Source organism: Felis catus, chromosome X, assembly GCF_018350175.1.
Source record: "Felis catus isolate Fca126 chromosome X, F.catus_Fca126_mat1.0, whole genome shotgun sequence".
NCBI lineage: Eukaryota > Metazoa > Chordata > Mammalia > Carnivora > Felidae > Felis > Felis catus.
In genome coordinates this window covers 67996846-68068934 of record NC_058386.1, presented here as the reverse complement: position 1 = coordinate 68068934, position 72089 = coordinate 67996846, and positions in this window count along the sequence as shown.

Sequence of the window (72089 nt, the reverse complement as noted above, 5' to 3'; positions counted from 1 at the left end):
CACTTGGGTGGCTCAGTCGGTTGGGCATCCAACTTCAGCTCAGATCATGATCTCACGGTCTGTGAGTTTGAGTCCCACGGTGGTCTCTGTGCTAACAGCTCAGCCTGTTTCAGATTCTGTGTCTCCCTCTGTCTCTGCCTTTCTCCCACTCACGCTCTGTCTCTATCTCAAAAATAAATAAACTATAAAAATTTTTTTAAAAAGTAAATAAAATAAAATTATACACCAGTTTGGGAAGTATTGTCATCTTGATGGTACTAATTCTTCTAATCCGTAAACACCAAATACCTTTCTATTTATTTAGGATTTCTTTAAAATTTGTCAACAGTATGTTGTACTTTTAAGTGCACATATCTTTTTTTTTTTAAGTTTTTATTCATTTATTTGAGAGAGATAGAATGTGAGCGAGGAAGAGGCAGAGAGAGAGAATCCCAAGCAGTCTCGATGCTGTCAGCACAGAGTCTGATAAGGGGCTCAAACTCAGGAATTGTGAGATTAAGACCTGAACCGAAACCAAGAGTCTGACGCTTAACCTACTGAGCCACCCAGGAGCCCCCAGAGTACATGACTTTAACTTCCTTTTTTAAAATTCATGTATAAGTATTTTATCTTTTTTCATGCTATTGTGAATGGATTTTTCTTAATTTTATGTTTTGATTATTCATTGTTAGTGTATAGATAATACACTTGATTTTATATTGATTTTTACTTGCAATCTTACTGAACTCCTTTTAGTTCTTTTTTCTGTTTCTTTTTTCTTTATTCTTTTTAATTTAAGTTCAAGTTAATTAACATATAATGTAGCCTTGGCTTTAGGAGTAGAACCCAGCAATTCATATTTTACATATGATACCCAGTGCTCATCCCAGAAAGTGCCCTCCTTAATGCCTATCACCCATTTATCCCATCCCTCATCCAACTCCCCTACAGCAATCTTGTTAGTTCTCTGTAAGAGTCTTTTATGGTGTGCCTCCTTCTCTGTTTTTATCTTATTTTTTCCTTTCCTTCCCCTATGTTCATCTGTTGAATTTCTCAAATTACACATATGAATGAAATCATATGATACCTGTCTTTCTCTGACTGATTTATTTCACTTAGCATAATACTCTCTAGTTTAATGCAGGTTGTTGCAAATGGCAAGATTTCATTCTTTTTCATCTCTGAATAGTATTCCATTATGTGTGTGTGTATGTATACATCTACATACGTATCACATCTTCTTTATCCATTCATCAGTCTATGGTCATTTTAGTTCTAATAATCTTCTTTAGGATTTTCCCTATGAAATATTATAAAGTATGTAAATAAAATTAATTTACTTCCACCTTTTCAGTCCGCATTTTTTTTATTTTTTATTTTTTTAGTTTTTAAGAACTTTTTATTTTGAAATATGTGTAGGAGCTCTACTGCATCTTTGACTTCTCCATTGTTGACAACTTTCATGTATCATGATACTATATCAACGCCATAAAAATGATGTTGATCTAATCCACAGAGATTATTCAGATTTTATCAGTATGCATGCACTCATTTGTGTGTATTACTCATAAATTTTTAATTCTAGTCTTTGGAGCATATTGTTATGTAATATTGCATATTTTTTATATTGATATCTGATTTCTTGTTTGTAAATTGTGCAATCTAAGCAATGTGAGTATGTTTGGGAGAGGGCCAAGATTATGAAAAAGTTTTTGGTAAACAAACTTTCTAATTGATGTCATTGTGTTAAGTCATTTGCAGAACCCAATAACCGAAGTAGATGTTTGGAGGATTGTTTTTTATTGTTTTGTATGTAGATTTTGTCACACACATATTTATTTACTCTTCATAGACATCTCCACATAGTGGTTTTTCTCCTCTACCCAACCCATATTTCAGGCAAAATATAGTAAATTCCATTACATTAAATATTTATGTATTATACCCTTGGTTGATTGGAGCTTCAAAATTGTTATGAAATCATAATCTACATTTAATGTTGGATTTTCCAGATGGAAAACAATCAACATTTGGTTATTTGAAAAGCTGCATACATAAATGCTCTTGTAAACTAATAGGAGTTCTTAGCCATTGATCTTGAAATTTATTTTAACTACCTTTGGTAAAAAGAGTGAACAGTGTCATCTTAACTGAGTTTAATGCCTGAGGACAACCTAAATTCATGCTCTGAATTATTTCTTATTTTAATTGTTTGTAAGATATACATACATTCTGAAAACAATATTCGTAACTTATTTTTAAAGTATTTTAGTTAAATTTATATTCTATCTGGACATTGTCAATAATTGATTCAGAAGACTTGAGCAAAAACAAACAATTATAGATTACTGTGGTTAGAATTGGGAGATCATGTTCATGAGGAAGGACACTGGCCTCGTGATTTTCTATAGGATGAATGGAATAGTTTATAATGGCTTATAGCACTATTTCAACCAAGGGAAGAGGGCTAAAAATAACATGGAGTTCATCGAATCAAGTCTTACCTCAAGTGAATTTCTCCAGCCTAATTTCACATCTTGTCTTTCCAAATGTTGATTATATAGTATTGCTACTTTTCAATTTGTGTAATTTTTTATAGAATATTTCCTTTCTCTCTGCCTTCAATAATCAAGTTTTTTTTTATTTTTCTACTTTCCTCTCATTTTTATGATCCTATCAATTTTTTTGCAGCCAATTTTATCTACAAAAAAGGGGGATATTAATTTTTAGCTACTCCATAGTCCACTTTTTTCTTTTGTTTTTTTTTACAATTTTATTTATTTATTTTTATTTATTTCATTTTATTTTATTATTTTATTTATTAATATGAAATTTATTGTCAAATTGGTTTCCATACAACACCCAGTGCTCATCCTAACAGGTGACCTCCACAATACCCATCACCCAACCTACCCTCCTTCCCACATCCCATCAACTCTCAGATTGTTCTCAGGATCCAAGAGTCACTTATGATTTGGCTCACTCCTTCTCTAACTTTTTTTTCTCCTTCCCCTCCCCCATGGTTTTCTGTAAAGTTTCTCAGGATCCACAAAGGAGTGAAAATATATGGTATCTGTCTTTCTTTGTATGACTTATTTAACTTAGCATAACACACTTGAGGTCCATCCACGTTGCTACAAAAGGCCATATTTCATTCTTTCTCACTTTCAAGTAGTATTCCATTGTGTATATAAACCACAACTTCTTTATCCATTCATCAGTTGATGGACATTTAGGCTCTTTCCATAATTTGGCTATTGTTGAAAGTGCTGCTATCAACGTTGGGGTACAAGTGCCCTTATGCTTCAGCACTCCTGTATCCCTTGGGTAAATGCTTAGCAGTGCTATTGCTGGGTCATAGGGTAGATCTATTTTTAATTTTTTGAGGAACTCCACACTGTTTTCCAGAGTGGCTGCTCAAGTTTGCATTCCCACCAACAGTGCAAGAGGGTTCCCGTTTCTCCACATCCTCGTCAGCATCTATAGTCTCCTAATTTGTTCATTTTTGCCACTCTGACTGGCGTGAGGTGTTATCGCAGTGTGGTTTTGATTTGTATTTCCCTGATGAGGAGTGATGTTGAGCATCTTTTCATGTGCCTGTTGGCCATCTGGATGTCTTCTGAATAGAAGTGTCTATTCATATTTCTTGCCTATTATTCACTGGATTATTTGTTTTTTGGGTGTGGAGTTTGGTGAGGTCTTTATAGATTTTGGATACTAGCCCTTTGTCTGATATGTCATTTGCAAAAATCTTTTCCTATTATGTTGGTTGACTTTTAGTTTTGTTGACTGTTTCCTTTTGCAGTGCAGAAGCTTTTTGTTTTCGTGAGGTCCCAATAGTTCATTTTTTCTTTAAATTCCCTTGCCTTTGGAGATGTAAGAAATTGCTGCAGCTGAGGTCATAGAGGTTTTTTCCTGCTTTCTCTTCTAGGGTTTTGATGGTTTCCTGTCTCACATTCAGGTCTTTCATCCATTTTGAGTTTATTTTTGTATATGGTGTAAGAAAGTGGTCCAGTTTCATTCTTCTGCATATTGCTGTCCAGCTCTCCCAGCAACATTTGTTAAAGAGACTGTCTTTCTTTCCATTGGATATTCTTTCCTGCTTTGTCAAAGATTAGTTGGCTATCCTTTTATGCGTCTAATTCTGGAGTCTCTATTCTATTCCATTGGTCTATGTGTCTGTTTTGGGGCCAATACCATGCTGTCTTGATGATTACAGCTTTGCAGTAGACGCTAAAGTCTGGGATTATGATGCCTCCCACTTTGGGCTTTTTGTTCAATATTACTTTGGCTATGTGGGGTCTTTTGTAGTTCCATACAAATTGTAGGATTGCTTGCTCTAGCTTTGAGAAGAATGCTAGTGCAATTTTTAATGGGATTGCATTGAATGTGTAGATAGCTTTGGGAAGTATTGATATTTTAACAATGTTTATTCTTCTAATCCATGAGCATGGAATGTTTTTCCATTTCTTTATATCTTCTTCAATTTCCTTCATAAGTTTTCTATAGTTTTCAGCATACAGATCTTTTACATCTCTGGTTTGGTTTATTCCTAGGAATTTTATGATTCTTGGTGCAATTGTGAATGGGATCAGTTTCTTTATTTGTCTTTCTGTTGCTTAATTATTAGTGTATAAAAATGCAACTGATTTCTGTACATTGATTTTGTAACCTGAGACTGCTTAATTCATGGATCAGTTCTAGTAGACTTGTGGTGGAGTCTAACAGGTTTTCCATGTATAATAACATGCCATCTGGAAAAAGTGAAAGCTTGACTTCATCTTTGCCAATTTTGATGCCTTTGATTTCCTTTTGTTGTCTGATTGCTGATGCTAGCACTTCCAACACTATGGTAAACAACAGTGGTGAGAGTGGACATCCCTGTCGTGTTCCTGATCTCAGGGGGGAAAGCTCTCAATTTTTACCCATTGAGTATGATATTAGCTATAGGCTTTTCATAAATGGCTTTTGTGATGTTTAAGTATGTTCCTTCTATCCCAACTTTCTTGAGGGTTTTTATTAAGAAAGGATGCTGAATTTTACCAAATGCTTGTTCTGCATCGATTGACAGGATCATATGGTTCTTATCTTTTCTTTTATTAATGTGATGTATCACATTGATTAATTTGCGAATGTTGAACCAGCCCTGCAGCCCAAGAATGAATCCCACTTGATCATGGTGAATAACATTTTTCTATGCTGTTGAATTCTATTTGGTGGTTATCTTATTGAGAATTTTTGCATCCATATTCATCAGGAATATTAGCCTGTAGTTCTCTATTTTACTGGGTTTTCTGTCTGGTTTAGGAATCAAAGTAATGCTGCCGTCATATAGTGAGTTTGGAATTTTTCCTTCCCCTCCATTTTTTGGATCAGCTAGAAAAGGATAGGTATGATCTCTGCTTTAAATGTCTGGTAGAATTCCCCTGGGAAACCATCTGGTCCTGGACTCTTATTTGTTGGGAGATTTTTGATAACTGACTCAAATTCTTTGATGGTTTTGGGTATGTTCAAGGTTTCTATTTCACTCTGTTTGTGTTTTGGAAGTGTGTGGGTGCCTAGGAATTTGTCCATTTTTTCCAGGTTGCCCAGATTGATGGCATACACTTTTTCATAGTATTCCATGATAATTGCTTGTATCTCTGAGGGATTGATTGTAATTATTCCATATTTTCTGTGATTTTATCTTTGTGGGTCATCTCCTTTTTCTTTTTGAGAAGCCTGGCTAGAGGTTTATCAATTTTGTTTATTTTTTCAAAGAAATAACTCTTGGTTTCATTGATCTGCTCTACAGTTTTTTTAGATTCCATATTGTTTACTTCTCCTCTGATCTTTATTATTTCTCTTCTGCTGGATTTGGGGTGTCTTTGCTCTTCTGCTCCTATTTCCTTTAAGTGTGCTGTTAGATTTTGTATTTGGGATTTTTCTTGTTTCTTGAGATAGGCCTGGATTGCAATGTATTTTCCTCTCAGGACTGCCTTCGCTGCATCCCAAAGCATTTGGATTGTTGCATTTTCATTTTCATTTGTTTCCATATATCTTTTAATTTCTTCTCTAATTGCCTGGTTGACCCATTCATTCTTTAGTGGGGTATTCTTTAACCTCCATGCTTTTGGAGGTTTTCCAGATGTTTTCCTGTGGTTGATTTCAAGTTTCATGGCATTGTGGTCTGAAAGTGTGCATGGTATGATCTCAATTCTTTTATATTTATGAAGGGCTGTTTTGTGACCTAGTATGTGACCTATCTTGGAGAATGTTCCATGTACACTCGAGAAGAAAGTATATTCTTTTGCTTTGGGATACAGAGTTCTAAATATATCTGTCAAGTCCATCTGTTCCAGTGTATAATTCAGGGCCCTTGTTTCTTTACTGACCTGTGTGTAGATGATCTGTCCATTGTTGTAAGTGGAGTATTAAAGTCCCCTGCAATTACCACATTCTTATCAATAAGGTTGTTTATGTTTGTGATTAATTGTTTTATATATTTGGGAGCCTTCACTTTCGGTGCATAGACATTTAAAATTGTTAGCTCTTCCTGGTGCATAGACACTGTAATTATTATATAATGCCCTTCATCGCTTGTTACAGCTTTTAATTTAATGTCTATTTTGTCTGATATAAGTATGGCTATTCCAGCTTTCTTTTGACTTCCAGTAGCATGATAGATATTTCTCCATCCCCACACTTTAGAATGAAGGTGTTCTCAGGTCTAACATAAGTCTCCTGTCGACAGAAAATAGATGGGTCTTGTTTTTTTTTTTTTTTTTTAATCCATTCCGATACCCCATGTCTTTTGGTTGGAGCATTTAGTCCATTTACATTCAGTGATATTATTGAAAGATATGGGTTTAAAGTCATTGTAATGTCTGTAGGCTTCATGCTTGTAGTGATGTCTCTGGTACTTTGTGGTCCTTGCAACATTTTACTCACAGAATACCTCTTAGGATCCCTTGTAGGGCTGGTTTAGTGGTCATGAATTCCTTCAGTTTTTGTTTGTTTGGGAAGACCTTTGTCTCTCCTTCTATTCTGAATGACAGACTTGCTAGATAAAGGATTCTCGGTTGTATATTTTTTCTGTTCACCACATTGAAGATTTCCTGCCGTTCCTTTCTGGCCTGCCAAGTTTCAGTAGATAGGTCTGTCACTAGTCTTATGGGTCTCCCTTTGTAAATTAGAGCATGCTTATCCCTAGCTACTTTCAGAATTTTCTCTTTATTCTTGTATTTTGCCAGTTTCATTATGATTTCTGCAACAGATCGTTTCAATTTACATCTGAAGGGAGTTTTCTGTGCCTCTTGGATTTCAATGCCTTTTCCCTTACCCTAGTCAGGGAAGTTCTCAGCTATAATTTTTTGAAGTACACCTTCAGCCCCTTTCTCTCTCTCTTCCTCTTCTGGAATTCCTATGATGTGAATATTGTTCTGTTTGATTACATGATTTAGTTCTCTAATTCTCCCCTCATGCTCCTGGATTTTTTTATCTCTTTTTTCTCAGCTTCCTCTTTTTCCATAATTTTATCTTCTAATTCACCTTTTCTCTCCTCTGCCTTTTCAATCCGTGCTATGACCGCCTCCATTTTATTTTGCAGCTCATTTATAGCATTTTTTATCTCCTCCTGACTCTTTCTTAGTCCCTTGATCTCTGTAGCAATAGATTCTCTCCTGTCCTCTATGCTTTCTTCATGTCCAGTGCTTAATTGTATGACTATTCTTCTAAATTCTTGTTCCATTATATTGCTTAAATCGTTTTTGATCAATTCCTTAGCTGTTGCTACTTCCTGGAGTTTCTTTTGAGGAGAATTCTTCCGTTTCATCATTTTGGGTAGTTCCTGTGGTGGCTCCAAACTGTAGGCACTTCCTTTGTGCTGTCTGGAGTAATTTGTGTTGGTGGGTGGGGCTGCAGTCAGATCAAATGTCTGTCCCCAGCCCACCACTGGGGCCACAAGCAGACTGGTGTGTACCTTATCTTCCCCTCTCCCAGGGCAGGACTCACTGTGGAGTGGTGTGGCCCCTGCCTGTGCTATTTGCACACTGCCAGTCTTGTGGTGCTGCTTTGATGGGATCTGGCATATTAGCCAGTGTGCATCCTCAAGTTGCACAGAGGCGAGAGGAGCAGTCTTAGCTCAATTTCCCATTGGAGGTCCCTTGCGGGAGGGGCTCTGCAGCACCAGGAGCGAGGCAGACCCATCAGAGGGATGGATCCAAAGAAGAACATCGTTGGGTGTTTGTGCATTGCAAGCAAGTTAGGTGACAGGAACTGGTTCCCTTTGGGATTTCAGCTGGGGGATGAGATATGGTCCTTGCCAGCACCTTTGTTCCCCACCAAGGTGAGCTCTGTCTTCAGGGGCTCAACAACTCTTCCTCTCGGTGTCCTCTTGGCCTCCATGGTTTCTGAGAGCAGAGCTGTTGACTTTTAACAACCCAGATGATAAGTCCTGCTGGCTGTCAGAACTCATGGAGTCTGGCCCCTCCACTTTTGCAAGCCAGACTCGGGGGCTCTGCCTTACTGGGAAGGCTGCCCTCCCCTGCCCCGGCTGCCTCCAGATATTTTGTGTAGTGCTCACTGCCTCTCCACCCTTCCTACCCTCTTCTGTGGGCCTCTTGTCTTCGCTTGGCTCTGGAGAGCCTATTCTGCTAGTCTTCTGGCGTTTTTCTGGGTTATTTAGGCAGATCTGGGTGGAATCTAAGTGATCAGCAAGACGAGGTGAGCCCAGTGTCCTCCTATGCCACCATCTTCTGTTTTTTTTACCCCGCATGATTTTTATCTCTGATGAACAATATATATTTTTTTAATCCTGCACACCCTGGTCCTTTTATGTTTAACAATTTTTCCATTAGCTTAACATTTTTTGCTTCCCTCACATTTTCATATAAACAGTGAGAGGAAGCCAGTAGTCCTTTGTAATTCTGCCTGAAAATCTTCTTAGACATATTCATTTCATTAGATGATTTTTTTTTCTTTTCCATATTACTGTAGACAACATTGTTGTGAAACCTTCCCCTTTTCTCTGGCTTTGAATTATATTTCCTGTTTTTTCTTTAAGTATTTACCTATAGCCTTCTAGAGAGGCAAAAGATTTCTTCTAATAGCCTTTTCAAGGCCATTTTCAATTTTTGCCTGTTTCCTTGTGCTAAACCCACTGCTAGATTTTTAGAATTTGTTATGACAGCAGTCCACTCACAGAACCAAAATATATTTTTAGTATCTCATGTTGTATAACAAATTACATAAAAATTAACGACTTAAGATAAATGATTTGTCTTATCTCATTGCTTATGTGGATAGACATTAAAGTAAGGCACACATTGAACAGTTTGTCTCTGTTCCATAATTTCTTTTTTTTTATTTTAGGTGTGGTGAGGGACAGAGTAGAGAAAGAGAGCATCTTAAACAGATTCCACACTGATGCAGGGATTGATCCCACAACCCAGCAATCATGACCTGAGCCAAAATGAAGAGTTAAATGCTCAACCAACTGAGCCAACCAGGCATCCTTCTGCTTCATAATTTCTGAGACTTCATTTCAAAGTCTTAAAGTATAGGGACTAATATCAGCTGGAGATTTATGTATGTATGTGTGTGTATATATATATATATATATATATATATATTTGATGCAAGATATTAGCTGGGAGCTACAGTTACTCTCCATGTAGATTTCTTCATGTAGTCTTTCCAGTGGGCTAGTGTGGGCTTCCACATAGCATGGTAGCTATTTCCAAGCATTAACATCATATGAAAAAGATTAGCAGGCAGAAGTTATGCCTGTTTTATAATTTGGTCTTGGAAATCACATAAATCCTTTTCTCTGTGTTCTTTCAGACAAATTATAATCTCTAATCCAGATTAAAATGTAGGAAAGATAGATTCTGTCTCTAAATGGGAGACAAGTTAGTCACATTGTAAGAATAGCCTGGCATGTGACATAGCAGATATATATGTTGGTCTTGCTATCTTTGGAAAATATAATCTGACTTTGTAAGGACTATATCTTCTCTTTTGTAACCTTGATCATGAAATTTTTCTTATTCTCTGTTTCCCTCACATCACAATTTTTGGTACAGTGTAAGTCCTTTGCAAATAACCAAATGACTGCTTGAGATATATGATTAAGTAAAACATCAGTTTAGAATTAATGGTTGAAAAGTACCATTTAAAAATAGTTTTGAACAATATTATGTAAATATATTTTGTCAAATAGACATATTTTAACTTATTTATTATTACTTGGCTTCCATTTAATTTTCCTGAAAAATAATTTTTACTGGAAAGACATCAACTATCTTGAGAGATGCTAAAAGAAAAAAATTCATATCGTATTTGATTTTATTCCTGGGATCTTGTAATTGTTTCCCTCCTGTTTATTATAACCCCAAGCAAGAAACACATACCTTAGAGTCTGGAGTCTTAATGCAGTATCCATGTTTGAGAGGGACCTATTGTCTCAGCTAGGTCCCAGGTATCCTGTCAAGAATTTGTTCTACATTGGTTAATCTTGGATAAAAATCGACAACAAATATATCCGAGTAACTGTGTTTTTTTTTCTGTTTTATGAAACCATACACTCTCACAAGCAGCCTATCTAAAATTAGGATTTTGCTTTTTATGCTTCCAATATATATACTGTTCTTCAGAACTAACTTATTCCTGTAACTTAAGTGGTAAGTAGAGCAAAAGAACTCTGGAAGGCAAAAGAAGTTGGAAAGAATATGCAGAGGTTTCATTCAAAACCAACTGTAGGCTTGTGTTTAGTGATAACTGTGGAAGAATCATAATACTTTATAATAAAATAAGAGAAAAGGGTACCAATTAAAAAAAGATAAACACTATTCCATGAAACAGTAACATACTTCACTTCCAAAAAAATCTATTATTCCTGAAAAAGTTTTACAATTGTATTGCCAAAAGGTAAGATATATAATCTTATAGTCTATGATGACTCCTTAATTGGAACCACCTCAGGTGGTTATATACTCCTGGTTTTCATTTTTTAATTAAAAAAATATTGTACATTCTAAATTTCTAGTTGTTTTTTATTTAATGTCAAGATCATTGATATTATAAAGTAGTTCCTGTCCAACATAAAAGCAAAAAGTCATCTTCTGTTTTCTTCACCAAATCTTTTCTTTCCTCTGAGGCAGTTAGAAAAGCAAGGTGGGCACTGCAACAATCATCAAAACACTCAACACCAACCAATATACAACAGTATCTGTTACACAAACAACAATATCTGTTACACACACACACACACACACACACACATACACACACACACACACAACCCTTGAAATCTGCCTCTATTATTGTAAATCATTTCATACTTTTTAACTTTTTCATCTTTTGTACAAGTTCTTCACTTGCAAAATAGGCTTAATAATATAACAACTCATACTTTAAACATCATTTTGTTGCATGTATATGCTGGTTTAATTGTCTCCATTTCCCCTCTTACAGGCACCATGCACACACACAAACACACACACACACACACACACACACACACACACACCTCTACCACAAGTTAGAAGGCATGAAGGAACAGTGTTTATATTCCTCATTGTTTTCAAATGTTTAGAACAGTTCCTGGCACATAGTAAGTACCTTTTAAGATTATTATTCAGGTTATGTATGCTGAGTTTAATTGGAAGATACAATTATATAGAGATTTGGGAACCTTTCAGAAAGATTTGGTAATTGTATTGTTCATTCACTATTTCTAAATTCAAGATGTACATGTGGAGCATATGACCATGATTTGTAGTATGACATCCACATGTTCTAACTTTGGTATATTTTCAGTGTTATAACTAAACAGAAAATGACATCATAAATCTTGTCAAGAGATTGAAATTAGTTGATATTTCCCCGTAAAGTTTCTTTGTTTTAGAAAGATGGTAAGTTACTACCAAGTATATAAGAGGGGAATTTCAAAGTAAAATTATAAAACAACTTTAGCTGGTTTCCTTTTATTCACATACTAAGACTATTTACCTTGAATAATATGCCTTGTGCAGTTTTTATTACCACTAGCCAGCTTTCAGGATTGCAACTAATGATCATCATGATCATGATCATGACAACTGAATAAAAATTATCATCATAATCATCACTGAAAGAATGAGTTTTAGATTAAATTAAGCAATTAGTTAAAAAATTAATGCCCTCTTTTAATTTGTAATATGGCACCAATTCTATGGATTCTATAGCATTATAAGCTTCATGTTTTCTTCTAGTTCAATGGCAAATTTAGGTTTGGTTTAAAGAGGACTCAGTGGTAACTTAAACCTTGTGGGTCTGACCACCAGAGGGAGGGAGTTTCAGGCATAGAGTGGGATAACAGACAGGTTGGCACACTGGAAAGCCTATAAGAGGAAGAGAAATGCCTATAGCACTTAGATTTTAAAATCAGAATGAGTGATTGCTTAGAAACACATATACTGAAAATCAGAATGGGCCAAATTTCTTGAATTCTTACAACCAGTGAAAGATAAAGCATGGAACTTTAAAAAACAGTAGATGGGATTCTAAGAGAGAATGGAAGGCAATAAGAAGCCGAGTCCCTGCCCTTTGTTGAACACAGCGAACAACCTGCAGAGATACAGCTTAGAGGCAACAGTTTGAAAGGTGCCTGGGGCTTACAAGGGGGAGAACTAGTTACTAATCTCAGAGTTCACTGAAAGACTTCTCCAGGAACAATACAGCTGTCAGGTACCATTTCCATCCCCCACACCTCATCATAAACACACAGCAACCTGCAGGAACCAGTACAGCACCAGCTCTTACTACCTAGCTTGCTTACGTGCTTACATCATGACCTTCCCCCTCCAGTCAGACCTGCCTCAGTACTGGTGATGCAAATTCTTCCCCAGAAGACCCACACTAACCTTGCCAACACTGCATGTCCCAATCTCATGCGGAAGATGCACAGGCCTTCTTAGAAATGCACTTACCAGTGCTTTGGAGAATGGCCCTGGCTGGCCTCAGCCTCCATGGCGGCTGCCCATCACCAGTGGAGAAAGATCACCACCACTTAATTCAAAGTGCACACCCACCCATTACTTTCAAGAACAAGAGACATAACTAACATTATTAACGCACATAAATAGACACACAGAGTTAAGCAAAATGAGGAAACAGAGGAATATATCACAAATGAAAAATACAATAACAACAAACAAACAAACAGGACAAGACCACAAGAGACATAAGCAAAACGGATATAAGAAACATGTGTGATAGAGAATTTGAAACAATGATCACAAAGATACCTACTGGACTTGAGAAAAAAGTGGAGGACATCAGTGAGACCCTTAAGAAAAAGATTGAAAACCAAAAGGAAACAACCATAAATGAAGAACACAACCAATGAAATTAAAAATACACTTGATGGAATAAATAACAAAGTGGAAGAGACAGTGGAATGAATTAATGAATGAGAAGACACAGTAATGGAAAATTGTAAAAATGAACAAATGATAGAAAAAAAGAATTATGGAAAGTGAGAAGACTTTGGGAACTTAGTTAACTCCATCAAGCATAACAACATTCACATTAAAGATATTGGAAGGAGAACAGAGAGAAAAGGGAACAGAAAATTTATTTGAAGAAATAATAACTGAAAACTTCCCAAATCTAGGGAATAAAACAGATATCCAGATTCAGTAACCACAGAGATCCCCCAACAAAATCAAAGTATGGCCACACCAAGACACATAGTAATCAAAATGGCAAAACATAGTGATAAAGAAAAGTTTTGATTTGGGTTTGGGTTCTCTCTCTCTTTCCCTCTGTCTCTCTCTTTTGATATGTCTGTCTAAAGGCTTATCAATTTTATTATTTAAAAAAAACAGCTCTTGGTTTCATTGAAATGTTCTCTTGCTTTTTAGTTTGTATATAATTTATTTCTACTATAATCTTTATTATTTCCTTTTTTCTTCTGGATTTAGGCTTCATAGGTTGTTCTGTTTCTATCTCCTTTAGGTGTAAGGTTAGGTTCTTTATTTGAGATTTTTCTTGCTCCTTAAGGTAAGCCTGTATTCCTATATATTTCCCTCTAAGGACAACTCTTGCTACATCCTAAAGGTTTCAGACAATTGTGTTTTAATTTTAATTTGTTTCCAAATATTTATCTATTTCTTCTTTGATTTCCTAGTTGATCTATTGTTTACTAGAATGTTGTTTAGCCTCCATGTATTTGTGATCCTTCCCAACTTTTCTTATGGTTGACTTCTAGTTTCATAGAATGGTGGTGAGAAAAGGTGCATGGTATGATTTCAGTGTTTTTCTATTTGTTAACATGTTTTGTAACCCAATACGTGATTTAATCTGGAGAATACTCCATGTGAACTTGGGAAAAAATGAGTATTTGGCTATTTTAGATTAGAATGTTCTGAATATATCTGTTAAGTTGATCTGGTCCAGTGTATCATTCAAAGCCACTGTTTCCTTATTTTCTCTTTAGATGATCTATCCATTGATGTAAGTGGGGTCTTAAAATCCTTACTATTAATGTGTTATTATCCATTAGTTTTTTTTGATTGTTACAAAGCTTTTATGTATTTGAATTCTTCCATGTAGGGTCCATAAATATTTATGATTGTTATATCTTTTTGTTGGATTGTCCCTTTTAGGATTATATAATGCCTTTTTTTTCTCTTTTTAGAGATTTATTTTAAAGCCTAGTTTGTATGATGTAAGTATTGTTACTGCAGCTTCCTTTTGTTTTGTTTTTTATTTTTTTAATGTTTACTTATTTCTGAGACAGAGAGAGACAGAGCATGAGTGGGGGAGGGGAAGAGAGAGAGGGGGACACAGAATCCGAAGCAGGCTCCAGGCTCTGAGCTGTCAGCACAGAGCCCGGCGTGGGGCTCAAACTCACAGACCAGGAGATCATGACCCGAGCCGAAGCTGGACGCTCAACTGACTGAGCCACCCAGGCGTCCCATGAAGCTTCCTTTTGATATCCATCTGCATGATAAATGTATGGCCACACTTTGAATCTGTAGGTGTCTTTAGGTCTAAAATTAGCCCCTTGTAGGAAGCAAATAATTGGGTCTTATTTTTTTCTACCCATTATGACATTTTATGTCAGAATTATGGATAAATTATAGATAAGATATCAGAATTATGGACAAATATATATGTTTTGCCATTTTATCAGTTGTGTAATAGTTTCTGGAAATTTTCTCTAATCCTTTCTTGTCTTTGTCATATTTGGTCTCTCCTTTAAACTCAAAGAGTTAACTTTACTATCTCTTCCAGGACTGGTTTTGTGGTCATGAAATCTCAAATGAGAGAGTAGATATAACAAAAAAAAACCATAAGAATACATATAATTATGAAACTATTATGTACAACTATATGCCAACAAATTGGATAACCTGGAAGAAATGCATAAATTTTTAGAAACATATAAACTACACAAACTGAAACATAAAGAATTAGAAAACCTGAACAGACCAATAACCAGCAAGGAAATTGAATCAATAATCAAAAATCACCTAACAAACAAAAGTCAGTGGCCAAATGACTTCACAGCAAAATTATACCAAACATTTAAAGAAGAGCTAATACCCATTCTTCTCAAACTATTCAAAAACTAGAAATTCAAGGGAAACTGCCAACCTCATACTATGAGGCCAGCATTACCCTGACACCAAAACCAGATAAAAACCCCACTAAGGAGAACTATAGGCCAATATCCCTGATGAAAGTGAATGCAAGAATTCTCAATAAGATGCTAGCATACAAATCCAAGAAAGTACATTTAAAAAGCCATTCACCATGATCAAGTGGGATTTATTCCTGGTTTGCAAGTGTGGTTCAACATTCTCCAGTCATCAATGTGTTATACTACATTAATAAAGAAATGGATAAGAATCATATGATCCTTTCAATAAATTCAGAAAAAGCATTTGGCAAAGTATAGTATCCATTCATTAAAAAGAACCCTAACAAAGTAGGTTTAGAGGACAAATACCTCAAAATAATAAAGGCCATATATGAAAAACCAACAATGAATACCATTCTCAATGGGGAAAAACTGACAGCATTCCCCCTAAGATCAGGATCAAAATAGGGATGTCAACTCTCAGCACTGTTATTGCATACTGGAAGTCCTAGTTACAAGAATCAGAATTTTTAAAAATAATTAAAAGGTACCTTAATTGGTAAGAAGTAAAACTTTCTCCATTTACAAGTGACATGATACTCTATATGGAAAACCCTAAAAAGAACACCTAAAATTGGCTAGAACTAATAAATGAATTTAATAAAATGGCTGCATAAAAACTCAATGTGCAAAATCTGTTGCATATCTACACACCAATAATGAAACTGCAGAAAGAGGACTTAAATAATAAATTCCACCAAAAGTAACAAGACATAGGAATAAACTTAACCAAAGAAGTAAAAAAAAATATGTACTCTGAAAACCATAAAACACTGATGAAAGAAAGTAAAGACGACACAAAGAAAGGACAAGATATTCCATGCTCACAGATTGGAAGAACATAGTTCTTCCATAGTTAAACATAGTTAAAATCTCTATACTACCCAGAGAAATCTACACATTTATTGTAATCCTTATCAAAGTACCAACAGCATTTTTCAAAGAGCCAGAGAAGAAAATACTAAAATATGTACAGAACAACAAAGGACCCTGAATAGCCAAAGTAACTTGGAAAAAAAAACAAAAGAGACAAACAAAGCTGGAGTCATCATAATTCCAGAATTCAAGATATATTGCAAAGCTATAATAATCAAAACAGTATGGTGTTGTCACAGAAAACAGACCCACAAATCAATGGAACAGAATATAAAGCCCATGGGGCCCCTGGGTGGCTTGATCAGTAAAGTGTCTGACTTCAGCTTAGGTCATGATCTCGTGGTCTGTGGGTTCGAGCTCTTCGTTGCCTCTGTGCTACGAGCTTGGACTCTGAAGCTTGCTTTGGATTCTGTGTCTCCCTCTCTCTCTCTCCCCCTTCACTGCTCTCGTTCTTTCTCTGTCTCTCAAAAATATATAAATATTTAAAAGTGTTTTTTTTTTTTTTTAAGTGGTGGAGGAAGGGGCACCTGGGTGGCTCAGTAAGTAAAGTGTCCAACTTCAGCTCAGGTCATGATCTCACGGTTTGTGAGTTCAAGTCCTGTGTCGGGCTCTGTGCTGACAGCTCAGACACTGGAACCTGCTTCAGATTCTGTATCTCCCCCTCCCTCTGCTCCTCCCATGCTCATGCTCTGTTTCTCTCTGTCAATAATAAATCAATGTTAAAAAATTTTTAAAAAGTGAAGAAGGGAGGGCGCCTGGGTGGCGCAGTCGGTTAAGCGTCCGACTTCAGCCAGGTCACGATCTCGCGGTCCGTGAGTTCGAGCCCCGCGTCAGGCTCTGGGCTGATGGCTCAGAGCCTGGAGCCTGTTTCCGATTCTGTGTCTCCCTCTCTCTCTGCCCCTCCCCCGTTCATGCTCTGTCTCTTTCTGTTCCAAAAAATAAATAAACGTTGAAAAAAAATTAAAAAAAAAAGTGATGAAGGGAGAAATAAACAATAGGTTCAAACTTAAATGAACATCAATTTAACATAGACTGATATGCACAAAATATGGTATATAGAAACCTAATCATAACCACAAATCAAAAACCACTAAAAGACATGGAAAGAATAAAGATAAAGGAATCCAAGTACAGTAAAACCTTGGTTTGTGAACATAATTTATTCCAGAAACATGCTTGCAATCCAAAGCACTTGTATATCAATGTGAATTTCCACATAACAAATAATGGAAACTGAGATGATTCATTACACAACCCAAAAATATTCATATATAAATAATAATCATACTGTAATACAATACCAAATAATAAAGAAAATACAAAATATAAAAAATAAACAAATTAACCTGCACTTACTTTTGAAAACCTTCGTGGTTGGTGTGAGGGAGATAAGAAAGAGGAGGGTTATTATGTAGGATGACTTTTACTGTCACTAATGGGATCACTGCTATCCATTAGCTAAATAGAATCTTTTTCTGCATGGTGGCCATTGTATACACTCACATGGATATTGACTACAATACAGTATTAATAAAGTAGTGTCATATACTGTAGTATAACTGGCAATAAGGCAGCAGAGGAAAGGGTCTATATCTGCAAGCAACCTGATCTAGAATGAAACACAACATTCTTAAGCTTACTCTTGTCTGGAAAAGCAAAGGAATGTCCATAGGTGTTTTGAAATGACAAAAAAAATTCACTAATGCCTGTAGTGGGCACCTTCAAACATTCTGAAAAATTACTGATTTCTTCCAAGCACCACAGTCTAAGACCCAGTATCTGAGCATGGGAGACAATCACCCACAATCCCACAGCAAGAGGGAGAGAAGAGCCATTGGCTCAGTTGTGATCATGCGATGTTCTGCATCATGTACTACTCATATTGCAAGAAATTACTCATTTATCTAGTGAAAATATATTAGAAATATTTATTCATCTTGCAGAACACTTACAGAACAAGTTACTTTATTTATTTATTTTTTATTTATTATTATTTTTTTTAACAACGTTTATTTATTTTTGGGACAGAGAGACAGAGCATGAACGGGGGAGGGGCAGAGAGAGAGGGAGACACAGAATCGGAAACAGGCTCCAGGCTCTGAGCCATCAGCCCAGAGCCTGACGCGGGGCTCGAACTCACGGACCGTGAGATCGTGACCTGGCTGAAGTCAGACACTTAACCGACTGCGCCACCCAGGCGCCCCATGAACAAGTTACTTTAAATCCAAGGTTTTATTGTATATCACTGAATGTAACCCACAAACAACGAAAGAGAGAAGTAGAAGAATGTATCAGAAAAAAACTACAAAAAAAACCCCACAAATAAGTACCAAAATGGCAAAATATATATATATATATATATATATATATATATATATATATATATATATATCAGTAATTTATATTGCCATCAGTAATGGCTATATATATATATATATATATATATATATATCAGTAATTACTTTGAATGTAAACGGACCAAACCCTCTCATCAAAAGACATAAGGTGACAGAGAAGATAAAAAACAAGACCTGCTGCCTACAGGAGACTCATTTCAGGCCTAAGACACTTGGAAATTCAAAGTGAGGTGATGGAGAAATATTTATCAAGCAAGTAAATGTCAAAAGAAAACCAGGGTAACAATATTTATATTGGACAAAACAGATTTTTTAAGAGAGACAGAAAGAGAGTATGTGAGTGGGTTAGGAGGGCAGAGAGACAGAGAATCTTAAGCAATCTCCATGGTCAGCATGGAGCCCAATGCAAGGCCTGATCCCATCATGGCCTTGGGATCATAACCTGAGCCAAAATAAATAGTCAGATGCTCAACTGACTGAGCCACCTAGACGCCCCAGACAAAATAAATTTTAAAACAAAGATTGTAAAGAGGGAGCAAGAAGGATGCTATATAATAATAAAAGGGACAATCCAACAAGAAGATATTTATGCACCCAACACAGAGGCATCAAATACATAAAAGAATAACAAACATAAAGGAACTCATTGATAATAACACAACAATAATACAGAAGTTTAACATCTCATTTACAATAATGGACAGATAACCCAAATACAAAATAAACAAGGAAACAATGGCTTTGAATGACACACTGGGCCAGATGAATTCAACAGATATATTCAGAACATTCCATTTTTAAACAGAAGAATAAACTTTCTTTATAAATGCACAAGGAACATTCTCCTGAAAAAATCACATATCGCACAAAACAAGCTTCAACAAATTCATAAATATTGAAGTCATACCATGAAGTTTTTCTGAGTTCAACTAGATATCTACCACAAGAGAAAATCTGGAAAAACACACACATATATGGATGTTAAATAACATGTTGCTAAATAATTAATGGGTCAACCACAAAGGGAAAGAAGAAATCAAAAAGTACATGAAACAAATAAAAATTAAAACACAATGATTACAAACATTTGGAGTGCAACTAAAGTGGTTCTAAGAGAGAAGTTTATAGCAGTACATGTCTGCCTCAAGAAAAGGAAACATCTGAAATAAACAATGTAACCTTATACCTAAAGAAGCTAGAAAAGGAACATAAGAAAAATCCCAAGCCAGCAGAAGTAAGGAAATAATAAATATTATACCAGAAATAAATAATACAGAAACAAAAACAAAATCCCAGTAGAACAGATAAATGAAAAAAAAAAAAACAAAACAGGAGCTGCTTCTTTCAAAAGATCAGCAAAATTGACAAAACTTTAGCCAGACTTATCAAAAAGAGAGAGATAAAGAGAGGGAGAGAAAGGGAGAGAGAAAGAGAGAGAGAAAGGACTCAAACAAAATCACAAATGAAAGAGGAGAAATAACAACAGACTATAGAAACACAAACGCCTGTCATAGAATATTATGAAGAATTATATGCCAAAACATTAAACAACTGAGAAGAAATGGATAAATTCCTAGAAAGATATAACCTACCAGAACTGAAGCAGGAAGAAATTGAAAATTTGAGCACATCAATTACCAGCAAGGAAATTGAATCAATAACCAAAAAATTATCAGAAGACAAAAGTCCAGGACCAGATGGCTTCACAGTTGAATTAGACCAGAAATTTAAAGAAGAGTTAATACCTTTTCTTCCCAAACTATTTTTAAAAAATTGAAATGGAAGGAATACTTCCAAATTCATTATATGAGGCTGGTATCACACTGATAACAAAACTAATTAAAGATACCCCAATAAAAAAGAACAATGGCCAACGTCTGTGATGAGCATACAGAAAAAAAATCCTCCAACAAAATACTAGCACACCAAATCCAACAATACATTAAAAAAAATTATTCACGACAATCAAGCCGGATTTACTCCTGAAATGCAAAGGTGGCTCAATATTTGCAAATCAATCAACAGGATACATCCCATAAGTAAGAAAGAAGACACAAACCATATGATCACTTCAGCAAAGACAGAAAAAGTATTAGACAAAGAACATCCACTGATGATAAAACAACCCAACAAAGTAGGTTTAGAGGGAACATACCTCAACACACAAAATCCATATATCAAAAACCCACAATGAATATCATACTCAATGGGGAAAAACTGAGAACTTCCTCCCTAAGATCAGAATCAAGATAGTGATGATTCTCACCACCTTTATTCAATATAGTACTGCAAGTGCCAGCAACAGAAATCACATAACAAAAAGAATTAAAAGGCATTCAAATCACTAAGGAAGAAATAAAACTTTCTGTGTTTACAGATGATATAATACTCTTTATAGAAAACTTAAAGATTCCACCAAAAAAAAAAAAAAAACCTGCTAGAACTGAAAAAATGAGTTCAGTAAAAGTGCCAGATGCAAAATCAATGTGCAGAAATCTGTTGCATTTCTATACACTAACAATGAGGCAGCAGAAAGAGAAATTAAGGAAACAATCTCATTTACAATTTCCTCCAAAGTAATAGGATACCTACGAATAAATCTAAAGAAAGAGGTGAAAAAACCTATACTCTGAAAACTATAAGACATTGATGAAAAAAATTGAAGATAACAAAGAAATGGCAAAACATTCCATTTTCCATGGAGCAGAAGACAAATATTGTTAAAATGTCTATATTACATGAAGCAATTTACCCATTTAATGCAATCATTATCAAAATACTAAAGCACTTTACACAGAACTAGAAGTAACAGACCTAAAATTTATATGAAAACACAAAAGACCCCAAATGGTCTAAGAATTTTTGAAAAGGAAAAGCAAATTTGGAGGCATCACATCACAATTCTGGATTTAACTTTTTTTTACATTTATTTATTTTTGAGACAGAGAGAGACAGAGCATGAATGGGGGAGGGTCAGAGAGAGAGGGAGACACAGAATCTGAAACAGGCTTCAGGCTCCGAGCTGTCAGCACAGAGCCCGATGCGGGGCTCGAACTCACGGACTGCGAGATCATGACCTGAGCCGAAGTCAGTTGCCCAACCGACTGAGCCACCCAGGTGCTCCCACAATTCTGGATTTTAAGTTAAATTACAAAGCTGTAGTAATCAAAACAGTATAGTACTGGCACAAAAAGAGACACATAAATCAATGCAACAGAATAGTAAACCCAAAAATAAACCCACAATTATGTGGTAAATTAAACTGTGACAATGCAGGAAAAATATAACAACAGAAAAAAAATAGTCTCTTCAACAAATGGTATTGGAGAAAACTGGTCAGCTACATGTGAAAGAATGAAAGTGTACCACTTTCTTACACCATAACAAAAATAAATTCAAAATGGATTAAAAAACTGAATGTTAGACCTACAACCATAAAATGTCTAGAAGAGAGATAGGCAGTAATATCCCTAACATTGGACATCACATTTTTCTAGATATGTCTGCTGAGGTCAGTGTAATAAAAGCAAAAATAAACTATTCGGACTACATCAAAATCATAAAAGAAAATAACCTTCTGCACAGAGAATAAAGCAATCAACAAAACTAAAAGGCAATCTACTTAATGGCAGAAGATATTTGCAAATGGCATATCCAATAAAAGATTAGTATCCAAAATATATTAAAAACTTATACAATTTAACACCCCAAAAATAAATAATCTAATTAAAATGAGCAGAAGACATGGACATATATTTATCTGAATAAGACATACAATGGCCCACAGACACACGATATGATGCTCAGCATCACATATCATCAGGGAAATGCAAATCAAAACTACAATGTTGTATCACCTCAAACTTGTCAGATCGGCTAAAGTCAAAAAACACAAGAAACAAATATTGATGAGAATGTGGGGGAAAATAATGTACTGTTGGTAGGAATGCAAACTGGTGAAGCCACTGTGGAGAACAGTATGGAGGTTCCTCAAAAAGTTAAAAATTGAGCTTCCCTATGATCTAGTAATTTGCACTACTGGATATCTATCTCAAAAAATGTGAAAACACTAATTCAAAATCATACATGCATCCCTATGCATATAACAGCATTATTTATAATAGCCAAGTTATGGAATCAGCCTAAGTGTTTTCATTGACATATAAATGGGTATTTTATATATATGTGTATTACATATACACACACGCGCACACACACATACACACACATACACACATTTATGACACACACACATATATGAATGGGTATAATATATGTGTGTGTGTGCGTGTATGTATAGTTGTATAAATATAGACTGACAGTATTTCATTGTATATAAATATTTCATTGTATATTATATATATACAATATGTATATATTATACATTATATATAATACATGTATATATATTATACATGTATAATATGCATATAATATACAATGTATATTGTATAATATGCAATGTACTATATATATACACATTTATAATATGTATATAATATACAATGAAATATTATCAGCCAAAAAATGCAATCTTGCCATTTGTAATGACATGGTTGGAGCTAGACAATATAATGCCAAGTGAAATAAGTCATTCATAGAGAAAAATGTCATATGATTCACTTATATATGGAATCTAAAAAACAAACAAATGAGCAAAGGAAAAGAGAAAAAGAGAGACAAACCAGGACACAGACTCTTTCTATAGTCTCTCTATAGAGAGCAAACTGATGGTTAGTTGAGGGGCGGTAGATGGGGTGAAATAAGTGATGGGGATTAAGGAGTGCAATAGTTGTGATGAGCACTGGGTGATGTATGTAACTGTTGAATCACTATATTACACCTGAAACTACTATAACACTGTATGTTAACTACACTGGAATTAAAATAATAATAGAAAAGGAAATGACATGATTAGAGAAAAACAAGCTTAGCAGATTGAGCATTGTGATGTCATAGTATGTACTATTTTGTGATTGCCCACAAACTATGAACAATCATGAAATAACCAAATAAAGTGAAAAAAGTCAGCTGAACCATTTACTTGGTCAGAAAGGGGAAGAAAAAAACGGATCTCAAATATAGTAACTCATAGTCAAACTATATTGTAACCATTATTGCTTTTAAAACTAAATTGAGACTTTAAAATTTCCCAGAATGGTCTTAGAAGAATATGGAAGCCAGGTCATTAGTGAATTACTAAGCCAATCATTACTGATAGTGTGAATCAAAAGCAGCTTTGACATTCAGAACTAAGTATTCAGAGGCTTGAATAAAGGAGAAATGATAATCCTCCAGATATTCAGAGACATTATACGTGACCAAGAAAATGTCACTTTGAAAATACAGAATAGAATTGAAATAAACAATGACTTATTAGGAAGGGATTGGCCACATATGAAACAAGTTGGACAGTCAGAAATATAAAAAGAAATAATATGGAGCACCTGGATGGCTCAGTCATTTAAGCATCTGACTCCTGATTTCAGCTCAGGTCATAATTTCATGGTTGTGGGATCGAACCCAGCATCAGGCTCTGAACTGAGCATGGAGCCTGCTTGGAATTCTCTCTCCTCCCCTCTCTCTGCCCCTTCCCTACTTGTTCTCACTTTCTCTCAAAATAACTGACTAACTAACTAACTAAATAAATAAATAAATATGTAAGAAAAAGAAATAATATGACATGTTCAAGCAAAGGAAAGTAAGAAAACAGGCAGAATATAGAAAGCAAGGAAAAGTGTGTTGGAAGTATTACAGGCATACTGAGCAATAGGTTGCTAAACTCAGCTCTCTATTTCTATACCTCATTAAATACATTTAGTGTATTTGGGTTGAGCGTCCCCAGAATCATCATGTACATTCACTAAGATAAAGATATCAGGCAAAGTTCTGAAGAATAGAAACATAGAGAAAAGGACCTATTAATTAGTATAATACATTAGAGAAAATATTAGCAATCGTGACACCAAGAGATTAAAGTAATCACTGAGTAAACATAAAGACAAAAATTCCTTTGTCAGGAGTGCTCTACAATAATTTCTGGTAGCTTATTAGAGAGAAAACAAGAATAATAGAGTTAAAGATTGAAGTATAGTAAAATAATTAAAGATTAAAGGATAAACACTGTAAAAGTCCAAATTCTCAACTCAGCAAATTGTATGGGTTATGATTGCATAATTTAAGAATTCTAAAAGAAAGTCTTCAACTTGTGTATTAATCTGGTATCTAAATTTTAAAATAATGGAAAATTCAAATCAGAGTGGATAAACCAAAAAATGGGACTTCTATGGTCTCTGTCTGTCTCTCTCTGTCTCTGTCTCTTTGCAGAAGCTTCAGGCTCAATTACTATTAAGCTAGCAACCCCCAGTGGATAAATAGAGTTACATAACACTTTGTGAGCTAAACCAAATTTCTGAGCCTGCAGTTTTCCAATCCTTGACTACTCTCCTTAAGTATCCTGAGTCATATTTTCTCAATACCCACAGATTAGAAAATAAGCAGTAGGGACTGTAGCTGAGAAACTTGTGAAGGTATACCAATTAGGGCTCAAAAACCAGGCTAGGATTTCTAACAAAGAATAATTATTATACACCTTTCATTTAGAGATCATCCATATGGCAATACAATATCCTGCATTCCAGATATCTGACAGTAAGTGTGTGAAAATTTAGACCTGCTAGAAAGGGAAGAGGCAGAATGATATATCCTAGGCTGTAGCTGAAATAAAAGATGCACCTTGACTGCACTAGTAGGAGCTGTATTTGAATTCCTTGATGTCTTATTACAATATTCACGAAGCAAAAAAAAAAGGCTTAGTATCTTTCCGTCTTCGAAGTCCAGCACAAAAAGTCATAAAAGTAGAAATAACATAAAGTCTAGGGCCAGAGAGTGGGGACTTAGGAAGGGGAAAGCTTAAGAATTATTCTGTAAACAAAGGGAGGCCATAGAGACAAAAGTTTCACAGAGAGAAACAAGAAGAAACTGGAATGTGAAAAGCATTTCATGTCATTAAGACAGAAAGATCACCACAAAATGCTAGTCAAAGGTAAATGGTGAAACTTTGAGGTCAATTTTATTTTTTAAAGCTTATTTATTTATTTTGAGAGAGAAAGAGAGCATGAGCAGTGGAGGGGCAGAGAGAAAGAATCCCAGGCAGGCTCTGCATTCATTGTCAGCACAGAGCCCTATGTGGGGCTCAAATTCACAATCTGTGAAATCATCACCTGAGCCAGGAGTCAGATGCTTAAATGACTGAGCCACCCAGGTGCCCCAAGGTAATTTTTATTTTTATTTCTAGATGAGCTTTTAATGACAGCTTAAAATATATCTGAAATGAAAATGATACATCTCTCCTGGTTTATAAAATGCCTGTAAGTTGAAGAAATCTCAGTAGAAAATATACTTTTCTTCAGGTACCACTCTTTTGTATCCACCTGCTATCATCTTCTTCAGTGAGGTTAAATCATATTAAAGGATGATATCCTCTCACCAGAAAAAAGGCCATGTTTGATTATAAGTTTACACCTTTCTTGTGTCCACCTAAGAGGCCTGCCCAGCCAATAGGACGACAGTGCAGTAAAACTTTAAGTTTGAATCTTAAAACATCAATCCCTAATAAGATATATTCTTCTCTTTTGAAAGATGTGTGTGTGTGTGTGAGTGTGTGTGTGTGTGTGTGTGTGTGTGTGTGTTGACACAGAATATTTTTGTGTGTGCTAGTTTAAGATAGGGACAGGGACAAGAGAAGAAGGGATGCTTGAGGAGGCAAAGTCTGACTTTGGGTAGTGCTAGCAGATAAAAGGCAAGATATTCAATTAAATTTGAATTTCAGATAAATAACAATGATTTTAGTATAAATATATTCAGAATATCTTAAATATTACATAATGAATAGTATTTGCTATTTTACTGAAATTCAAATTTAATTTGTAATTCTGTATTTCTTACTGCTTAATCTGGGAAACTTATTCTTGACATGTATACAATGGGGAATATAGACATGAAGTTGAGCTATCAGCTTTCTTTTTTTTAACGTTTATTTATTTTTGAGATGTAGAGAGACTGAGAGAGAGTGGGGTAGGGGCAGAAAGAGAGAGGGAGACAGAGGATCAGAAGTGGGCTCTGTGCTGACAGCAGAGAGCCTGATGTGGGTGGGGCTCTAACTCATGAACATGAGATCATGACCTGAACCAAAGTCAGAAGCTTAACAAATTAATCCACCCAGGTGACCCAACTTTCTATTCTCTTCTCGTCCGTCAAACACAACTAGGTAAATAAATAATTCTGAATACACAGGAAGTCAATCTGAGGACTGTGAGAACAAAATGCAAAACTAGAGGGAGAAAATAGGCCAGATTGTGGAAGGTAGGAGGTTTGGAGATATGATGTGGGGGAGAAATATAATTTTAGAAATATATTTGAATGGCACATTTCTATGACCTCCACAATCCACTCCAAACGTCGCATAGATCTACTTCCCCATAGAGGTTATAGGAGCAGTTTCTCTATGGTTTCCACATGTAATGGGTTGAAACTTGGGAATTTAGTTGAATGAGGTAAATTTATTTTGTCTGTTGAACAGACATAAATTTTTGGTGACCGAAGGGTGAGCTGTGGTATAATAAAGCCCACCAATGATATCTATATTAGAATCTTAGGAAACTGTGAATATATTACCTTTTATAGTAAAAGGGACTTTGTAAATTTGACCGTATTAAGGATATTGAGCTGGGAAGATTATGCCGGAGTATCCAGCTGAACCCCATGTAACCACAGTGGTTCTTATAAGAGGGAGATAGGAGAGTCCAAGTCAAGGATGGAAGCAGAGTGAGAATAAGCAATGTGATGGTAGAAGAAAAGAGTTGACAAAGATGTGACAAAAGCAGAGGCAACAGCCAGTGAGATTTCAAGTTGCACTACTGCTGGCTTTGAAGATGGAGTACAGGGCCATGAGCCAGGTAATTTAGGCAGCCTCTAAAAACTAGAATACAAGGAATCAGATTCTTTCCTAGATCCTTTAGAAGGAACAATCTTGCTGACACCTTGACTTTAGCGCAATGAGACTCATTTTGGACTAATGACCTCCAGAAGTGTTAGATAATACTTCTGTGTTGTATTAAGCCACCATATGGTAATTTGTTACAGTAGCAATATGGGCTACAAATTGTGCTCCTTCTTATCCACTATCTATTTGAATTTCCCTTCTCCTTCAGCTATTGCTTCTTGCAGGTTTTGAAGACTTACCTGGTGGTGTCACTACAGCCTTCATTTTTTGAGAGGTTTGAATCCTTAGTAATATCCTCTTCAGGTGAAGGATGTTGTACATGACCATTCACAATTACAATTGAACAATGGAATTCTAAGCGGTTCCTAGAGAGATCACATGGTTTCTACATGCATGCATTTCTGTTCCCATTGTGTAAAAGTAGTCGCACCTCTTATTGCTGATCAAAGTCAATTATCTTTGCCAAACCAATAATTCCTTTTCTTACCTGCTGGTGTCTGGATATGGAATGTCCAATATGTCATAGCAGAAGCTGCAGCTTGTAGTTCAATGAAATTTTTGCTGTCTCATGGCAAGAATATACATACTTCTGGCAATCAGGCTTCTCAACCTTATAGATTTTATATTTGTAAGTATGGAAAAGCACAAAATTCTCCAGTGGGTCCTAAAGAATGGTGATCAGTAGGATCATTCCCATTTCTACTCTTTGGTCCTACTTGAAACACAGCACCATATAGAGATTTCTGATTACATGAACATTCACATTGAGTCATGCAGGATGATACCCCATGTTTTACGAGTATTTCCTTTGTCCTCACACTTCAACTGTTCCTTCAGCAAAATATTTTGCTACCCTGTTAGGCTAGATTCTTCTGCGTGGTTTGGTATATGTCACAACTGGTAGATTCCATGATCTTAGGTCTGTTTCCTTCCCTTCTTCACTGTGTAGGAGGTCCCTTAATACGATGCTGTGTTGTGTGATAATCTATGCTTATGAACTAAACATTTCACAAACCCTTGCCTCAGACAGTGATACAAGTTGACTTGTATGTAAAATATAAAGGACTATGACTATTGGATGTGTTAGGTCATTGATGTAGGCAATAGTCTGTTATTATAATATAGTTTTTGTAAACGTTGTCTTAGTTCTGAAGACTTCTTTAAGTACTAGTCAGTTAGCCTTCTTAAGCAGCAGATTAAATCCACACCCCAAACTTCTTCCTTATTGCACTTTGACACTTTGTGACACAAGTCCCCTTCCAAATAACCCCAGGGCCTCATACCAGACATCTAGGGACATCCCAATTCAGAACCTACTGAAATTATTTAAACCAGCCAATCTTATGTCTATTTGACATACCTCTCCCATTTATTCCTACAGAAATCACAATAAATGACTATTTCCTTCTTTCTTTCTATCTCTGCCTCCTGACAAACCCTAACTCTTCCCCCAAGTGACCTTGCATGACGTCTGTGTTTTCCACAAGAACTGACTATACCAAACTAAAACATTTTCTTATTTCTCTCCTAATCTGCATCTGGCCTCATTGTACCTCATCCATGGTAATATAATTAAAACAGTCATTTCCTGTGGAAAATAATAATATTTTTTAGTTTATGATCATGGCAAGTAGAGTTTAGAGGTTTGTACTTAGCCTTCTCCACTAGATAATCACATTATACATGACAAGGACTCAATGTGGGAATTATTGCAATTAAAAGTATATTGATTTCAGTTCTCCATTTGGAGACACATTGAGGAAATGACTACTATTTGGGTCTATGGACCCAAAAGTCTCATTGTGGTCTGAACTTTAGTCAGGACTTCATTTATTACTTAGCTCCTATATGGCAACATTCTAACCGGGAGTTATGATTATTCCTTGGGTCTCCTGGCATCAGTGTTAAATCTATCCCTTGTTTAATAGTCATTGAAATATCTGTTTTCCCATTACCTCAATCTTTTAAGAGCTACCCTATCTGTGAGTTTTAACCATTTTCACTTGTACTTTCAGCTCACAATGGAGAATTTTTAGCTCATAATAGGGAGAGGTTGTAATATCAGCAAGTTCAGAGGATACATAAGGGTCTACACAGTCAAAATCCTCCAAGACATCCATCTCTATGTGCACATACCACTTTTCAAAGCCCCAGTTTCTCATAAACAGAGGCCATATCTTGTCTTGCTTAAAAGTTAAATGTCTTTGAAGCTCTGCCCTACTATTAAATTCAGGAGGAGCTAAGATGGCAGAGTAGTAGAATGGCCCTATGCTTGCCTCATCCATCAAACACAACTAGGTAAATATCAAATAATTCTGAATACACAGGAAGTCAATCTGAGGACTGTGAGAACAAAATGCAAAACTAGAGGGAGAAAATAGGCCAGATTGTAGAAGGTAGGAGGTGTGGAGATGTGATGTGGGGGAGAAAAGAAGCTGATGCTGTAGAGGGGAGTGAGCCCTGATCAGGGAGAGAGAAGAGTGAAAGCAAGAGCGAGAGTGAGAGCGAGCGAGAGAGAGAGAGAGAACAGAGCACAAGGCATTGCACAAGAAAACATTTCCCCAAAACTATTGACTGTAAAAATAAGAGGGGCTGATTATCACAAGGTTTTACAAAGAACAGAACTGAAAATCTCAAGTTTTAGAATTCCATATTATTGCCAGGTTTGAGCCTGGTGGGCATAGAGTTGCTACATGGAGAAGGACGGCAGAGGCTGGGAGCAGACAGCGTCGTCTGAGGATCCTCTGGGTTTCACTGGGAGAGACAGTTCCTCTTATTGGAGCTCAATTGGGAGAAGTGGCACTGCCTCTCCTGGGACAAAGGAGCTGGTAAGTGCCATTGAAATGCCCTGTTTGTTAGCATAGGAGCAGAGGCAGCTGCTGAGGACAGCTAACCTGCTATGCTTTACCATAAGCTTCACACCCTGCGTGGTTATGCTACTGCCCTTCTGGGACAAACCACCACCAGCCCCAATGTGGAGATACCCTCCCCTAGAGGATCAGTGCAGGTACATGCTATGCCAGGTTCATGAAATTTGGAGTTTTGAAATCCAGCTGGTACGCATGAGGTAAAAACAGGAGAACTATACTGCCAGGCAGCCAGATCCTTTGGACACAGACTGAGTGAAGGGAGGGTTCTGAAGGATGCCTGGAACAAATGGGGACAGATTGAGGGGAGATTGTTTGCTCTTCTGTAATGCTTTCCTGAACAACTGTGGGTGGGAATTTCCCTCTCCAGGGATGAGAGAACTGGTTGACACCATTTTTACCCCCACGCAACAGCACAGATGGACTTCAGTGAGCAGCACATTGCCCACAGAGAAGACTTGAGCTACCTACAGCAAGCCCCATCCCCCTGCACTCTCCAGGTGCTTTCTCAATAGGGCAAGTGTGCCTGAGATAAAGAGCATCATTAGGCACCTGCCCAGCACAAACACCCAGCCCAGCACGCATCATTTATACTGATCATAGAGTGGTACAAAGCTTCAGCTTTAGGGGAAATAATACCTAGCTTCTTTTAACAAGCACACCAAAAGACACCTAGTAAAAGCTCTCAACACACTGGGCAAGGCCCAAACACTCCCCACTGCAGACAAAGAGAAACTCTGCAGAGGACTAACCTGAGGGGAATAGCACCCAAAATACAAAAGAAAAACTTCCTGAAGTTCTGGGCCCTGTACAGTATACGACATCTTAATATAACCATTATCCTCAGGATCAGGAAACAAAACTGGCTTTCCTAACACCGAGAAGATAGAGACCTAGGCAAAATGCTAACATGGAGGAATTCATTCCAAAAGAAAGAACAAGGTGTGGTCATCGTTGGCAATCTAATCAAGACAGATATAAGTAATGTGCCTAAACCAGAATTTAAAACAACAATCATAAGGATACTAGATGGGTTTCAGAAAAGCATAGGAGCCACCCAGAGGTCCCTTAGCACAGAGATTAAAGACCTAAAAATTAGTCAGGCCTAAATAAAAAAGTGCTATAACCGAGATGCAAAACAGACTGTTGGTAATGACCACAAGGATAGAAGAAATAGAGGGTATTGTTGAAAGTGCTGCTATAAACATCGGGGTACAAGTGCATAGGGGCACGATGGAATACTACTTGGCAATGAGAAAGAATGAAATATGGCCTTTTGTAGCAACGTGGATGGAACTGGAGAGTGTTATGCTAAGTGAAATAAATCATACAGAGAAAGACAGATACCATATGTTTTCACTCTTATGTGGATCCTGAGAAACTTAACAGATGACCATGGAGGAAGGGAAGGAAAAAAAAAGTTAGGGAGAGAGCCAAACCATAAGAGACTCTTAAAAACTGAGAATAAACTGAGGGTTGATGGTGGGTGGGTGATGGGCATTGAGAAGGACACCTGTTGGGATGAGCACAGGGTGTTGTATGGAAACCAATTTGACAATAAATTTCATATTTAACAAAAAACTTTGAAAAGAAAAAAGAAGAAGAAGAAATATAGGGATGAATAACTGATATATAAGATAAAAATTATGTAAAATAATTTAAAAGATGAAAAGAAGAGGGAAAGAAAAAAATTGGTATATGTGTTGCCAAAGCGAGCACAAGGGAAAGAAAAATATTGGATCACAAATGTAAACTTTGAGAACACAACAACTTCATAAATCAAAATAACATTCATATCACAGGAGTCTCAGAAGAGGAAGAGAGGGGAAAAGGGGCAGAAGTATTAATTGAATAAATTATGCCTAAGGGCTTCTCAAATCGGGAGAAGCAAACAGACATTGCAATCCAGGGGTGACATAGAACTACCATCAAAATCAACAAGAGCAGGCTAACACAAAGACATGTCATAGTAATATTTGCAAAATACAGACATAAAAGAATCCTGAAAGCAGCAAGAGAAAATAAACCTTTAACATACAAGGAAAGGCAAATCGGGTTAGCAGAAGATCTCTCCACAGAAACCTAACAGGCCACCAAAGGAGTGGCATGATATATTCAACACGCTGAATGGGGAAATATATATATATATATATATATATATATATATATATATATATATATATAACCAAGAACACATTATTCAGTAAGGCTGCCATTCAGAATAGAAGGAGGGACAGAGTTTTTTTAGCAAACAAAAATAAAAGGAGTTAATGACTACTAACCCACTGCTGGAAGAAATATTAAAGGGGACTCTTTGAGTGGGAAAGAAAGACCAAAAGCAAGAAGGTCTAGAAAGGAACAGAAAAAATTTCCAGAAACATTGACTTCACTGGTAACACAATGACACTAAATTCATATCTATCAATAATCACTCTAAATGCAAATGGATTAAAATTTTCAATCAAAAGAGATAAGGTATCAGAATGGATAAAAAAAAATCAGTATCCATCTATACGTAGCCTAAAAGAGACTCACTATAGACCTAAAAACAACAACAGACTGAAAGTGAGGGGGTTAAGAACAATTTATCATTGTAATAGATGTCAGAAGAAAGCCAGTGTAGTAATACTTATCAGACAAGCTAGATTTTAAACCAAAGACTGTAACAAGAGGTAAAGAAGAGCATTATAGGATAATAAAGGGGTTTACACAACAAGAAGATCTAACAATTGTAAATATGTATGTCCCAACAAGGAGGAACCCAAATATGTAAAGCAATTAATAACAAACTTAAAGAAACACGTTGATAGTAATACTATAATCATAGAGGACTTTAACACCCCACTTAGATCAATGGACAGATCATCTAAGCAGAAAATCAACAAGCAAACAATAGTTTTGAATGACACATTGGAGTAGATGGACTTATCGGACATATTTAGAACATTTCATCCTAAAGCAGCAGAATAGTCATTCTTTTTACATGCACATGTAATATTCTCCAGAACAGATCACATACTAGGTCACAAATCAGCTCCCAACAAGTACAAAAAGATTGTTATCTTAACAGGAATATTTACAAACCACAAAGATATGAAACTTGAAGTCTACCACAAGAAAAGTTTTGGAAAGACCACAAATACATGGAGGTTAAAGAGCATCCTACTAAAATATGAATGGACTAAGCAGGAAATTAAAGAATAAAAAATACATGGAAGCAAATGAAAAAGAAAATATGACAGTCCAAACCCTTGGATGTAGCAAAAGCAATCACAACTGGGAAGTAAATAGCAATAGCAGCCTACTCAAGAATCAAGAAAAGTCTCAAAGAGGTAACATAACATTACACCAAAAGGAGCTAGAAAAGGAACAGTAAATGAAGCCTAAAGCCAGCCAAAGAAGGGATATAATAAATATTAAAACAGAAATAAATGGTATAGAAACAAACAAAAATCACACTAGAGCAAATCAATGAAACTAGAATCTTGTTGTTGGAAAGAATAAATATGATTGAAAACCCTCCAGGAAGACTTATCAAAAAGAAAAAAAGTCCCATAAATAATATCTAGAATGAAACAGTAAAGACCACAACCATCACCACACAAATACAAATAATTAAAAGATATTATGAAAAATTATATGCCAAAAAATTTTACAATCTGGAAGAAATGGACTTTCTAAGAAACTCTCAGAAACATATAAACTATCAAAATTGAAAAATGAAGAAAAAGAAAATTTAAATAGACTCATACCAGCAAAGAATTTGAATCAGTAATCGAAATCTCCCAACAAAGTCCAGGGCCAGATGGCTTCCCAGGAAAATTCTATTAAACATTTAAAAAAGAGTTAAAACCTATTTTTCACAAAATGTTCCAAAAAATAGAAATGGAAGGAATACTTCCAAACTCATTCTATGAGGTCAACATTACTTTGATTCCAAAAGCAGACAAAAAAAAAAAAAAAAAAAAAACACTAAAAAGGTGAATTACAGACCAACATCCCTGATAACATGGGGACAAAAATTGTTAACAAGATACAAGCAAATAGAATCCAAGAGTACATTAAAATAACGATTCAACTTGATCAAGGGGGACTTATTCCTGGACGACAAGGGCCATTCAATATTTATAAATCAATCAATGTGATACACCCCATTAAAAAAGAAAGGACAATAACCATATGATTCTCTCAATAGATGCAGAAAAAGCATCTGATGTAGTGCAGCATCCATTCTTGATAAAAAAAAAAAAAACAGTAGAGATAGATGGAACACATCTAAATAGGCTCAATTAATAAGCCTATTTAGGAAAAACCCACAGTTAATATCATCCTTAGTGGCAAAAAAAATGAGCTTCTCTTCTACAGTCACGAACAAGACAGGGATGTCCACTCTAGCCATTATTATTAAACTTAGTACTGGAAGTCCTACCCTAAGCAATCAGACAACAAAACAAAATAAAAAGGCATCAAATCAGCAAGGAAGAAGTCAAAGTTTCACTGTTTGCAGATGACAGGATACTCTATGTGAAAAACTCGAAAGATTCCACTAAAATATTGCTAGAACTGATACAGAAATTCAGCAAAGTTTCAGGATATAAAATCAACATACAGAAATCTATTGCATTTCTGTGTACCAATAATGAATGGAAATCAAGGAATTGATATCATTTACCATTGCATCCAAAACCAAAAGATACCTCGGAATTAACATAACCAAAGAGGTACAAGCTCTGTAAAATATACTGTGAAAAGTATAGAACACTTATGAAAGAAATTGAAAAGGACTCGAAGAAAAGGAGAAATAATTCATGCTCATTAATTGGAAAAACTAATATTGTTAAAATATCCACACTGCCCAAAGAAATCTACATGTTTAATGCAATCCTTATCAAAATACCACCAGCAGTGTTCAAAGAGCTAGAACAAGCTTAATACTGTATTTGTATGAAATCACAAAAGACCTTGACTAGCAAAAGCAATTTTGAAAAAGAAAAGCAAATCTGGAGTCATGACAATTCCAGGCATCAAGCTAAATTACAAAGCTATACTCATAAAGAGAGCTTGGTAATGGCAAAAAAACAAACACATTGATCAATGGAACAGAATAGAAAACTTAGAAATGGACCCAGAACTATATGGTCAATTAATCTTTGACAAAGCAGGAAAGAATCTAATGGAAAAAAGACAATCTCTTTCAACAAATTGTGTTGGGAAAACCAGACAACAACATGCAGAAGAATGAAACTGGACCACTTTCTTACTGCATACACAAAAATAAATTCAAAATGGATGAAAGACATAAACGTGAGAATGAAACAATCAAGATCCTAGATAACACAGGCATTTGTGACCTCAGCTGTAGCAAGGTCTTATCTCTGGAAGCAAGGGGAATCAAAAGCAAAAATGAATTATTGGAATTTCATCAAGTTAAAAAGCACACCGAAGGAAAAAAAAAATAACAAAGGGCAACCTATGGAATGGGAGAAGATATTTGTAAATGATATATCTGATAAAGGGTTAGTATCCAGAATCTATAAAGAACTTGTCATACTTGTCAAACTTGTTATTATTTAAAACAAATAATCCAGTTAAGTATTGGGCAGAACACATGAATAGGTATTTTTCCAAAGAAGACATACAGATGGCTAAGAGACACATGAAAAGATACTCAACATGATTCATCACCAGGGAAATACAAATCAAAACTACAATGAGATGTCACCTCACACCTGTCAGAATGGCTAAAATTAACAAAAGGAAGCATAGGATGTTGGCAAGGATGCAGAGAAAGTGGAACCCTCTTATACTTTTAGTGGAAATGCGAACTGGTACAGACACTATGAAAGACACTTTGGAGGTTCCTCAAAAAATTAAAATTAGAATTACCCCATGACCCGGCAATCTTACTACTAGGTATTTACCCAAAGGATACAATAATACTGATTTGAAGGAGCACATGCACTCCAATGATTATAACAGCATTATCAACAATAGCCAAATTATGGAAATAACTCAAATGTCCATCAACTGATGAATGGATAAAGAAGAGGTGGTATATTTATACAATGGAATATTACTCATCAAAAGGAATGAAATTTTTATATTTGCAGTGACATGGATGGAGCTAGAGAGTATTAGGCTAAATTAAATATGTCAGCTTGAGAAAGACAAATACCATATGATTTCACTCATATGTGGAATTTCAGAAACAAAGGAGATGAACATAGGGAAAAGGGGGAAAAGAGGGAAACAAACAATAAGAGACTCTTAACTACAGAGCACATATTGAGCTTTGCTGGAGGGGAGATGGGTGGGGAATGAGCTAAGTGGGTGATGGGTATTAAGGAAGGCACTTCTTATGAGCACTGGGTGTTACATGTTAAGTGATGAATCACTAAATTATACTCCTGATGCTAATATTACACCATAGTTTAACTAACTAGTATTTATATAAAAACATAAAGAACGAAATAAAGATATATGTATGGAAAATAAATAAATGGATCAATGAAACAATGAAAGAATGAATTGATGAATCAATCCATCCATTCATTCAGTATCTGTACATTAGCTATGCCCACGTTTTCACCACAGGAAATACATGTATTTTTGCAAGCTACCCAAGATGCTGTATGGTTTTTGCACTTAGCTTTTATCAGCACTAAGCACACCACTCCACTGTCCTTGTGGACATCCATTTTTTCTCTCAATTATTTTAGATTACTTAATTATTGCATCTGTAAGAGTGTTTTATCCTGGGAAAGGGTGATTACCAGTAAAATCATTAGCAGTTGCACTTCCACTTTTTCCAAAGACAATCATTTCTTTGCGTACTAGTCAAAATGGGTTCCCTTTTGCTAGCTGGGATATGAGTGACCCAAACTCTTTCTTACTGATACTGACTTGATCAGTTTGAGTTCTCTGAGAGGCAGATGCCAAAAATGGGATTAGATATGCAAAAGATTTATTGGGGAAAGAAAGGAGCACTCATGATGGGAAAAGGAGGGACAGCATGAGTCAATGTGGACAACCTTCACACTGTGATGTATCTAATACATGTACAAGGAGGGAAGACAAGAAGGAGGGTCAGATAAGAGGACTATCAGACTGCAGTATTTTTCTAAAGAAATTTCTGGCTGGGTTATTTGGAATACAACAAGCTAATTCCCTAATAGAGGATTCCAGAGAAATTAGCATGTAGTAGTACTCCTACTATACTCAGTCACTGGCTGGACAGAAACCTGTAGGAGTCTGGGAATAATCTGAATGTAACATTGATCCATAGGAATGACAGGGCTGTTCATAAAATATACTTCCTGCAGTCTAAGAATTGAGTGGTGCATTTCCATTGCTACTGCATGTGATTACAATATTTTTTTAGATATATTGAAACCCAAGTTCTCTTACCAGCTATTAAACCTTATTTGACCTCTCTGAATCTTGCTTTACATCCCAACTTCATTTAACATAATGTGAGAATTTCATTCTGATGGGGCTACTGTGAGTACATGAAAAAGCATAAGTAAAGGATCATGGGAAATTTCCAGATAACAGATGGATATGAGAGCATTTACTTTCATACATGGTGACATTAGGTAAGTTAAAGGAAGATTTATCTGCTGTGCACATTTAATTTTAAATCATTGAATTTAAATGAGAATTATATTTCAGATGTAGCTTGCATGGGCAAATAAACTAGTCCATGGCTCAATAAATTTATTTTAGTCAAATAGTGTGCTCTGTTAAATCCATCTTAGGTCCTTAAGTGAATTGGACTTGTCCACCAATATCCTGTCTATAATATGAAAGCATCTAGCTGAAGGTATTAATCCTCTGTCCCTGGAATTTACCCAGACTGCTCTCCTGTTCACTCATTTCTGTTAGATCTCCCTTACTCTGAATTCCTAGCTAGCTTTCTTAACCCTCTGTCATATTTCCAATTATTTGCCTCTGGGCCTCTTTGTACAGATAGCCATTTGGAGAGAATTTTTGGCTCTGAAACTGCACTAACCTTTGGACTTTATTTGCATTCACTCACCGGCTACAAAACCAGCATATTTTAAATGAGATGTGCTTGCCACTTTTGCTCTGGCTCTGCAGAGATCTTACTATCTGGGCTAGACCCACCTATCTTCCAATGAGAATATTGGGATGAAGTGTTTGTTAGTTGTAACTTCTGGCTGTGTCTCACACATCAATCTACTTCCAACATCTAAAATAATCTGTGCTCAGTGATGGTTTGTTAAATATATGAATGAGTGATCAATTCTTTTTCTCATATTTTGGGTGCTTTGAGTAACAGTCACATGAATGTCCTCACCAGTTTCTTCTCCCCTAGTCTTTTCTCAATATTATTTCTTCCAGCTCCGATTATGACATTATTTGCTCAATTTAGTTAACGTTCACTTTCTTAAGAATTAGAAAGAGAATACTTTATACTCAGAGTTTTCTATTTGAGAGACAACTTCACAGTTCAAGTGTTTGGTAGTGCTCATTATTCAACCTGGAACAAACTTTCGAATTTGTTTTACTCACACACTAAGAAGTATGCCAAATGCCGTATCTGCCTTTATTAATACCTCTTGGTGTTAAAGGACAAATGTTCTTGAAAATCTCCTTTTCTTTAGAGATCATATTAATAATATATGTGTTCTTGCTAAACAGTGTGAATAATGGATATGGGGAATGCAATATTGTAGGAGTCTGAACAGAGCTTTTGCTCTACATACAAAAAGGAGATAGTTGTATAGATATACTTAGAGGAAAGGTCCAAGGAATTTGAAGTAGAGAGAGGGCTTGGATATGAGATATTTAAGGCTTTTCTGAGTAAACAAATAGCGAGGAAGGTCTGGCGAGGTAGCAGATGAAAAGAAAGGGACTCTGAGGTATTGTAGACATACCTAATTGGTAATTATTAAAATGTATGCAGATGATATGTAATGCAAACTATTTGCCTTTTATTCTCACAAAATATCCAGTAAAATCTCCACCATGCGCCTTTATTGAGTAGGATAAATAGTCTTGGAAGTGTTGGCTGGATGGTCATATAAGAAGGGGTGGAGTATAAACCAAGTATGGAGTCCTTGGGTTGTCTATCAGGATTGGCCAACGCTGAAATCAGTGTCTACCACATATAGGGAAAAAACAAAAACAAAATCAAAAACAAAAACAAGACTCTCTGAACACCCCTAACATTTTATTTACCGCTTTATTTTGTATTGTGTTTGAACCTTATTCACTTGTTTTATTGTCCTTTCTGGGCTACAAAACTAAAAGTACCTTGAATGTAGGAACTATATATGATAACTTTGTATCCCTTAAAGGAGTACTTTTTACACAAAGTTCCATTTATTTTTTTCCTGATAATGTATGAGAAACTCATAAGTGTGCTGTGATAGTTGGGAGGATTTTTTTTTAAATTTCAAACTTTTGTCATTATAACCTATGCAAGGTCACATTTTAAAATTCATATCCTACATAACTAAATTACTTTGATATTTTAGGTATTTTATTTTTGGACAATATATGCTTTATAATTTTTGAAGGGATAGATGTTAGGGGAGGTTATCAAGAGGACGCAGCCTCTGGTTGACCTGTGAGATATATCCAAGCAATCAGAGGCTCCTCAAACCCTTCCCTGTCCTTAGAATCTGCATTTCACTTGCCTTCCTCACTTTCAGAAAATGACCAAGAACATAACCTTGAAGTAGCAACGTAGTTCTGAGACCATCTGGAGGTACACGTGAGTAATCTTAGCTAAGGTCCCTACGTAAACTTTTAAAATTTGAATTTTGGGTGAAGAGATCTACTCAGGTCATGCATCTGCCATATAAAACCCTTGTATATGAGTTTTTTGCTTATTAAACCTGCCATATACCATTCTGGAAAGGACTGTTTCTTTCTTCAGTCTCTCCATGCCCTTTGCATAAGGAGGCTGGTTTCAGATTACACCAGTGAAGCTCCTGAGGAAATTGCAAACCAACAGGAAAACATTTTTATTTTCCTACAAAAATATCTTGCTTAATATTCTACGTTAGCATAGACCATTGCTTGTCATTCATCATGGTTTGAATCTTGAGTCTGCTACATTATAGATATGTGACTCTGAGAAAATTATTGAGCTTTAGTGTTCTAATCCATAAAACATAAATCATATAAATACCTATCTCATAGGAAGGCTTTAATTATGACATGAATCAGCCTTTATAAAGAGATCTATAAATGACTGAATCAACTGTAATAGTCAGCTCAGGCTGCCATAACAGAATACCATGGACTGGGTGATTTAACAGAAATTTATTTCCTCACATTTCTAGAGTTTTAAAGTCCAAAATCAAGGTCCCAGGAGGTTTTGGGTTTTGGATAAAACTTTCATCCTGGTTTGCAGATGGCCACCTCACTGTGCTCTCAAATGGCAGAGAGAGAGGGTGAGTTCCCTTGTTTCCACCCTTAGAAAGATACGAATTGTATCATATCATAGCCCCACCTTTATGACTTCATTTAAGCTTCATACCTCCTTGTAGGCCCTTTATTCAAATACAGTCTCATGGGTAGTAGGGATATTAGGGTATCAGCATGCAAATTTTAGGGAGACACAATTCACTCTATAGTCACAATCTAATATTTTATTTTTTAATATTTCAAGTTTTTATTTACATTTTCATTAGTTAACATATACTTTAATATTAGTTTGAAGACTAAAATTTAGTGGTTCATCCCTTACATATAACACTCAGTGCTCAACACAATAAGTACCCTTCTTAATACCTATCACCCATTTAGCCCAACCCTCACTCACCTACCCGCCAGCAACCCTCAGTATGTTCTCTATAGTTGAGAGTCTTTTATGGTTTGCCTCTCACTCTTTCTGCCTTTCCCCTATGTTCATCTATTTTGTTTCTTAAATTTCACATATAAGTGGAATCATGTGCTTTTGTCTTTCACTGACTTATTTTCCTTAGCATTATATATATATATATATATATATATATATATATATATATATATAACAACATCTTCTTTATACATTCATAAGTCAATAGACATTTGGGTTCTTTCCATAATTTGGCTATTATTGATGCTGCTGCTATAAACATTGGGGTGTATATGCCCCTTCAAATCAGTATTACTATATCCTTTGGGTAAATACCTAATACTGCAATTGCTGGGTGCTAGGGTAGTTCTATTTTTAACTTTTTGAGGAACCTCCATACTGTTTTACAGTGTGGCTATACTGGTTCACATCCCCACCGAAAGTGTAAGAATTAGGTTCCCCTATCTCTGTATCCTCACCAACATCTGCTGTTTCCTTTGCTGTTAATTTTAGCCATTCTGAAAGGTGTGAGGTGTCATCTTATTGTGGTTTTGATTTGTATCTCTCTGACAATGAGTGATATTGAGAAACTTTTCATGTGTCCATTAGCCACCTGTCTTCTTTGGAAAAAAGTGTCTATCATGGTTTCTCCCCATTTCTTAACTGGATTATTTGTTTATGGGTGTTGAGTTTGATAAGATCTTTATATACACAAAAATAACTTCAAAATGATGAAAGACCTAAATGTTAGATGGGAAACCATCAAAATCCTAGAGGAGAACACAGACAGCAACATCTTTGACATCAGCCATAGCAACTTCTTTCTAGACATGTCTCCAGAAGCCAGGGAAATGAAAACAAAAAATGAACTTTTGGGACTTCATCAATATAAAAAGCTTCTGCACAGCAAAGGAAACAATCAACAAAACTAAAAGACAACATATGGAAGGGGAGAAGATATTCACAGATGACATATCAGATAAAGGGTCATTATCCAAAATATATAAAGAACTCATCAAACTCAGCATGCAGTCTATTATTTTAAAACGTTGCATAGCTGCTCCTTGTGCCCAACTTTATCCAGAGTGGATACACAATAAACAATAATAAATTGATTCTATGGGAAAGGTAATAATAGAGAGAATTATCACTACTTTTCATCTGAATTTTCCTTTAAAACCTCTATATTCTTTTTTCCATCCATTTCCTTTTTTTTCTCTCTTACCAAAGTTAAAGCAGCACATGAAGGGGTAAGCCAGACAGTGTTAGGAAATATAGTTAATGTTAGAGGATCTGATCATACCTGGGGGAACATTTCAAATTACCCAAACTTAAGTCTTCCCCAACTTACTACATTATAACTTTTAGATGATTGTTAGTTACCTAATATGTGAGAAAGTAACTCACCATATGTATTTGCCCCATCAAATATGTCCCATCACTAACATATATATATATATATATATATATATATATATATATATATGAAAGTGAATGAAGAGCTTGAAAAAGAAGCCATCTATGTTGTGAGTGTGTTTTATTTTATAAAACTGCATGCAAATATGCATCTCTATGTAGCACAGTTCTAGTTTCTCTTTAATGCATATAATCAAGAAATATAAATCCTGGTTTTTTTAATTCTCCAAGCTGTATAAAAGCCTCACAAAGCTGGGAGGAAAAAAATACTGCACACACATATAGAATTGTTTTACAACCTCTAGTGAAATCATCTTAAGTAAGGAAACATGTTATATGAAGCATTAGAGCACAGAAGACAGTATACACCTAAAGGATAACAGGAATCAGCTATCCTTGTAGTGTCAAGTAAATGTTGGTTTTTGAGAAAGCTCTTATTTGGGGATAAAGAAAACCACTACTGCTGCTTCATGTGCTTGAAATATAAATTCCTCAAGTTGCATTGCATGACCATGGAATAGAATGAAGAAACTGACCCTCACTGGTGAAATTGAAGCCACATTCTTGTACCTTGTATTAATTCAATCAATCTCAATGTTGAATGTACATGAGAATGATATGAAGAACTTTCTTAAAACATAGATGTTGGACCCAACCCTGAAAATTAATAATTAGTAGATCTGAGAGAAATCTTGATCATTTAAAATTCTGGCAAATTTTCTGGTGGTGGTGCTGCTGCTGTTCTAGACACCACACTTGGTGTTAACTAACTGAACGTGAGACTAGTCCTATCACTCTCTAGATAGCACCTTTTATAAATATTTGCTAACTTCTGGGACAAAACTTCTTAGTTGATAGATATGCATAGCCTCCTGCAAGCCAATGTAGCTACTAAAAATATACCTTATGAGATAAGATAGGTACATATGAGATAAGATAGGTACATATAGTTATTAGAAGACTGTCCATTAGAAGATCAAGAGAGATTTAGGGAACACAGATATCATGGATTCTAAACTTAACTCTTCAATAGCTAAGGAAAATTAAGTCTGAAAAGAATCAAAGGGATTCTCATAGAAACAAAATGATGGAATTAGGATTCAAGTTTCCTGGTTCTTGATCCACATTTTTCCATCTATTATTTTTATCCTAAGCTATGGTATTTCTACCATATGGTATCAGGCACAGCACAACTCCATTGCAATCAATTGGAGAATTTGTTAAAAATAGATTATTGGGCTCCACAAGAGCAATAGTGAATCAGAATCTCTGGACGTGGAGGCCCAGCATATACATGTTTATTAAGTTACACTACTAATCCTTAAAGTTAGTAGTTTTTAAAAAAACAACATAAAGTTTTCCACGTGTGAATCTGAATGCTACATTATTTCATTATCTATATTAAGTATAGTTGAATCAGAACAGATTATCTAACACTGTGTTCTAAGTTATTCTTTCCTTTGTGAATAGAATGACTTTGAAAGTAGTGCTCTCAGTGTGTCTACCCAGGTGTATTGTAGGTTTTGTGAAGTTTCTGCTTTATCACCACCTTAATTGTATAAAAACTATAAGTTACTGAAATAAAATCTTAACATAGTTACTTATTGATTAATTTAAATCTTGCAAGGTATTGCTCTTAAAACATACTAGCATATGTGAGTTAAAATGGAATTGCAAAATAAAACAAATGAACAAACAACCATAAAGATGGGAAATTATGATTCACAGAAAGTGAATTAATTAGCACCCAGGTGGAATATTGATTATATTCTTTTTTGTATTATTGAATTTCATAACTATGATTCAAATTAACTTCGTGATGTGGTCATGTATCATTGAGAAATTGAGAGGTGTGAAATTGGTATGTAGGTCTGAAATACAAGAGCCACGTTTTAGTTTTATTAAGTACTGGTAAATTAAAATAAATTATTTTGTAAATGACTCTGAGACAGATGCACTATCTCCATTGAAATCACCAAATATATATTAAAGAATTTGAGCAGCAATCATTATAGAAGGCTTATAATGTGTATATGGAAGACTTCCATTGTGTTAGATAATACAATGTAAAATTGAATACAATACATTCACAGTACTCTAATGGGGGAAAAGTGTGTTATCACAAGTATGCAGGTAACTGTGATACAAAAATATATAATTATTGCAAAATAGGTCAACGTTGTGAAAGATGGCCAATATGTTGAAGAGATTGTGGGTTAAAACGTCATGAATTAATTTTCCAGTTGCTCACAAAAGTCTATAGGGTATTGGAAAGAATTTTGCTCTTTTTTTAAGTTTATTTACTTATTTATTTATTAAGAGAGAGACAGACAGACAGAAAGAGAGAGAGACAGAGAAGGGGAGGGACAGAGAGAGATGGAAAAAAGATAATCCCAAGCAGGGCTTGAACCCAAGCACCATGAAATCATGACCTGAGGAAAAATTAAGAGGCGAACACTTAACTGACCGAGCCATCCAGGCACCCCAGAATTTGCTCTTTTGAAAGAAGTTTACAAAGGATTTTGAGCCAGACCCTCTGTTTGAGGTTATTTTTATAGAACAAAGGAAAATAGGAAAGTAACTTTATAATGAAAATTAACTTTTTTATAATGATAAAAACATGTTCTACTCACTTAAAAATTTATTCAGTACAATATTCTTAACTATAAGCAGAATATTGTACAGCAAATATATAGAACTATTGCAACCTGCATAATTAAAACTTTATACCTGTTGAACAACAATTACTTGTTTCCTCTTCCCCTAGCCTCTGGAAATCACTATTCTACATTCTACTTCAATGAGCTTGACTGTTTTATAATTGACAGACATTTGGGTTGTTTCTACCTCTTGGTTCTTGTGAGTAATGCTGAACATTGTTCAAATATCTCTTTGCAACCCTTTAAATGCTATTGGATGAATGTACAGAAGTGGTGTTTTTTGATCATATGTTAGTTCTACTTTTAATTTTTTGAGGAACCTCCATTCTGTTTTTCATAGCAGGTGCACCATTTACATTCTCATCAACAGTGTACAAGAATTCAAATTGTCCTATCACTTGTTATTTTATGTTTTTATTTTTATGATGGTCATCTTGACAAGTATTAGGTGATATTTCATTATTGTTTTGATTTTTATTTCCTTGAATATTAGTCATATTAAGCATTTTTAATATACTTATTAGCCATTTGCATGCCTCCTTTGGGAGAATGTCTATTTGACTATATTCATACTTTTATTGTTTTATTTTTAATTCTACTATAGGTAACATACAGTGTTATATTAATTTCAAGTGTACAATTTAGTGATTTAACAGCTCCAAACATCACCCAGTGCTGAGTTGTCTCTCCCATCACCTTAAAAGCCCAGACCAGAGCTGGGTTTAGACATTGTAAGGGGAGGGTTTGGATGCCATAACTGGCAGGCTCAGATGCCATAACTGGAGGGTACTGACAGTGTAACAGGTGTGTCCAGACAAGATAACTGGTGGGTCCAGCAGGCACAGGGAGCTTACAACCTCAATGAGCCCAGGATTCACGACCCCACTGCAGCTGCCCTGGGGTGCTGAAACTCAAAAAACAAACTGTACTTGTGGGGGAGGGGGAGGGAGGGCTTTTTAAATATTTTTTTTATTTTTATTTTTTAATTTTATACTTTTTAAAATTTATCTTGTTTTCTTGTTTATTTCTTTTCTTTTAAAAAAAAATTCTTTCTAGTGGCACCTGGATGGCTCATTCAATTAAGTCTTTGACTCTTGGTTTCAGCTCAGGTCATTACTTCGTGGTTCATGGGTTTAAGCTTTGTACTGGGCTTTGTGCTGACAGTGCAGAGCCCGCTTGGGATTCTCTTTCTCCCTGTCACTGCCCTTCCCCTGCGCTCGCTCTCTCTCTCTCTCTCTCTCTCTCTCTCTCTCTCAAAATAAATAAATAAACTTAAATTGTTAAAATGTTCTTTATTTTTCCTTTTTTATATATTTGGTTTTCTTTTAGAGAAAGAGAGTGCAAGTGGGAAGAGCGGCAGAGGGAGATAGAGAGAGAGAACCTTAAACAGTCTCCATACTCAGTGTGGAGCCCAATGTGCAACTGGTACTACCACGCTGGTATCATGACCTTAGCTGAAATCAAGAGTTGGACACTCAACTGACTGAGTTACCCAAATACCTCCCCAAATTTTCTCTTTGTTCTTTTATCGTTTCTTCTTGTTTTCTTCTCCTTTTCTCTTTTCTGTTTTTTTCTTTATTTATTATATTATTTTCTTTCTTCTTTTATTATATTACTTTATATTTATTTTTTTCTTTCTGTAAAAAGCTGTAGTTTAAAAGAGTAACTAACAACAGGTTTATCCAGCCAGCAAGCAAAGTTAAAAAGCACACACAGTCTGTATAGGAGACACCATATATAAGACCACTCGTTTTAAGCTTAAGAGAAATGTTCCTGATAACAAATTCAGAAAGTCAAGCAAAATAGTGAGACAGAAAAATATGCTCCGAAAGAAATAATGTGAAAAAATCTCAGAAATTGAGCTAAATGAAACAGAGAAAATCAATATGCTTGTTTAAAAAAATAAAGTAATTATTGTAAAGATATTCACTAGGCTGGAGAAAAGAATGGGAGAACTCACTGGAATCTTCAATAAAGATGTAGAAAATATTAAAAAGAAACAATCAAAAATGAAGAATACAAGCACTGAAATAAAAAAAAAACACTAGAATGGATCAAGAGTAGAATAGAAGATGCAGAAGAATATACCAGAAATCTGGAAGACAGGGTAATAGAAAACACATAAGCTGAACAGCAAAAAGATAAAATAATTTTCTTTTCTGTTCTTTTATTTTCTTTTACTTTTTAAAAATTTACTACCAAGTTATTTAGCATATAGTGTAACAATGATTTCAAGGGTATATTCCTTAATGCCCCTTACCCATTTAGTCCATCCCTGCTCCCACAACCCCTCCAATAGCCATCTGTTTGTTCTCCATATTTAAGAGTCTCTTATGTTTTGTCCCCCTCCCGGTTTTTATAATATTTTTGCTTCCCCTCTCCTTGTGTTCATCTTTTCTGTGTCTTAAAATCCTCATATGACTGAAGTTATATGATATTTGTATTTCTCTGATTAATTTCACTTAGCATAATACACTCTAGATCCATGGCAATATTTCATTCTTTTTGATCTCTGAGTAATACTCCATTGTGTGTGTACACACACACACACACACACACACACACACACTACATGTTCTTTATCCATTCATCCATCAATGGACATTTCGGCTCTTTCCATACTTTGCCTATTGTTGAAACTGCTGCTATAAACATTGGGGTGCATGTGCCCCTTTGAAACAATATACCTGTATCCCTTGGATAAATACCTAGTAGTTCCATTGTTGGGTCATAGCGTAGTTCTATTTTTAAATTTTTGAGGAACCTCCATAATGTTTTCCAGAGTGGCTGCACCAGTTTTCATTTGCACCAGCAGTGCAAAAGAGATCCTCTTTCTCTGCATCCTCACCAACATCTGTTGTTGCCTGAGTTGTTAATGTTAGCCATTCTGACAGGTGTGAGGTGGTATCTCATTGTGGTTTTGATTTGTATTTCCATGATGAGTGATGTTGAGCATTTTTTCATGTGCTCGTTGGCCATCTGGATATCTTCTTTACATGAGTGTCTATTCATTTCTTTTGCCCATTTCTTCACTGGATTATTATTATAGCTAAAGCAATCTTGACAAAGAAAACCAAAGCAGGAGGCATCACAATCCTGGACTTCAGGCTGTATTGTAAAGCTGTAATCATGAACACAATATAGTACTGTCACAAAAACAAACAGATCAATGGAACAGAATAAAGAACCCAGAAATTGATCCACAAATGTATGGCCAACTAATCTTTCCAAAGCAGGAAAGAATATCCAATGGAATAAAGACAGTCTCTCCAGCAAGTGGTGCTGGGAAAACTGGACAGTGACATGCAGAAGAATGAACCTGGACCACTTTCTTACACCATACACAAAAATAAACTCAAAATGGATGAAACACCTTAATGTAAGACAGGAAGCTATCAAAATCCTTCAGGAGAAAGCAGGCAAAAACTTCTATGATCATGGCAACAGCAATTGCTTACTCAACACATCTCCAGAGGCAAGGAAAGCAAAAGCGAAATTAAACTATTGGGACGTCATCAAAATAAAAAGCTTCTGCACAGCGAAGGAAACAATGAGCAAAACTAAAAGGCAACTAATGTCATGGTAGCAGATTTGCAAACAACATATCAGATAAAGGGTTAGTATCCGTTCTGCACTAGATGGTGGTGATTAGCTTACTGGAGTGGATTGTTGTGGCACTTGTAGGTATGTATGCACATGCATGGGAGTGGTGAAAATGGTGTCACCCAGATACCCAGTCTCTATATTGGAATTCTGTTCTACACGATCAGAAAGCATGTACCTGTCCTTTGTCTTTGGCTTCCATCCACTCCCCACTTTTACACTGTCCATGACCAAGCCTCAGGCAGCACCTCCTTCCTGAGTTTTATCCAGCTGTGGCTGTATTTCCTGACCCCTTACTTCCTGGGGACTGCGGCTTTGACCTATTCTGCCCCTCTGCAGGAGGGTCTCACTGAGCAATGGCTGGGTGCTGGTCACACCCAGGTATGTTCATGGGACCATGCTGCTGCTGATGCCCAGAGACTGCAGCTGGGTGCCAGCCCACCCCAGAAAAAGTTCATGTGATGGTGCAGCAGCAGTGTTTCAGGGGTTGTGGAAAATCACAACAGGCATCTGGCAACAGGCTTCATCCCCAATGACCTTGTTCCAGCACCAGTGAATATGGTTGTTCTTCTGGGTCCACTGGGGCCTTTTCCTTTGGGGGAGCCACACAGCCTCTACCAGATGTCCTCCAAGCAGGGGAACTTCCTCTCACTGTGTGGCCCAAAGACCCTGGACTTTATTCTGCTCCTGGGGATTTGCCTTTCCCACCAGAGCAATGCCAGGTATTGAGATGTGGAGTTTCAGACTCTGCATTCCCCCTGTTTATAGAGTCTTAATGGAATTTAAAGTCTCTCCTTTCTCATTACTCCATTTTTAGTTCAGTCCCTGTGGCTGTTTCCACTTTTCCACTTTCTCTCCAGCTGCTTTTGCAGGGGGGTGCTTTTTCCATATTCTTCCCACCCCATCTCTGTCCTCTCTCTGCATGCAAAAACAACTCCCTGCCCTCCATGGCTTCTCTCTCCCCCAGTTCACCTCTCCATGCCACTGAGTTCTGTGGTTCAGGTTGTGCCGATTGTTGTGTTAATCCTGAAATCAGTTTTCTAGGTGTGCAAGACAGTTTAGTGATGATCTGGCTATATTTCATGGAAGTGAGACACACACAAAAAAAACTTTCATGCTGTTCCGCCATCTTGGCTCCTCCTGAGAAAATATTTTTTTTAAATGAGGACAGATTAATACATCTCTTGGACAATATTAAATCGATAACATTCACAATCGAGGGGTACCAGAAGAGACAGAAAAATGTGTAGAAAACTAATTGGAGGAAATAACAACTGAAAACCGCCCTAAATTAAGGAAAGAAATAGACATCCAAGTCCAAGAGTCACAGAGAGTTCCAAACAAGGTTAATCAATGGAGGTCCACACCGTTACATATAATTAAAATGTCATGGATTAAAGATAAAGAGAGAATCATAAAAGCAGCAAGAGAGAAACAAAAAGTTACCTACAATGGGAAACCTATAATGCTATCTACTGATTTTTCAGCAGAAACTTTGCATGCCAAAAGGGAGAGGCATGATATATACAGAGTGCTGAAAGGGAAAAACCTAGAACAAAACCTACCTGAGAAGGTTATCACTCAGATTCGAAAGAAAAAAATAAAAAGTTTTCTAGCAAAAGACAAAATACTTTATCACCATTAAACCATCCTTACAAAAAATGTTAAAGAAACTTTACCAATACCAGACACAAACACTCCAAAAAAGAAAAATACTAGCCAATGTCTCTGAAGAACAAATATGTAAAAATCCTCAACAAAATAATAGCAAACTGAATACAACAATACTTTAAACATATCATTCACTATGATCAGGTGGTATTTATTCCCAGGATGCAAGGGTGGTGCTATATTTGCAAATCAACAATGTCATACACCACATCAACAAAATGAAAGATAAAAAGCATATGATAATCTCAATAAATTGAAACAAATTAAAATATCCATTCATGGTCAACAAATTAAGTTTAGAAGGAACATACCTCAAAATAGTAAAGACCATATATGAAAAATCACAACAAACATCATACATAATGGGGAAAAACTGAGAGCGTTCCCTCTAAGGACAGGAACAAGACAAAGTTGTCTACTCTCACTACTTGTATTTAACATAGTACTGAAAGTCTTAGCCACAGAAAAAAAGACAATAAAAAAATTAGAGACATAAATATTGGTCAAGAGAAAGTTAAAGAGCCTTTATTTGCAGACAACAAAATACTATACATAGAAAATCCTAAAGACTCCATCCAAAAATTACTAGAAGCAATAAATAAATTCAGTAAAGTGCCAGATGAAAAAGTAATACCCAGAAATTTGTAGTGTTTCTATATACTAAAACTGACAGAGAAAGAGAAATTTAAAAAAATCTAAAATTCCAACAAAAAGAATAAAATACCAAGGAATAAACTGAACCAAAAAGGTTAAAGACCTGTACTCCAAAAACTATAAAACATTGATGAAATAAATTGAAAAGGAGACAAATGGAAAAATATTCCATGCTCATGGATTGGAAGAATTAATATTTTCAAAATGTCCATATTACCCACAGCAATCTATAGATTCAATGCCATCCCAATCGAAATACCAACAGCATTTTCCACAAAAGTAGAACAAATAATACTAAAATTTGTATGGAACCACAGAAGACCCCAAATAGCCAAAACAATACTTAGAAAGAAGAAAAAATTGGAGATATCACAAATCCAGATTTCAAAGTATAATACAAATCTGTAGTAATCAAAACAGTATATTACTGGCAGAGAAATAAACACATAGATCAATGGAACAGAAGAGAGAACCTAGAAATAAACCCACAAATATACGGCCAATTAATCTATGACAAAGGAGACAAGAACATACAAAGATAGTCTTTTCAATAGACGGAGCTGGAAAAACTGGACAGATACATGTAAGTAAATAAAACTGGACCGGTTTCTAACACCACACACAAAACTTAACTCAATATGAATTAAAGATCTAAACAGGAGACCTGAAACCATAAAAGTACTAGAATTGAACACTGCCAGTAATTTTTCTGATGTAGGCCACAGCAGTGTTTTTCCAGCTATGTCTCCTAAGGCAAGGGAAACAAATGCAAAGATAAACTATTAGGGCTACATCAAAATAAAAAAAAATACAGCAAAGGAAACCAACAGAAAACAAAAATCCTACTGAATGGGAGAAGATATTTGGAAATTATATATTTGATAAGGGAATAACACCCAAATTATTGAAGAACATATACAAATTAACATCAAAAGAATAAACAATCAAATTAAAATTTTAGCAGAGGGCATGAATAGACATTTCTCCAAAGACATATAGGTGGCAAACAGACACAAGAAAGGATTTTCAACATCACTAGTTATCAGGGAAATGCAAATAAAAATGCTACAATGAAATATCACCTCACTCCTATTTGAATGATTACAATCAAGAAGGCAAGAAGGAACAAGTGTTGGTGAGGATGTGGATAAGAAGGAACACTCATGCACTGTTGGTGGGAATGTAAATTTGTATAACCACATTGGAAACAGTATGGAGGTTTCTCAAAAAATTAAAAATAGAAATAACATATGATCCAATAATTCCACTATTGACTATTTACCCAGCAAAAACAGAAACACTAACACAAAAGGATGTATGTACCCCTATGTTTGTTGCAGCATTAATTGAAAAAAATGTTTATTTTTAAGGAAGAGTGAGAGACAGAGTGTGTGCAGGGAAGGGGAAGAGAGAGAGGGAGACACACAATCTGAGGTATGCTCCAAGCTCTGAGCTGTTAGCACAGAGCCCAATGTGGGGCTTGAACTCATGACCTGAGCTGAAGTTGGATGCTTAACCAACTGAGCCACCCAGGCACCCCTGCAGCATTAGTTAAAATGGCCAATATATGGAAGCAACATAAGTTTCCATCAACAGATGAATGGATAGATAAATGGAAATACATAATATATATAAATATGTATATAATACATAATGGAATATTATACAGCCACAAAAAGGATGAGATGTGCCATTTGAGATGACATGGATGGTGTTATGCTACGTGAAATAAGTCAGAATGAGAAAGACACATACCATGTGATTCCACTCATAAATTCAATCTGAAAAAAATAAACAAAAAGCAAAATCTTCACTATAAATACTGAGTACAAACTAATGGCCGTCAGAGCAGAGGGGAGTTGGGGGGTGAGAAAAATGGGCGAAGAGGAGATGTAGATACAGGCATCCAATTATGGAATGACTTCTCAGGGTAATAAAAAAAACTGGAGCATAAGAAATACAGTCAATGATATTTTATAGTAATGTAATGGGGCAGGTTGTAGCTACACTTGTGGTGAACACAGCATAAGGTATAAACTTGTCAAATCACTAAGTTGTACACCTGAAACTAATGTAACATTGTATGTCAACTATACTCAAATGAATGAATACATGAATAAATTAATAAGTAAGTAAATAAATGGCAAGACTGGGCATGTTTTTCTTTTTCCTGAACAGAGATGAAAATCTTTCAGCCTTTCACCATTGAGTAAGGTGTTAATTGTGAACCTATCATATATGGCCTTTATTATGTTGAGATATGCTTAATCTGTACACATTTTTAAAATAATTTTTATGATAAATGGAAGTTAAACATTTCAAATGCTTTTTCTACATCTACTGAGATGATCATGTTATTCTTATCCTTCATTTTGTTAATGCAGTGTAACAAATTGTTTGATTTGTAGATGTTGAGCCATTCTTTGCATCTTTAGAATAAGTCTCACATGATTATGGTGTATAATATTTTTAATACATTGTTGTATTTGATTTGCTAATAGTTTGCTGAGGATTTTTATATGTATGCTCATTGAGGTTATTGGTCTATAGTTTTATTGTATATTTTTTCTGGATATGGTATCAGTTTTAATGCTGGCCTCATAAAATTACTTGAATGAAGTCTTCCCTCTTTTCCAATTTTTTGGAAGGATCTGAGAGGGACTTGTGTGAATTATTTAAATGTTTTTATTAATTCGCCCACAAAACCATTTTGTCTTGGGCTTTTCTTTCTTGGGAAGTTTTTGATTACTGATTCAATCTTTTAACTTGTTATAGGTCTGTTTGGAAATCTATTTTTTTCCTGATTCAGACTTGGTAGGTGAATGTGTTTAGGAATTTATCTAGTTCTTCTAGGTTATCTAATTTGTTGGTATATAATTGATCATAGGAGTCTCTTATGCTTTGTATTTCTGTGTTATCAGTTGTAGTTTGTCCTATTTAACTTATAATTTTGAGTCCTTTTTTTTTCTTTTTTTCTTATTGATCCTAAATGTGTGTCTATTTTCTTATAAACAAACAAACAAACAAACTAATATGTTTAAAACATAAATGGGGACTACAGGCTCAGTTGGTTAAATATCTGACTCTTGATTTCAGCTCAGCTCATGATCTCAGGGTTCATGAGTTTGAGCCCAACATTGGGCCCTTGCACTGACAGTGAGGGGCCTGCTTGAGATTCTCTCTCACCCTCTTTCTCTCTGCCCCTCCCCACATTGCACTCTCTCTCTCAAAATAAACAAATAAACTTAATTTAAAATATGTTTTGGGTCGCCTGGGTGGCGCAGTCGGTTAAGCCTCCTACTTCAGCCAGGTCACGATCTCGCGGTCCATGAGTTCGAGCCCCGCGTCGGGCTCTGGGCTGATGGCTCAGAGCCTGAAGCCTGTTTCCGATTCTGTGTCTCCCTCTCTCTCTGCCCCTCCCCCGTTCATGCTCTGTCTCTCTCTGTCCCAAAAATAAATAAATAAAAAAAACATTGGAAAAAAATTTTTAAAAAATGTTTAAATATTTGCCTATTTTGTATATAATTCCCAAAACATAACTTTTAGTTTGCTTTATCTTTTCCATTGTCTATTCTCTATTTCTGTTCCTATCTTTATTATCTCCTTCCTTCTGTTAAATTTGGGCTTAGTTTGTTCTTCTTTTTCTAGTTCTTTGAGGTGTAAAGTTTAGTTGTTTATTTGTGATATTTAGTTTTTCTTAATGTGAACATTTATCATTATAAACTTCCATCTTGGAACTGCTATTTCTGCATCCCATATGTTTAGTATATTGTGCTTCCATTTTCCTTTCTTCCAATGTATTTTTTTTATTTCCCTGTGATTACATCTTTGACCCAATGGTTTTTCAGGAGTATTATGTTATATATATCTTAAAATTGAGATGTGTTAGTCCTCCAAATTTATCCTTCTTAAAAAATAATTTTTCCTGATTGTGTTATTTTCACGGTGTACAAATTTTGGAATAACCATGTCTATGTTTTTAAAATAATTCTTCTGGGACTGTGATTGTTATTGAATTAAGTCCATAGATCAATGGAGTTTAATTTACATCTTTAAAATGTTGAGTCTTCTTATCCATAAACCTGGTATTTATCTCTAAATATTTAGAAACTGTTTGATTACATTCCTTAGCATTTTCTAGTATTTAGCACATATGTTGATAAGGTTTCTAGGTAAGTAATTTATTTGTTGGAGACATTATAATTGGTGATTTTAAAATTTTATTTTCTATTTGTTCATTGCTAGAATATAAATATGTGTAAACATCATTGATTTGTTCAACTTGTGTCTTACACTCTTGCTTAATTCACTTATAGTTTAAGGGGGTGGTTGAACATTCTCTGGAAGTCTTTATGAATACAGTTTTATTTCTTCCTTTCCAATCAGCATACCTCTTCTTTGCTTTCCTTACTGCATTAGCAAGGAACTCGAATATAGTGTTTAATAGAAGCCATGAGTGTTGTCATTCTTCTCTTGTTCTTGATCTTAAAGGGAAAACCTTTCATTTTTAATGGTTCAAGGTAATAACTGTAATTATTTTGTAGATTTTTGTGTATTTTATTGTTATATAAAAAATTACCGCCAAACTTAGTGGCTTAAAACTATGCAAATTCATTATCTCATAATGTCTGTGGAAAAAATCCAAGTATAAATTTGCTGGGTGCTCTTCTCAGAGTCTTCCCAGAGTGAAATGTGTGGGACTGAAACCGCATTTGAGGTTCATGGTTCTTGTCTAAGCTCACTGCTTATTGGCAGAATTGTTTACTGTGGTTGTAAGACTGAGTACCTAATCTAGTAGAGACCAACAACTATTTCCTGTTACATGTTTCTCTCTACAATGTGGAAGTTTGCTTCTTTAAGCCCCATAATAGAATGACTACTCTGGACACTCTATATGGTCTCACTTGATTAGGTCAAAACCACCCATAACAAGCTTCAATTTGATTAACCTGAGTAAAGGAGTAGCTATTTAATTAAATCCTCAAAATACCTACACCTTTGACATACCATACCAAATCTAATAATAAGACTGATATCAGATAGCTTCTATAATTTTTGATCCACATTTAAGAGAAGACAATTATAGAGTATGTCAGGGTAAGGAATCTTGGGGACCATCTTAAAATTTGCATAGCGTATTTTCCTTTGTTAGATTGAGAATCATCCTATTTAGTCCTAGTTAGCTGACGTTTTTACCATGAATGCATGATTTTATAATTAATTACTTTCATCATGTACATTTTCTGTGTAGGTTGATATGGTCACATGTTTCTCATTCTTAATTATATCAATATCGTAAACTATATTGAGTGTTTTTTTTTATATTGAGTGTATAAACCCGATTTGGTTGTGGTGTATTATTAATTTTTATATATGGCAAGACTTAATTTGCTAATACTTTTTTATTGAAAAAGTCTTTTTAAATTTTATTTGAGTATAATTAACATACACTGTTATATTATTTCAGGTGTACAATATAATAATATTAGTTTCAGGTGTAGAATATAATACGTCAAGAATTCTGTAGGGGTGCCTGGGCAGCTCAGTTGGTTAAACGTCTGACTGTTTATTTCCGCTCAGGTCATGATCTCATGGTTCATGAGTTTGAGCCCCGTGTCAGGCTCTGTGCCTACAGTGTGGAGCCTGCTTGGGATTCTCGCTCCCTTCCCTCTATTTCTGGCCCTTTCCAGATCGCTCTCTTTCTCTCTCTCTCTCTCAAAAATAAATAAAATAAAATAGGATAAAATAAAATAACTGATTTAAAGTCTTTAGACAATCAAAGTTTTAGCCTCTTCAAGTACTGTTTTTATTGATTGTTTTTTTTTTTTACCCCATGTGAATGGTCCATACATGTGTGTATGTGTGTGTGTGTGTGTGTGTGTGTGTGTGTGTGTGTGTTCAAAAATGTTTTGTTGTTGTCGACTGGGTATTTTGAATATCATAACGTGGCATTTCTGGAAATCAGATTCTCTCTCCTCTCAAAAGTTTTGTTCCAGCTTCTGCAATCATTGTTTGATAAGTGATTATTCTGAACTTATTCTGTAAACTCTGCATTCTTTGTCATATGTCACCATTGAAGTTTGTGTTCCATTAGGTAAGTGGTTAGCTAATGTTTGGAGACACATGTCTTTAAATTTCTGGTATCAAAAATTTCCCAGTCTTCACTATGGCTCTTTCTATATGTTGGTGCACACCTTCAACATTAACCCAGAGTATTTACAATTCTGCCTTAGCCTTCTTTATCACAAACCTCTCTGCTCTTGCTGGAATTAATCCATTTTCTTAAACAAGAACTGTTTTTCTGAAATCCTTTGATTAACTTCTCTATTTCAAAACAAGTTGATATTTAAAATTTTTGTGAGTTTGTTCATTGATTTTTTTTTTTGGAGGGACAGAATTTCAAAGTTTCTTACTCTACCATATATTCTGAAGTCATCCAATGAGTTTTAAATATTAGTTATTGCATTATTTTAGTTTCAAAATTTTAATTTAGTTCTGTTTTATATTTTTAATCCTAAAAAGAAATTTTCTATTTTACTTGATTTTTCCCCCAAGAACACTTGCCATTAGTTATTGTTCCATTTTTAGTAATAGCTGCTTTAAAATCTTTTCCAGTCAAGTCGAAAATTTGTGTCCTTACAATGTTGGTGTGTGCAGATCATCTTTTACTATGTAAACTGACATTTCCTTGTTCTTGTTATGCACAATACCTGTGAATTGCATTCTGAAAATTTTCAATATTATGTTATTAGACATTCTAAGTTCTGTTTTAACATGCAGTGAAGTTTTGGGTTCCAGCCTCAAGTTTTGTGGGTGGTAGTTTCAATATCAATTTTATTTACAAATTATTTGTAGTGCTATTTAGAAGTACCCCATGTATGGCCACTCTGTGATCAGTCTGGACGACTGAAGAGTAATCTATCACAAAGCAATTACTATGATTTCAATGTCTTTGTTATGTTGAATAGGATCAAATACAAGCATGTGAAGCTCTAGTTTGAACCTAGGAGTTTTTATATAACTTTATATAGTGGGTTTCCAGAACTGAATTCTCTCTCTGATATTGCCAGTATTTTACGGTTTCCAAGAACTCCCCATTTTGATTTTCTAGCAGAAAGTTGGGGTCTTATTAACTCTGGGCACTTATTAAGTCTGTATTTTATATTCAGAGACAAGCAATTTAAGAACAGAGAGCAAAAACGCATTGGTCTTTGTTCTACCCTTTTGGGTTCACAACTACTTTAATAAGAAAATATTATCCACTTCTTTGAGTATTGGGCTCCTGTTTGAAGTTATCATTGCTATTTTGGAAACCATAGGGGTTTTTGGAGATAGGGATCAAGTGTACTAAGAAAAACTATATATCAAGTAATTCCTTCCCAGTTTTACCAAGCATTAGGAGATACCCTCCCCATTATTTGAGTCAGAATTAGAGTGCTTTTTCTGTTAATGCCAACTTGCACTTCCAGGTTTTGAGCTGCATTGGGTCTTGGCCAAGGAATACCAAAAGAAAATAAAAAGGCAAACCAATGACATGTCTGAAAGTACTTCAAGTTCTTCTCTTCTTCCCTGATGCATTTGCTACTATTAACAGTGTCAGTGTCTTCAGAGTTGTTCCATGAATTATATTCAGTGTTTATAGTTAATTTTAGTAAGTGAAACTAGGTAGCATGTGTTTACTCCATCTTACCCAGAACAGGATCCAATAGGTATTATTGTAATCCATGTTTTAGAGGTGAGGAAACCAATGTTCATATAAATGAAAAGCAGGTCAAAGTTCAAACACAAAATACATGGCAGAGCCAGAATACATACCTTAGTTTATGTTACTTCAAAGTCCTGACATTTAGCCATGATATCATTTAATGTCTTGCCAGGAAGATACTCCAGCAGACATTCTTCCCAAAACGATCTGAAAACGCTTGGATATAATATTTAGCAGCTCATGCCACTTTCTAGAAAAGCTGTCTTATGTATGGTTTAACCATATTGTTCCATTTCCATCTACCTTTCCACATCTTTCTCTGTAAATCTCAACTCACAGTGCACTTACAAAGCTTCTGCCTACACAGTGAATTTGTTCTTATATTATCTACCCCTAACCCCATTTCTTGACACCCTTCACTCTGAATACTTGTATAATGACTATAGTTTTATATAAATGTTCTCATTTATTACATTTGTCTGTTCTGTTTTCCACTCCCTACCCTATCTTCAATCCTTTAGAGGTTTATAGGGGACTGTATTTTAAATTTTTGTGTCCTGTGCCACTAGTACCAAGAAACTATTCCATACAGTAAATTTATTTATTTAATCTGTCAACAAACATGTTCCACTATGTATGAAGTACTTTTGGAATCCTGAGGTAAACAAAACAAAATATACTTGATTTCCTTTAGAGACTCAAAGTTTCTCTTTCCCTTTCTTTATTCCTTCCTTCCTTCCTTCCTTCCTTCCTTCCTTCCTTCCTTCCTTTCTTTATTTCTTCTTTCTTTCTCTTATCACAAGAAGACTTACTTATAAAGAACTATGAAAAGCATAGCGGTTAAGGTTATGAGAACATAGAGGAGGGCTCACAATGTATATCTTATGTGGGCTATGTTACAGAAGGGTTCTGACCAGATACTTGGTGCATACCTGCTCAACTTGTTTCCAAGAAACCATCATGTATACCTGGTTCTGCAACTCTTCTATATTTATTCTCCAAGAATTTAGTGGCCATTGGAAACAGCTGGATCAGTGTCACTTTGTCATTGTGACTGCCCATTGCTGGGCATCTAATTGTGGTTGTTTCAGTTGTTATCTATTTTAAATGATAATAATGTCCCTTGACATAAGGTTCAAACCAGCAATTACTGGCTGTGGTGACAGGAAGAGTTGCTTTTTGTTTCTATTTTCTTTTTCAATGACTAAGAATAGAGATAATGGAGATAACACAAGGCAGAAACTTTAATCTGGCAAGTTTATGCACAATTTTTAAAAATAAAAACTCAAGGCTATGACGGTCACATTTATTCCTTGAATAAAACTCAATGACCCTTCAAGTCATTTTCAAGAGAACTGGTGCCTACACGATTTCAAATGTCTTTCTTTTTTAAGAAAGTGTGATTGTGTTTTAATCCCCCAACAATGTTATGTGACAAATAGCTGATTGAAAGGGGTTCAGTTATGATTTCAGTGTGCATTAGTACAATCATGTGCATGCGCACAATTATATATTTGCATCCACAACCTTAAATGTATAAGCACTCAAAACAGGAGTACATTCTCCTTGGATAAGATGAGGGCTTTTGATATAAGAATTTTTTTTTTAGAATTTTCCCATTCTGGATGGAAGAATTCATTTTAACAAGAAATAACAATATCCTCTGAATCTATTTCACAACCTAAGCTTAGTCTATCTTCCTAACATCTTATCCCACAATATCTCTCTACATAGCCCACCCTTTAGCCATATTTCAAATCACAATATTCTCTTTATTGCCTCATAGCCTGTATTCATGTTATTTCCTCCATATAGATTGTCCTTCTTTTCTCTACTTTGCAAAGTAATATTCATTATTTTTATTTTTTTAATTTATGAATTACATCAAGAATACAGATGTTTCTATAGAATAATACTATTAACCTCTGGCTATTTACCATGCAGTTCTATTTAATCATAATAATTTTCAAGTTTTTTTTCAGTATTTCTTCTTGAGAAATAAGGCATTATCATTAAATTGAATAACACTGTATATTACTTCCTTGTTTCATACCACATCATCCACCATAAATATCCACTCTTCTGAAGTGGGTGGTTAAAATTGCCATCCCAGTTTTGCTATGCATGTATACATCATATTAGTTTTTCATGCTCTTTAAGTTTATATAAATAGTGCCTTAACGTTGCAATCTTATGAAATTTTAAGAAATTGTATTTTGTTTTATAATTATTTATGTTGAAACATGTTTCAATTATTTTATTTTATTATTTTATTTTATTTTTCATATAATTTCTTATCAAGTTAGCTAACATAGAGTGTATACAGTGTGCTCTTGGCTTCGGGAGTAGATTCCCATAATTCATCACTTACATACAACACCCAATGCTCATCCCAACAAGTGCTCTCCTCAATAACCATCACCCATTTTTCCCACCCTCATCAATCCTCAGTTTATTCTCTGTATTTGTCTCTTGTTGTTTGCCTCCCTTTTTGCTTATAACTATTTTTTCCTTCCCTTCCTCCATGTTCTTCTGTTAAGTTTCTCATATTCCACATATTAGTGAAAAAAATATATCTGTATTTCTCTGACTAACTTATTTCCTACCCTCCAGTTCCACCCACATTGTTGCAAATGGAAAGATTTCATTATTTTTTCATTGCTGAGTAGTAGTCCATTGTGTGTGTGTGTGTGTGTGTGTGTGTGTGTGTGTGTACCACATATTCTTTATCCATTCATCAGCTGATGTACATTTGGGCTCTTTCCATAATTTGGCTATTGTTGCTAGCACCGCTATAAACATTGGGGTATATGTGTCCCTATGAATCAGCACTCCTGTATTCTTTGGATAAATTCCTAGTAGTACTATTGCTGGATCTTAGGGTAATTCTATTTTTAAGTTTTTAAGGAACCTTCACACTATTTTCCAGAGTGGCTGGACCAGTTTGCATTACCACCAACAGTGCAAGAGGATTCCCCTTTCTCCAAAACCTTGCCAACACCTGTTGTTTCCCGAGTTGTTCATTTTAGCCATTCTGACAAATGTGAGGTGGTATCTTATTGTGGTTTGGATTTGTATTTCCTTGATGATGAGCGATGTTGAACATCTTTCCATGTGTCTGTAATCCATCTTGGATATCTTCTTTGGAAAAGTGTCTATTCAGGTCTTCTGCTCATTTATTCACTGGATTATATGTTTTTTGGTGTTGCATTTGGTAAGTTTTTTATAGATTTTGGATGCTAACTTTTATCTGATATGTCATTTGCAAATATCTTCTCCCATTCCATTGGTTGCCTTTTAGTTTTGTTGATCGTTTCCTTCTCTGTGTAGAAGATATTTATCTTGATGAGGTCCCAATATATCATTTTTGCTTATGTTTCCCTTGCCTCCAGAGACATGTCTAGTAAGAAGTTGCTACAGCTGGGGTCAAAGAGGTTTGTGCCTCTGTTCTTCTCCAGGATGTAGATGGTTTCCTTTATTATATTTAGGGTTTTCATCTATTTTGAATTTATTCTTGTGTATGGTGTAAAAAAGTGATCCTGGTTCACCCTTCTGCATGACATTTCCAGTTCTCCCAGCACCATTTACTAAGGAGACTGTCTTTTTTCTTTTTATTTTATTTTATTTTATTTTATTTTATTTTATTTTTGGGACAGAGAGAGACAGAGCATGAATAGGGGAGGGGCAGAGAGAGAGGGAGACACAGAATCGGAAACAGGCTCCAGGCTCTGAGCCATCAGCCCAGAGCCCGACGCGGGGCTCGAACTCCGGGACCGCGAGATCGTGACCTGGCTGAAGTCGGACGCTTAACCGACTGCGCCACCCAGTCGCCCCAAGAGACTGTCTTTTTTCCATTGGATACTCTTTCCTGCTTTGTTGAAGATTAGTTGGCCATATATTTGTGGGTCCAATTCTGGGTTCTCTATTCTATTCCATTTTCTATGTGTCTGTTTTTTGCCAATACCATACTGTCTTGACAATTACAGCTTTGTACAGATTAAAGTCCAAGATTGTGATGCTTCCTGCTTTGCTATTCTTTTTCAACATTAGTTCGGCTAGTTGGGGTCTTTTGTGGTTCCACAGAGATTTTAGGATTATTTGTTTTAGCTCTGAGAAGAATGATGGTGCTATTTTGATTGGGATTGCATTGAGTGTGTAGATTTCTTTGGGTAGTATCAACATTTTAACATTATGTGTTCTTACAATCCATGAGCATGGTATATTTTTACATTTATTTTTGTCTTCTTCAATTTATTTCATAAGCTTTCTATAGTTTTCAGCATATAGATCTTTTATATCTTTGGCTAGGCTTCATTCCTAGGTATTTTATCATTTAGGGTGAAATTGTGAATGGGATCAATTACTTGATATCTTTTTCTGTTGCTTCATTATTGGTGTATAAAAATGCAACTGATTTCTGTATGTTAGTTTTATATCCTGTGACTTTGCTGAATTCATGTATCAGCTCTAGTAGTTTTTTTTTTTTTTTTTTTTTTTTTTTTTTTTGGTGCAGTCTTTCAGGTTTTCCATGTAGAGTATCACGTCAACTGCGAAGAGTGAAAATTTGACTTCTTCTTTGCCAATTTGGATGTCTTTTATTTCAATTTGTTGTCTGATTGCTGAGGCTAGGACTTCTATCCACCACTATGTTAAACAGCAGTGGTGAGAGTGGACATCCCTGTCATGTTCCTGATCTCAGGGGGAAAGCTCTCAGTTTTTTCCCATTGAGGATGATATTAGCTGTGGGCCTTTCCTATATAGCTTTTATGATGTTAAGATATGTTCCTTCTATTCCAACTTTCTTGGGGTTTCATTAGGAAAGGATGTTGTATTTTGTCAAATGTTTTTTGCAACTATTGACAGGATCAAATGGTTATTATTCTTTCTTCTATTAATGAGATATATCACAATGATTAATTTGTGAATATTGAACAAAACCTGCAGCCCAGGAATGAATCCCACTTGATCATAGTGAATATATATTTTTTAATATACTCTTGAATTCGATTTGTTAGCAACTTGTTGAGAATTTTCATCAGGGAAAATGGCCTATAATTCTCCTTTTTAGTGGGGTCTTTGTCTGGTTTGGGAATCAACCAAGGTAATGCTGGCTACATAAAACGAGCCTGAAAGCTTTCCTTCCATTTCTATTTTTTGGAACAGCTTTGTGCAGGGTAGGTATTAACACTGCTTGAAATGTCTGGTATAATTCCCCTGGGAAGTCTTCTGGCCTAGGACCCTTATTTGTTAGGAGATTTTTGATAACTGACTCAATTTCTTAGCTGCCTACGGGTCTGTTCAAATATTCTGTTTCTTCCCATTTTAGTTTTGGTAGTGTGGGTATCTAGGAATTTGTCCACTTCTTCCAGATTGTCCAGTTTGTTGGCATATAATTTTTCATAGTATTCTGTAATAATTATTTGTATTTCTGTGGTGTTGGTTGCAATCTCTTCTCTTTCATTCATAATTTTATCTGTTTGGGTCCTCTTTCTTTTGTTTTTGAGAATCCTGGCTAGAGGCTTATCAATTTTGTTTATTCTTTCAAAAAAACAGTTCTTAGATTCATTGATCTGTTCTACTGTGTTTTTTTTGTTCTATGTTTTTTATTTCTGTTCTAACTTTTATTATTCCTCTTCTTCTCCTGGCTTTGGGGTTTCTTTGCTGCTGTCTTTCTATTTCCTTTAGGTGTGAGGTTGGATTCTGCATTTGGGAATTTTCTTGCTTCTGGAAGATAGGCCTGGATTGTGGCATATTTTCCTCTCAGGACTGCCTTTGCTGCATCCCAAAGGGTTTGGACTGTTGCATTTTCATTTTCATTTGCCTCTATATGTTTCTTAATTTCTTCTTTATTTTCCTAGTTGACCCATTCATTCTTTAGTAGGATGTTCTTTAACCTCCATGTATGTGGAAGCTTTCCAAATACTTTCTTGTGGTTTATTTCAAGTTTCATAGCGTGATCTGAAAATATACATGGTATGATCTCAGTATTTTATGTTTGTTGAGCGCTGTTTTGTGACCCAGTATGTGATTATTTTGGAAAATGTTCCATGTGCACTTGAGAAGAATGTATTTCCTTCTGCTTTTGGATGAAAAGATCTGAATGTATCTGTTAAGTTCATCAGATCCAATGTATCATCCAGACTATTGTTTCCTTACTGATTTTCTGCCTGGATGATCTGTCCATTGTTGTAAGTGGAGTATTAAAGTCCCCTACAATCACAGTATTGTTATTTATACATTTATTTATGTTTGTGATTGATTGATTTATACATTTGTTTGCCCCACATTTGGGGCATGAACATTTAAAATTGTTAGCTCTTCTTGATGGATAGACCCATTAATTATGATATAATGCCCTTCTTAATCTCTTGTTATAGTCTTTGTTTTAAAAATAGTTGTCTGCTATAAGTATAGCTACTCTGGCTTTTTTTTGACATCCTGTAGCATGATATATGGTCCTCCATTCCTTCACTTTCAATCTGCAGATGTCCTCAGTTATAAAATGAGTCTCTTGTAGGCAGTATATAGATGCATCTTTTTTTGTTTTGCTTTTTTTTTAAATCTATTCTGATACTCTATGTCTTTTGATTGGGGCATTTAGTCCATTTACATTCAGAATGGTTATTGAAAGATATAGATTTAAAATCACTGTATTTTCTGTAGGTTTCATGCCTGTGGTGAAATCTCTGATCCTTTGTAGTCTTTGCTTCTTTGTGCTCACAGAATCCCTGTTAATATTTCTTTCAGGGCTGGTTTACTGGTGATGAACTCCTTTGTTTTTGTTTGCCTGAGAAAGCCTTTCTTTCTCCTATTATGAATAACAGCCTTCCTGTATAAAAGATTTTTGTCTGCATATTTTTTCCTATTCAGCACACTGAATAATTCCTGCCACCCCTTTCTGGCCTGCCAAGCTTCAGTGGACAGATCTGCTACTACCCTTATGTGTCTACCCTTGCAGGTTAAGGCCTGTATGCCCCCAGCTGCTTTCAGAATTCTCCATCTTTGTATTTTGCCAGTTTCACTTTGATATGTAATGGCGTTGACCTGTTTTTGTTGATTTTGAAGTGAGTTTTCTGTGTATCTTGGATTTGGATATCTGTTTCCTTCCACAGATTAAGGAAATTCTCATCTATAATTTGTTTAAATAAACCTTTTTCTTATTTCTCTTTGTTTTCCTCTTCTGGAACTCCTATGATACAAATATTATTTTATTTCCTTGAATCACTTAGGTCTCTAATTTTCTCCTCGTGGTCTAGTAACTTCCTTTCTCTGTTTTTGTAGCTTCATCATTTTCCATATTTTTATCTTCTATCTCGCCTATTCTCTCCTTTGCTTCTCCCATCCTTGTTGTCACTGCTTCTAGTTATTTTGCATTTCATTTATAGCATTTCTTAACTCATGGCTATTTCTTAGGTCCTTGATCTCTGTGGCAATAGATTCTCTGCTGTCTTCTACGCTTTTTTTCAAGCCCATCTATTAGTCTTATGATTATTATTCTAAATTTTTTATCAGATATACTGTTATATCTGTTTTGAGCAATTATCTGGCTATTTGAGCAATTTGTCCCTGGAATTTCTTTTGAAGAAAACTCTTCTGTTTGGTCATTTTGGCTTGTTTCTTTTTTTTTTTTTTTTTTACTTTATGTGTTTAATAGCTTGTTATGTATCCTGCTCCTGTGGGTACTACTGTCTTAAAAAGGGGTCATACACTGGCCAAGTCCTGGCACTTCAGGAAGTGTTTTTGGAGTGTATTACATGCACTCTGTTGTGTCATTGGCTGCTTTATCTCACTATTCGTAGGGGTAGATTGGGCCCTCGACTAGATGTGCTTTGGTTTGTTCCTTGAATTAACCCTGGAAAATAGGAGAAGGAGACAAGGAAATAAGCTTTATCCCAAACAAGGAGAGAAATGATAGGGGTGGAAAAAATACCAGGCAAAGAATCAAAGAAACTATAGGGCTTAATTCAGAGAGAGGAAAATAAAGAAGCAGTTAAAGAAAAGGTTTGAAAAGAATAGAGTAAAAAAATGCCTGATTAAATAAACCAGCATAACATAGAAAAAAACAAAAAATAAGAAATAAATATAAGAATCAACCAAAGGTCAAATCAGAAACTATCAGGCTGATTCCAAAGGGAGAAGAAAAAATGAGGAGAGTAGAAACATACAACAGGCAAAAGAGAAGTAAAGAAAATTAAAAAAATAACAATAATTAAAAAAGAAAAGCAACAGCAACAAGAACAACAATAAATCGACTATAGACAATATACAATAATTTACAAAACTGGAGGACAGTTGTCTGTTGGTGTCTTGGAACCAGTGGTTGTGCTGTTCTGGAGGAGGGGCCCTCTGGTTTGGTCAATGTCAACCTCATTTCAATAGATAAGCAGTTACCCAGCACAGAGGGGCAGGGTTTGGTGTAAGCGGGTAAGCAGTGCCACTTTCCTTCTCCCTGAGGCCCCAGTGTGTTGGTGATGGGGAGGAAAATGGTGAAACCATAATCTTGCCATAAGACCAAGTGTCTTAAACCACGCTGTTCAGATAACCCTCACAGAGCAGCATGGGTGCCCATGGGCAGGTTTACCCTACTCCATAGTTTCCCAAACTTCTCAGGCACTTGACTGGAATTCACAACCTCATGTCTTAAAAGATCCTGCTTCATGCGACCCAGTTATGGAATAGCACCATTCTGCACAGTCAACAAAAGGCCTCCATCTGGCACCTGCAGGGTCTTTTGTCCTTGGAGGAACAATAAACCCTCTTTCCACAGTACTGGAGGGGAGGGATTGCTTTCTGCCAGTGTGTTCCCAAGAGCACTACCAAGCTTGGGGTTGATTCCCCTCCATCTCAGGGACACGCGCCAGCAGTGCCCTATTTCAGTTATTTTAGCTGCCATGTAGTATTGTGTCACAAACTTAGAGTTTTGCATTCCTCTGTTGATATGTTTTTATTTATCTATAAAATACTGAAGCAAATATATTATTGTAAATTATTTATTATGCACATGGCTAGAATTTCTTAAAGGCATTTTATGTAGGATTGGAATTTTCTTTGTTACTGGTTATGTAAAACTTGAACTTATTAAGGTCTAGGAAAACTTACCTTTTCTTCTTTGATACTTCAGTTAATATGAACAGCCTTGCTTACTTTGAAAAACAGATCTTAATTTTGTGTGTGTGTGGAACAAGGAATTCCAAGTCAAATAAGAAAGGGTGCCTAGATTGAGAATCTCCAAATTTATCTGCAGCACCCCCCCACACACACTTTTGCCTTCCCACTTGTATGTTTTCTCCACTGAGTGCTATTACCAACATCTTGAATCCTAGATAGCTATTGTCTATCTTTTACAAGTTTCTTTGAAGTGTGGAACTAATCCACCTTTGTTCTTGTTGGTGTAAATGGGATATAATTCACTGAGCTTTAGTACATATTATTGGAGAAGCAACAAATAGTAAAATATATGGAGATGATAAAAAGTCCAAAATCATCTATTATTCTAAAAACCCAGCACTGAAAAAAATAATAAATTAATTAGTTAAAAAATACCCAGCATTGCAATCTCAACATAAGCTCATCTCTGGATTCTGCAGTCTGTGCCATTAGGGATATCTACATTTCAGTCCCAAAGGATATTTCTTTATTAGCTGCCCAGGCATAGAGAGAACCATCTTTCCATCCAACTCTCAAAAACTCCATCCTAGACTTCTTGACATTTGTGCAGGGGCCAGGCCAGAAGTCAGTTTCTTACACTGCAGTTCAACTATGTTATTTCCCTTCCAGTTCTGTTTTTATTATTATTATTATTATTCTGAGAGATGCCTCTTCCTTAATGCATATTTGACACCAAGAATTACCTCACTTTACAAAGCCAACACTGCCTTTATATGTAAGTCCAATAATATAACAGCATATTTAGTCTTATCACAAACAACACACATTAAAAATGAACCTCTCACACATAAAAACAGAATTTTCCACTATACTTCCTGGGATACCAGAATCAGAATTAAAAATGTCTTCCTTTATTTTTTCATAACAAAAATCTTATACTCCTTTATTTATTTTTAATTTTTTAAATTTCATTTAAATCCAAGTTAGTTAACATATAGTGTAATAATGATTTTGAGTAGAATTTAGTGATTCATCACTCATATATAACACCCAGTGCTGATCCCAAGTGCCTTCCTTAATGCTTATCACCCATATAGCCTGTCCTCCTACCCAACATTCCACCAGTAAACCTCAGTTTGTTCTCTGTATTTAACAATCTCTTATGTTTTGCCTCTGTCTCTGTTTTTATCTTATTTTTCATTCTATTACCCCGTGTTCATGTTTTGTTACTTAAATTCCACATATTAAAGAAACCATATGCTATTTGTCTTTCTCTGACTCATTTATCTCACTTAACATAATACACCCTAGTTCCACCCATGTTGTTGCAAATGGCAAGATTTAATTCTTTTGGATTGCCAAGTAATGTTTCTCTCTCTGTCTCTCTGTCTCTCTCTCTCTCTCTCTCTCTATATATATATATATATATATATTCTTTATCTATTTGTCAGTTGATGCACATTTGGGCTCTCTATGCTTTGCACACTGTTTAGCTGTTTACAAATCTGTCACAATCAATAGAATGAAAACTCCTTGAGGGAAGATGTGTCTCTTTGATCTTTGTTCTTTCCTACAATAATGTTAACTATGACAATGCTTTGCATGAAGTCAGAGTTGAGGAGACCACTGTGAAACAAATCAATTAAAAATTTTTAATGTTTATTTTTGAGACAAAGAGAGACAGAACATGAATGGGGGAGGGTCAAACAGAGAGGGAGACACAGAATCTGAAGCAGGCTCCAGGTTCTGAGCTGTCAGCACAGAGCCCGACATGGGGCTCGAACTCACAGACCATGAGATCATGACCTGAGCCGAAGTTGGATGCTTAACCAACTAAGCCACCCAGGTACCCCAAGTAATAAATCAATTTTTATGCATTATTACTGTAGCAAGTAAAAAGAATTTACTTCATTGTAGAAAACATATTATGTTGTTAACATATGATGAGAGAAAAGGATTTGGAAATTGAATTTTATTTCTACAAAGTTATTTCTTGTTTTCAAAATATATTTTTCCAAACCAGATGATAATTTCCTTTTCCTTGGGTGTCTGTGTAGGATAGAAACCAATTTAATAACCAATTTTAATATTTTCTTGTGGAAATTATTATTTCCTTATATGTTTAATGTGTTAAGGTGGGAGAAATGGATAAAATATTACATGAAATTTTCCCTTCTAATAAGAATATATGTATTTTACATAAACACAAGAATAATTATTTGGTCTAATTTCTTAATTTTAAGTAAAAGGGACATTGAAACAAAGAAACAAAAAGAAGTGACTCTACTAAATTTACAGACATATGTTGATGAAGTTTCTACTATAACCCATAGTTAAAATATCCATAGTTTTAAGAGGTCTTTGGCATGTATGCAAAACAATATCAGAGTTTGTTAGTAAGCTAATACTATGTGTAATCTAATAGAATCATACTGCATATCATTAAAAAATTTACTTTTGTTGGTAGTTTCTGAGTATGACATGTAGCTTAATCCCTTAATCCCATGTCAGTCTGCTCAATCCATTAAAATGGAGTGGGGAGTGGTAGTCTGTACTGGGATATAATGGCCCTAGGTTAATTTCTCCACAAGTTTTCACTTGGTGTTTTAGTATTATTACATTTATAAGATTTATATAGGAAAAAAATCTGGTCTAAGACTGAACAAGCTGACATTACCAAGAAGAGGCATTTAACATATTCAAGGTGTTTTATGAATCCATCCAAATATGTGTGGATTCATTTTACTCCTTTGAAGGTAATTGCTTGACAAGAGTTCTGCTTAAGAGATGTGAAATGGCTCTATTTTAATAAGAACTTTTTCTATACTTCCCAGTTAAGGGTAACTTTTTATGATTTAACTGTCAGCTGAAGAGAGCCTGATAAGGTCCTGAAGGATGAGTGTACTTTTTACTAAACCAGTAACTCACATAATTTCTGCTTGGGATTTTTCTTTAAATATTTCATTGATTGCTTCAAATATTTTTCAACTAAATAAGTTTCATACCAACTATGCGTTTGACTTTATGCGATGTTATATTGTGTGGCACACTAAAATATAGCCTTTGGCTTTAAGGAGCTTGCAGCCTACTGGGTTGTGGTTAGGAGGATAGAAAAATTACAAAAATAAAGAATATTTATGCCTAAGGGAAAACTTAAGTAACATACAAAAGGTACAAACTATAACAAATTGAGATTTGGAAAAATAAGAGTTTACATCTTATTCAGGAAATCTTTACTTATTCTCAAAAGTGATCCTTCTTTTCTGAGAATTTTCCACATGTCCTTAGCATTTTTAGGCCAATTATCATAACCTACATTATAATTATTTCTGTACTTGTTTTATGATTCTTCTATAAGAACTATATAGATAGCAAAATAGTACTCTTCAGTTAGTGGATTTCTTTTCAATGGAATTTTTTAAATTGAGATAATATTAAAGAGCACGAGTAAACTGAATCTTAAAGACAATCACTGACAACTGTTAAAAACTTAATTTGGAGGTGATGTCAATAAAATGGTAGAGTAAGGATATTGGACAAAAAAAAAGAAAATTGTCAAAAAGTTATCAAAATCAATGTTTTCAGAAAGCTGGGAATTAATCAAAGGTTTGTGGCAATTCAGAAAGAATTTATTCAAAGAAAAAGGCTGATTTCTGGTAATAGCAGTGAGTTTTCTGATTTTTACTTGCCCTATTCCAATCTCCTA